The sequence below is a fragment of the Vigna umbellata genome, chromosome 6 (assembly GCF_029865625.1).
Source record: "Vigna umbellata cultivar VRB3 chromosome 6, Vumbellata_1.0, whole genome shotgun sequence".
NCBI classification, from domain to species: domain Eukaryota; kingdom Viridiplantae; phylum Streptophyta; class Magnoliopsida; order Fabales; family Fabaceae; genus Vigna; species Vigna umbellata.
The window spans coordinates 26,671,429-26,732,465 of NC_142170.1; the positions used below are offsets into that span (position 1 = coordinate 26,671,429).

Below are 61,037 nucleotides of genomic sequence, written 5' to 3' on the forward strand. Positions count from 1 at the left end.
AACATCTATATACTAATGAATAATTATCGTAATTACTAGTAATATTACATAGTAAATAAAATATTTTCAAAGGGTAAAGAATTGAATTAGTTAAACATTATTATTTTCATAAAACTTTAGCATAAGATTTCGTAGTAGTATTCAGTTCTAACTGAAGACTAGTGTAGCCTACATTTCAAGTAAAATGAGCAATTTCATATGCAAGCATTGTACACAAATGATTATATTTTTCCTCTAATCTGATTGTGAAAAAAAAAATACCAGTAAATTGCATAACGAAGTTCAAACTTTCACTGACAAATTTATTATAGCTAAATAGAAACTAATCCTGCATGCTCAGCCAAAAAATAATCTAATTATGGAGGTAGAATCATTGTACGAACAAATGCTAATTCTATGTTAACAGCCTCTATATACAATACTCCTTAGTTTGTTACCATTGAATTTTATTTGTAGTTTTTACATTTGTTAATTTTCCTGATCAACTATGTACTTCAATACCTACCAAGTCATCTTTTGACACTAATTGCAGCTTTCATATATTCCTTTTCAACATTCAAGTTGAATGAGACTGCAGACCAGGCTCCTTTCTTTAAGCTGTCAACACATGGTCAAGATCAATCAATAAATAAGTCAGTAAAATATTTTATGTCTAAGTAATAAATAAACACAAGTTTTCTACTTTGCTACAAAATTAACTAAAACACATATCTTCTATGATATGATAGAATCCCAATGAAGTAGAACTTCTTTTTCTTCTTATTTGTTCCATCAAAAAGATAAATTTCATGAAAAAATTAGAAATTTAGTTACCTCAAGAACACATATGTCATGGAACACATCGTTAAATTCTTGTAAGAGCAATTTCTCTTCCGCAACAATTCTTGCTAACTTTGATATCAACTCCGATGTTTTATAAGCCTGATTATGAAGAAATCTCAACTTCAATTTCAATTCTAAGTTTTCACTAGATAATATCAATCGTAGTTTAACGTTACCAAACATACCAAAGGTGAAAAACTAGATAACACTGACACAATGGAATCTGTTAGATCAGATGCATAACGCTGAGCAATGGATGCTAATGGTATATCCACCTGTAAATAAGGATAGAAAAAAAAGTATTGAATAATATGATCTGTATTGATTATGTATGAATTTAAATACAGTGAAGTAAAAGAAAAAATACTATAAATAGTATCATATCTTTTCATAGTAAAAAATAACATTTGAACTTACCTTTGCCCCTTCCAATAGAGGAACTTTGCATACAACATAATGCAAACACTCTCTCATTGTGGTAATTGCAGCTAAATGTTGTCTCTCCATGCATCCCCACGTTTCCAACAACTTCATCTACCAACCCATAACATACAAATGACTAAAAACTTAAACCTCTAAAATAATACTAATATCTCAATTACAATATCTTTTAATCAATTCAATATTCATCTTTGATATAAATCACTACACTCACCTGAGAATGCAATACAAAATTTAGCTTCATCTTGAGTTTTTCTCTCTCAACCTGTATCTTCTTTTGCATCACCGAATGCCGCAAATTGGTCAAACCATCCCAAACGTTTATCAAATTGCTCTAAATGTATGGATAACAATTCACGAAAACATTAACCTCGTTAGATATTCAATATAAAACCATTCCGTAACACACAAAATTTTAAATCATTATCCAAAGAATGATAATTGTTTAAGCTAAATATAGAACAAATAATGTTGTTTAATCAGATATAGCCATATATAGCAAAGTGTAAATTTACATTCATAATAGCTATCTTAAATCAGTTTACATTATTGTAGGGATGATTTTGATTGATCTGTTAAAACTTTTAAAACTCACTGTGACTATGAAACTCCATTTTATTTTTTCGAAAGTTGTTTAATGAAGTGGTAACTATAGTCAGTTTCTCCAAAGTGAACTGAATCAACCATCTCTGACAGATCTATGTTCTATATATGAGTGGCAAACTATACAAAATTGAATAGTGTGAGCAATACCTGAGCCTGAAGAGACATGGAGTGATTGACAGTGTGAGCTCTAGCATTTGCGAACCGCCATTGGATCAACCGGTTATGAAGCAGACGCAACTGATGAACCACCTCAGTCGTAGAAAAAGATTTTTTAGTCCTGAAGAGATCAAAACCCATGCTCAGAATCTTCTCCACTCGCTTGTGTGGAGGCTTCAAGCTCGAAAACGACAATGGCTTATCCTTGCTTTCCAAAGACAAAGCCGGTGATCCTGATCTCCCTGGAGACAATGCCCACTGAGACTTGGAACTCATGTACCCAATAAGCGAATTAGCCTTCTTCACCGCTTTCTGGGTGATATTCTTCTTCATCATCCATGAATCGTCAAAAGACAGAGGGTCTGAATCGGAAGCTTCTCCTCTTCTTCCACACGCTGCCATGTACTTAGAAGAAACCTCCCTACCCAATTTCCTCGAACTCAATGTTCTTTCCAGAGGGACAGAATCCAAACTCGTATTTTCCGATTCCGAATCAATTGAATTCTGAGCACAAAGAAAGCTTCCCTTAAAGGTGTTCTCATCCAGAGAGTGTCTCGCTGGATCAAAATAAGAACTTGGTTTCTTCACCACAGGAGAAGGACAAGGAGACTTTCCGGAGACACCATTCTTCGTGGTCCTACCAACAACTTCTCGATCTTGATTGTTTTCTTCTAAGCAATTGGTGTTGTTTCTGAACTCCCTGCAGCTTCTCTGTTTCGTGAGAGCAGAAAAAACAGAGCCTGTTCTGTTTGTGGGTTTCTTATTCTGATGTTGGTGGTGTTCTTCCCTTTCTTTGAGCCTCTCGTTGCCAATGTGATCGGCGAGAGTGGTGGAGTCTTTCCTCGCCAATCGGTTGAACCGGCCGAGCGGGGAGCCTGAACCAGGTTCAGGCGAAGCGGTCGAGTTTGGAGACATGAACCGAGAACTGACGAGACGGGTTCTGGGTTTGGGAGAATAAGGAGAGACAGAGCCATTGGAATCGCTCTTCATTGAAAGAAGAAAACGAAAGAACAAAAGAAAAATCTGATGAAAAAATGGATTTGAAAACAGAACAGAAAGAAAAAACAGAACAGAAAAAAAAAACAGAACAGATGAAGTTTTAACGTGTGAGTGCAACGTTGGTAACAGTGGGCGCATGAAAATGGCGCGGCAAAATATTAATACAGAGAAAAGCGCCGGCACAAGTGGAAGGGATTCCTCTGTTTTCTCTTCCCGTCAGTTTTAAATTATTCATTTAATCATCATCTCTGTTCTTGACGAAAGAGAGAGAGAAAAAAAATTACATAAGGAAAGTTTATCGTCTTTTATAATATAATTAATTGTTTGCTCCAAGCAATCATTAAGATAAGAGTTCATTTCGAAAATCATAAAACAGGAAAAAAATGTCTCACTTTGATATATATGGTGTTATTTTGGAAATATTGGTAATGGATTCTTTCTAATGTTTGTAATTAGTTTTATGAATAAATTGTAAATAAACTTTTCCAATATAAATTAAAAAATATTTTATTTATATATTTTCTAAGTTGAAATTAATATTAATTAACTTTTATCAATTATGCCTTACTTTTTACTTAATCTTTAACTAGTTAACACTTTTATATTTGTAATGAAGTAAATTTAAAAAAAAATCTCATAAATTTAAGTTATATAAATAAATAAAAAAGTACCCTATAATTTGAGAAATGAAGATAGTAATTATGTTTAAGTGTGAGGTTAGAGTGGCATTGTCCTAATCTTTATACCGAAATGGGATCATAGATAATATCGATGAGCACAGCTGATATTGTAGCATTTATGGGATAATAAAAGAAGATATTTAAAAGGTGTAGTAGTATGTTAGAAAGTGGTGGTTGATTGGAGGCAAAAAGGGGAAAGTGATGTTTTGTTTTGAACAAAGTGGTGAAACTGAAAGCATGGAGCCAAGTATTAGCCAACAAAGAACTTCAAGCTTCTGTGAACTCTGCTCTTCTTTCTAACTTTGGAATTTTAAGAATTTTTTTTCTAATTTTCAATTACCATTTCCCTACTTAAATTATAAGGAAAACAATATATTTTTATATAATGCTTAAAAATTTAATGTATGTAGAGTGGTTGACAATATTATAAACTAAGATAATTAAAAGTCAATAATTATTTTCCATTTTAATATTAATATACATGATTGAAAAACTTAGCAAGTTCACAAAAGGAAGGATGATTAAAAAGGCAATAACAATTTAATCCCAAAGAATCTGAAAAAGTTATGTGAAATCAAAGATGTGAAAGAAAAAATGGATTAAATTAAGCGAAACTGTTAAAAAAAAGAAAAAGTGAAAAATACATGTTAAGATAAAAAGTTGGTGAGATATAGATATGATTTCTTATATGAGGTTTTATATTATTTTAAATTGCTTACAAGATTAAGATTATGGAAAATAATTTTTTTCTAAATGTTTTTTAAATGTGTGACTACAAAAATTTCTATGTGCTGAGAATCATTAATAATGTGTATGATATTATTTTATCTTAATTACCTTATTCTTATATAAAGAGATATTTGGTCTATATGCATATTTCTAAATAAATTTATCTTAATTTGTTTGAAGGAGTGAAAAAATTATTTATATAGGTATATTTTATTAAGAAAAAAGATAAACCTTATACATATTTAGATCTTTATAAAAACTTGACGTGGCTTGAAAGCATTTGGATTCATGGAAGATAATTCTACTTGGCCAAAGGTTGTATAAATTTGTTTTTCTTCTTTAGAAGACATGTAAAGGATTTTGATTGTTAAAACTTGAAATTTATCTCTTCACATTTTTTGTGTTTTTTTTTTAACAAAATAATTTATCTTTAGTTTCATAAAACTCAAAAAAATTCAACGTTGAGTTTGCATTCATGACCTTTCTTTAAAGTATTGGTAGTCAAACGTGATTTACTGTTTAGTCACAGTCAGAGCTTGTGGTAGTTAATCATGATAATTTTTGTATTTTGAATCGATCTTCTCTTATTAAGAATCTAATTAGTGAAGTATAAGTGAAATTTGATTTCTTGGTTGATATGTTTTCTTTAGTGGATGTCACTTCCATTATGAATAGTTTGCAAGGTTTATAACAATTAGATTAACATATAATAACTTAGCAACAATTTATAATCATTTGACATCTAAGAATACTCGTTTTGTAGAGGAATTGAAAATAGCTTATAAATGAACTAATATGCTTGATGAAGGAAAAATTCTAATACTAAGAGGATGATAAATCGATTCAAACTTAAAGGAAATTCGATAGAGATAGGCCAAATAAAATTCATATTAAATCTTCCAAAATAAAAACTTCTAAAAATTAAAGGTCTTTTGTTTAAAATGTGAGATGATTGATTAATGATAATTTTTTTTAATAAGAAGAAGAATTTGTCTATTTTGGTATATGAAATTAAAAATATGAAATAATTTTCATGAAGAAAATTGTGAGTTTTTTTTTTCATAATAGATATTATTTTACTATACATGATATCATCCTTCCATATTTTTCTTTCATTTCTTTTTAATAATTTTTTTATGTAACAGCATATATGATCCTTCATTATTTTTCTTTCATTTTTTTCTTTTTTCTTTTTAATAAAATTTTCAAGTAATAGCATACGCCTAACGTAAGTTGTTTTTGATAAAAATACATGATAAGATTGTTCATAATCAATGCAGAAACAAACCAATTCAAATCAAACTAAAGTGTATTTGTTTTTATAACAAGGAAAGAAATACTACATTTTGTTTTAAACTTTGGATTTGAGGAAGAAGTTAGACTAAAATCTATCCATATTCATCTACAAAAACTCCTAATACTTGATGGGAATGTTTATAATAAATTAAAAATAAAAAGAAAAGGTCGAATCTAACGGAATAACAATTTGTTTTAAACTTTGGATTTGACGACAATTGGACAAAGAAAAATTCAAGCATACATGCAAACACTCCCAATGGTTGAATAAGGGAGAAGTGTAGTTAAACATTACTGATAGAAGAATATTTAAACAATAGAATGTGAGAGTGAAGGGATTGTCCACTCAATAAAAAAAAACAAATTAACAAAAATAGCAAATATTATATAAAGATTTAACTTTTTCTTTTAGTAATGTTATAGTTGGGTGAAATTAGTTCCAATCATAACGTGCATACTAAACTCTTCATCACCATATTAGTATACTAATTTTCATATAACCTAAAAGTAATTATTGAAATAATAGAATCTTATAAAAGTAATTAATCAGAAATAAATATTTTTAATTTTTATTTTAAATATTAAAAGGAATTTTATGTTCTTTATATAACTTTTTTAATTTAAATTTGATTAGAAGTTGTTGATTTGACAAACATTAAGATATTATTTAAGATTAAGATATTGCTGAGATGATAAGAGTTATTTTTTTTTTTATGTTGATAAGATTTATTTTTTATTTAACTTGTTAGGATTATTTGTTGTTCAAAGAAACTATTTCTTTATAAATTAATGTCATTCCATTGACATTTCTCGTAACTATTTTTATTGTTGATGTAATATAATAATTTCTTTTACAATGATATTAATGTTATTATTGTCAATAATATGTTAGAATTATTTTATATTAACATTAACGGAGAAAAAAAATTTAGCAAGTATTAATTAGGATTATTTATGATAAATGTTAATTGAGAAAATTTATCAGCCTACATTGATAAAAAAAAAAGGTTAGAAAAAAATTCAATAATGTAAAGATAACCGTAAAAACTGGAAATAATTTCAACTAATTATAAATAAACTCTGTCCACACCATTTAAAAAATTTTGACTAAAAAGATAATATTAGTCAAGATTAATTAGAAAAAAAAATCATCGATATTAATATTTTTTAATTATTATTTAATATTTAAATATTTTTTTGTGTATTTGGTAATAATTCAAATATTTTTATCCATTAAGAAAATTAAAATTTAATAGATTTGAAACAAATTAAACATTTTTTAATATTTTAGAAATTGTGAAATTTCATATCAAAACAATTGGTTGATTAACCTTGATACCTTTAAAATAGATCATTCAATAACTTTTAAATTCTTGAAATATAAAACATTTTCATATATTTTTATTCTGTTTTTAAAGAACGCTACTCGAAAAATACATGGATGCTTTCGTACATGGAGATTCGAATGACAAATTTTAGGGAGTGAGCAATAAGGATACGAGAGATACCCCTGCCTACCAAAGACTTCGTGGTATCGTTATTTTCTAGCTAAACGATATGGGATTAACGTTGGAGAAAACGAAAGTCTTGTTGAACAGAAGAATTAACTAATCCCGTAACATTAATCCACAAAACCTTAAAATATAAAACTCACCTGGTTTTTTCATGAAAAATGGTTACTCGGGAGACCTTGGCATAAATCTTTAAAACTTTGATGCCATGCTAAGGTGGATGTTCGACCTTTGATTACAGACTCTCAAACTCTTCAAAACTAAAAAGTTGTATCAAGAACGATTGGTTACTTTACTATATATGTGTATAACTATTTTCTACCACCGTCGTCATGATGCAGTGGAAAATCAATGAAAATTACACTGTTGCAATAATGGGTGAGAATAATTGACGTACTTTTCCCACACAGGCTTGTACCTTTCCATCCCAATCTTCAACCACGGTTTGGAGTTTCCATTGAAGTGTATAACAGCCCCTCTTTCTATCAAGTGAGGATCAACATTTGTGTAGCCAAAACCCAGCACATGCCATGATGGATCCAAGGGCTCGGTAAGCCCATAGAAGGTTAACAACCCAGGTGGCAATGTACCAAGTTTCCACAATGTCCTGTCTGCATTCTTTTCTTGCCAATAGTGGTAGATTCCTGTCACGTTCCTTTTCCTCCATTGAACCAAATCAAACACGTTCATCCCAAATGCCCACCCACAAGCATCAGGGTCAAAATGTGTTCTTATTAGAGGGTGTGTGTAGTTCAAGTATTTATGGTATCTATGAAATGTCTCCATGCATGTCTCAACGGCTCCATTGACATTCCCGTTCAAATCAATGGTAAAAAGATCAGAAAGATCCTTCTGAACCACAACATCATCATCCAGGAACACCACTTTCTTCAGCTCGGGAAAAACTTCAGGGATGTAGAACCTCAGGTGGTTAAGCATGGACAGATATTTCGGATTCCTGAACTTGATGGGAGTTTTGTTATCATCATTGTTGCCTTTGAAATAATAGTTCTGTATCTCTGAGTCCTGTAGCTGCTTAAGCACAGGAACGTATGAGGCATTCAACCAGCTGAAGTCTTCAAACCTTTGAACTTCAACTGTCACCCCTCGAAAATCGTTCAAAGAAAACCATGCCTTCATTGCAGCGTAATTTATTTCATCTGTGACAAGGTGAAAAACAATCTTATCTGGGTTTTTGGAATTTATCGAAGTGGAATTGATCACAACCGAGGTAGCAAGAATGTTATCAGAAAAGACACAGAAGTGGTAAAGATCATTATCCTTGAGTTTAATGTCCACTTGTCTTTGGTCCTTTAAACTCTTCTGCAGGCTAAGATTCGTGAACCATTTAGATGTCAACCTGACACCAAGGCAAAATAGGCTCTTTGGGACTTCTTCAGCAGCTATTTGTCCATATTTTGAACTCTTCTCACTTGCAGAACTCATCTGTTCTTCAAGAGCTTGAATTTTTCCTTTCAGTCTCATGATCATGCTTGCACTGTCATAATGGAGCTGCTGGGCCTGAAACAGTAATAAGGCCATATCACGAATTGCATATTGTGATTCCTTGATTGTTAATGGAGTACGTCTCGTGGCAGCATTCGAGAGAAAAATCTGTGAAATGCGGATCTGAGATGTTAACTCCCAAGCAAATTGGTGGTTGTTACTTTCTTTTGCAATTACAACAAAAGCTTTTGCTAGTGAGATTTGATCATTAATTTGTCTGGTCACAGACTCATGGCTTAACATTGCATCCGTAACATTGAAGCCTTCAATAACCCTGTCACGCCTGAAAGTTCTCTACACAACATCATACAATAACTTATCAGTAAACAAATGACGGATTACCTTCCCCCCTCCACCAAGAACTAAAATCAACCATGACATGGAAACTGAATCGTTATCATTAAGTTCACCATAGCAATGCAATATTAGAAACTAAAACCTTTATAATCTTTTTATGCAATCACAGTTGGAAACAACATTTTTCTTGTTATTGAATGGAAAGGTTTTCCAATAAGTTTGGTAGGAACTGGGAACTAAGAACACACACCCCTAATAGTTAATATCTTTTAATGTATTTGATTTAATCCACCCCTTAATCCTTCCGCCTCCCAAGCAATACATGCAATAAACACATAAAAAACAATGAACAAAAATAGTCTGGCATGGTTTAAACTAGTCATTTACTGCACAGTGCACACAGATACATGCAGATGAATCCAAGAAAACCAAGATGACCCTGATGATAATACGCATTTAGAAAGATGAGATAGATACAGAAACAAACAAAACAATTATTCGTAACTGGCCATTATCGTTATTCCTAAGTCACTAAAACTAAATTGATTACTATTTTACACTTGAAGACCTCAAAAGTCTGAAAGTGAATCAATTTGCATGTTTTTCTCCACAACAAGACTAGAAATCTATAAACTGACAGAAGAAGAAAAAAAACAGAAACAATTCAAGAATAAGAAAATATGGTGATTGAATAATTTATACCCTTGAGAATTGGTAAGTGGAGTCAATTTTGGTGGAGCCTTTGGCGAGAATATAAATAAAGAAAAGAAGCAAAACAGTACACGATGTCAACCACACTACATCCTGCAGCCTCCTCCTCCCTGGCCTTCGAAAATCTGCGCTCCTTCGCCTCATAATTGGAGCTGAAGAGAGAGATCTGCTGCTGGGCTTGGATCTTCCGGGAATAAAGAACGAAACTTTGAAGAAATCTTTGAGTTTTAGTTTACCCCAAAGGCTTCTTGATCAGTGAGTGAGCACAGCGAAGAAGAGAAAGAGCCAGAAAATGAAACCGTTGGGTTGGGAATGGGAGAGAAGTGGGTTTCTGTGATTCTGTTCGTTACAAACTGCTCTTCCTACTTACAAAAATGGTATATGCCACATGCACATTCTTTATGGCTGTTAATATCATACCATTTTAGATTTTTGGTAATCCTTTTTCTAAGAAAAATAATAAACAGTAAAAAACAATAATTCATGTGATCAATATGATTTTATGATAGTAAACTTTATACCAAAAATTAAAATGTTTATTGATTTATTATATATCATTTGAAAAAAATAAATATTTTTAAATACAATTGATGTAACGCAGTACCACTGTACTTACATTATAGATATCAGGTTACATATATTCATATTCTTTTGCTGTAAACATTAGGTTACATATTCCTATTAAAAAGTGACATGCATGCAATAAAAATCTGACATTTCTCCAATACAATGACTTGAAAAAAAAATATTACCAACCATACAATTTTGATTTATATATTACCTTAATTGAAATTTAAGTTTTTGCATCACATAATATCACAATATTTTTATTTTTCAAAAAAACAATAAGAAAGATTAATTGAATGTTATTATTTATCATTCAATTAATATATAATTCTATAATTCACATTATTTTTCTTGCAAAATATTAACTTTTTAACATTTTTTAAAGTTGTTTCTCATTGGTAAATGTTTCACATTGCAAAATATATTTTCCGGAAGTCAATTTTAAGAAAGAATGTTACACCAATTGGCTTTAAGAAGATAACATTTACACATTTTAGAATAATTTAAGGTCAATTTCACAAATAATAACTTTAACACTTGGTTGCACTTCTCACCTTCATAAACATTTGAATTCTAAGCTAGAAAATAAAGAATGATTTTGTAGATTATTTCACTTGAATAAATTGTAATTTTTTATTTTTATTTTTTTTGTGAATACATAGGTTTTAGAAAAGGAAGAATTTTCAAAATTTAGAGAAATATTTGATAACAAGTTAAAAAACAATCATGTGGATTGCACATAGAAATAATAAAAAATGATAATGACACTTTTCTTCATTTTTTATATATCCAAAACTCTCTCTTAATAAATGGAAATGAATTAAAAATTACTGATAAATAAATTTCAATGATTAGCATTCTTAATGCATAATCACGCTCACAGTTTTAATATATTCCTTTTAAGGGAGATTTAATATATTCTTAACATTTTATAAATTTCATTCTTAAAAAACATTTTATAAATTTCATGCCAACATATTTTTAGATATTTTTTTAGTTTTAACTTGTAAATAAGTCGTGGATCAGCATGAATACCTTCATCAGTTATACATATTTATTAAAGTATATTAACACTGATTAAATGTTAGTATTAAAAATTAAATTGGCGTACCTTAAGTCTTTCACGTTAAATTTTTTATTATCATCAACGCCTTCTTTTTGTAATTTTACATAAAACATTGCTGACATTTGTATAAATATAAACATTAGGTGACATGAAATAAAACAAAATTTGTTTACAAATTGAATGTTAAAATTTTATTTATTAGCATGTTACGTGAGAAATTTTTATTAATCATTTCATTAAAACCCTTAAACACACGGGATGAATATCTCGAAGACTTTTTTTAAGAGTCTTCTCACCTATAATTTTGTTTACAAACTTTATATTATCTCTTTTTTTACATTACCTTAAAATTTTATACGTGCTATTCTTTTTCCAACTTGTTTTTATCATGTAGCAAATTCCTTTTTTTTTACTTATGATGCATGAATATTTTCTTCCTAGTTAATAATAAAGCAATATAATAATTTTGGAAGTTAATAATCAATAATATTATATATAGTATGTATGTATGTGTGTAATTTACTAATTTGAAGAGAAAAATATGGTAGTCGATACTCATACATTAGAAGGATAAATTTAAGTAAAACCATAAGTGCTTGGGGTGTTCATTAATTAAAGTTGGAGTTTAATTGTAATAATTAATGCATTAGAGGTTGGGGAGTGGTAGGAACTTGATTTTTGATTAAACATAATGTTCCCATGTGGAGCACCTAACCTAAGTTTCTGTTTAAAGAAGATTAAGGTTGTCCCATCCATTATTTATGCCATTTCAACATCTTCCCTGGTCACTTGCAAAACCAAATTGTTTCCAACATGTGCATATGTTGGCTCCAACTCCTTCAAACTTTCATTCATTGGTTGTGCAGTACTATGTGCTTTTGCTAATTTCAATTTTTGTACTTAATACAAGTATTATATATTTTATTTAAGCATATAAGAATAATTGAACAGTTAACTTCAAAATCATCAGCCTATAAGTTAACTGATATTTTCTTATGGCCATGGGACCAAAGGCTAATTAATATATGTAGTAGTGGTGCTTGTTCATAGTCATTTTAGCATTCTTTAATTTAGTATTTATGGCATAATGCTTTACAAGTTTAACATACAACTAATTGAATTGAAGTTTTGACATTGTTTTGTTAACTCAAGTGTAAACATTAACTTAATTTGGTTAGAATTTGTACACACTCTACACAATAACAATCTTTCATTTATATTTAGATTTTAGGTTTAATATCAATTTTAATTTCAATATTTGTTAAAATTATTCAATATCTTTTTTCAACTTTTTAATGTAATCTTTATATTTATTAAAAAGAGTTAATTGTGATTCTTTTTATTAAATTAGTGCTAATATTAAGGGTGACAATCTTACGTTATAAATTATACAATAGAGTGGATGATTGATGTCATATTGGACAATCTAACTCGTATGACAATGACATATGTATCATTTAAATTTACGTTATTATCTTATTACCATTTAAATGACATGACAATATAAATGACGTGACCATGAAAGGTTGGTGTCACATTATATATATTAGTCATATTGATAATATTATATATTTTTTACACTATCACGTTGTCATTCTTTAAGGATGTGTTTACTTTAGAATAATGATTTGGGAGAGAGTAATTTGAGGGTGAATTAATTGTTGTTTATTTTAATGAATTTGGAAGTGAATGAGAGTTGATTTGAAAGTAAAATATGTGAGAATTAGTGTAGGATTTGACCGATATGACAAATAAAAAAAATTATTTAATTGATAGAAATTAAAGATTACCAAAATATCCTAGTTATTAAAGTAATATAAAATGATAATTGTTAATGCTATATTTAATTGTAAAAAAAATTATAAAGAGAAAATCAAAATTAATTGTTAAAACTAATTTTAAAAATGTAAAAAATTATAGATTACCAAAATATTCTTAGTTATAAAAGTAATATAAAATTATGATTGTTTATTTATATATAATTGTAAAAATATTTATAAGGAGAAAAAATAAAAATTAATTTTTTAAATGTAAAAAAAAATATATCTAAGTAAAGTTAAATAAGTAATTTTAAAATATAATATTTTATGAATACATAATTTACTACTAAATGGTATGACTTTTTTGTTATTAAAGTGAAATTGAATATTGATGATGAACCAAATAATTAACCTAAATTACAATATTAATGATATAATTATCATCGTTCAAACTAATGGTGTTTATTATTCAATTATTACGTTTCAGCCATAAAGTTAATTACGTTTACAACAAGTGGAAATAGATGGTTAATAATATAAATGATAGATAAACATATACCTAATTCCCAAAGCTAACAAATCATATTGCAACCTATTCGTTTATCTCAAATCAATATATGCCATCAATAATACATGTTCGAACAATATGAGAATCGTTATTAAAAACATAAGATTTGTAAAACTCAGGCTTAGACTGTTAGAACACAAGATACAAATTAAAGCAGAAAAAGTCTGTAGTGATCAAAGGCATGTTAAAAGTTATGCACTACAAAAATGAACATTGAAGATTAACTTCTCTAGATTTTACTCAATTTACTGAACTTCATCCAACACAACCGCTAAATGATAATTACTTGGCACATGGTTTGTATTTTTCAGGATAAATAGTAGGTCTCAAGGCTTTCAACCCCTTTTTGCAAATGTGTAGACTAAAACTTGAGTCATATAGACGGTATTAGCTTAGTACTTTTGACACCACACTTGCACTAACTGTTTTGTCGCCTTCTCTCAAGGCAAATATTTGTCTTGTAAAATCAATTAATTGCAAGCAGTAAAGCAAAGTTTCCAGTTTCCACCAACTAACTTGACCACGTTGAATATCTTCACGCTTCATACCACGGAGAAAAAGACCAACATTTTCACCGGCCTAATGATACATACACCATCCATTTTAGTTTAACATATGCTTTACGTAAATAGCTATATATGGAAACAAATAAGTAATGCATGTGGGAACTGAATACCAGATTGGGGAACCGAGTATGGAGACTGTAATCGAATACAATCTTTGGTGGAATCAAATAAAGGTAACATAACCGAATATAGTTATAAGTAGAATTGAATCCGGTATCTGCGAATTCATTTGACACTCATTTGAATATAGCTTTAAGTGTCAGTATTCGGTAACATAATCGAATATAGTTCTTTTGAGAAATCTAAATATTTTACGTTCATTTGACATTTCTCTTACTCACCTTTTATTCTTTTCTTTTTTTGAAATAATACAAAAGTTTACAATTTTTTTGACAATTTTATCCTTGTAACATGTGTTGAATGTAAAAGTGTGTCATGATATCATTACTCATGTTATTTTTTTGTTATTAGGCTAAATTCTCTTTTAGCATCCACACCTACTATTTTATTTTTACACCACATTAGTATATTGGGCTACAACCTAATTCATTTTTAATTCTCACGTCTTCCAAATTTTCAAATTTTACCCTTTTCACCTTTTTTTAGTAGCCCAACACGTTTCTTATTATTCACATCACCACTTTTCGGATATTACTTCCTTCATCTTATCAATTTCTTCTTGTATCACATCAAAAGTTTTCCGAAAAAAATTCTGAATAGAAGTGAGTAAGTGTCTTCCAGAAAAGTGAGTGAGTGACTTTTGGAAAAATAAGTCCGAAATTGATTTAATACATTCCTGAAAATAAAATAAAATTTGAAATGATAGGGTGCAGAAATAAACTTGATTGAGTGAGGAAGTAACAGTCCATTTCATTTTACACTCTTTTGGATTAAGCCCGATTCATCTTGATTCCCACACCTATAGTTCACACACCCTACCTATAGGCGTCTTCTTCATGCACTCCCAAAATTTTCATAATGGCCAAAATATCATTTTGACTTTGACTAGGTTAAAAACGTTATATGATACATTTTCCATCTCCCTCATCGCACCTCTTTCACTCTTTTCACCTCCTTCACTAATTTCTTCTCCTTCATTGCTTTCTTCCATTGCAAGTCTCACATCCTTGTAGCATAAGACCTTCATTGTGACTTGTATTATTCTAGGTACATCCTTGGTGACCTTCATTGACCTATCCCTCCATTTTCGTTATTCTCCAACGATTCTACATTTTTAGTTCCTCTTAAGGTGAATATTGTGTTTATTTTCAACATTGATGGGTTCATATTTGTTTGTAAAGGTGTTCTTGGCTGTCGGATTGTAAAAGAGGGAGAACATGTTTTTGTTCCTGTTTGATGGGGTATACTAGAGTGGGAAATTTGATTAATGGTATTGGATTTGGTGAGAGACAATCAAATGATATGTTCCAATTAACATGGAAAGACATTGAATTAGAGATTATAGTGTTATTTAGCCAGATTGTGTGCTTCAGGAGTGTTGCTACCAAATTAACAACTTCAAGTTGATGTTATCGGACTAAGGAATTCAGTTTGGTGGTATTAGATATAGTGATAGGAACTTGATTGTCTGTTCTGGTGAAATTTTGTGTTCATGTACCAAAATTTTTAATTTTTAAACATTTAAGTTCATTCAAAATTACAAATGTGCTTCGCTACAATACATATGATCTAAAACATATTTTTCAAGACAAAGAAGTTCATTAACTATTCAATGAGCCTTGATTTTTCCTATGTAATCTTGTTCATGGGATTCTCAAAACAACACTTTTAAAATGTTTCCTAGGTTCAACTTTTAAACGCGTGTACAAGTTAGATTTTTGTTTGTCCATGTCTTCGTCAATTAAAACATCACCGACTCTTTCATCATAACTTTTACCAACATCATCACTTGCTATGTTATAGTCTAACTTCTTTGAATTTGACTTTTGAAAATGAGTATACATACCCTCAACCTTTTGTTGCCTCTTATGAGGAAGAAACGTTTCTAACTTCTCTACCACTTTCTCAAGCTTCGCAATGGAATCATCTTGCTCAACAATGATATCAACCAAAGTCATTAAAATATTCTAAAATATAAATTAATCTCTAAATATTTTAACTTACTAAAATCTCATTTTGATCTTGTTTTATAAGTAGTTAAATATTGGTTATTTTTGTCTAATTATACAGCTAATCCTAATTATTTTTTAAAAATTGAACGAGAAGCACTTAGTCTAAAACATAAAGATTGAGGTAAAAAAATGTATATAAAATGTCAATATTGAAAATCCAATAAGATTATCCACACTAAACATTACATGAATCGTACCTAACACCATTAATGTTAAGTGAAAAATTGACATTGAAACTAGACGCTAGTGACGATTTAGACACAAATGAAAGAGGATTATGACAATGACAAAGATAGTAAAACTTTGGTTTAATACCTCTTTTGGTCCCTCGAAAGGGGGCCAATGTTCAAATTGGTCCTACCTTTTTTTAGAAGTTCAATGTGGTCCCAACTTTTGTAAAAAGTGTGCAATCAAGTCCTTTTTGGAAACGGCGTTGAGTTTTTAACGGAGCAGCTGACAGGGTGGACTGAAGTTAGCTACGTGGCTGTGTGTGGGTAATACGTGGCTGTGAGAGGGTGATACGTGGCTGTGAGAGGGTAAATGTGATAATATTACTAAGGTTAAGAAATCAGAAGTTAGGGTTTGAGGAGTTGCAGAGAAATTGGTGTTTGAGATACGAATGACTTCTTCTGAAGGGTGTTCGTCGTGTTCGAGAAGTTGGGGCAAAGGATCTTCTCGATGGTCTCATGGTTGTGGTGTGAGAGGAGGTGGGATAATCCCTACTTGTTACTGTGGTGAGGTGTTTGCAGCATCTAATAATTCATCTTCTACCTTGTCTTGTTCAACTTCGAAAGTCAATGGTTATGCATCGAGCTTCTTGAACAAAACGCCAGCGAATAATACACAGACGAAAAGTCTGGTGTTTCTACCCCCAAAAGTGCATCTGCGTCTGCATCTGCATCTCCGGCTGATAATAGCGACACCACCAATTAAATAATTGGTGATTTTTCTATGACCAACTACTGTATTTTATTCTTGGATTATTGATGTAATTAATTAAGATATGCTAAGTAAAATTCAGCACAAAACACGTAAATAAATTATGAACATATTTACTCCTTTTTTGTTTTATATTTTTTGGATGAAATATACTTTATGAAACTGAACCAGAAGCTACTGCATTTGATATTGACTTGTATGAATAAGTCAGTAACTGTGGGTTCCCGATTGGATGCATGCTTTTGCTTTTCAATTGGGGAAAATTAACGTTCTATTTGGAATTTATTATTTAAGTTGTTTTGATTCATGTTTTGATGGGGATGCATAAGTTTAGAAGTTATTGTAGTGTAACTTCTTTATCAAACATAAACCCTAACCTGATTTGTTGTTTCCAATTTCAGTTTCAGATTTGCAGTATCCAATTCGCGCTTCAGATTTCAACACACTTCCTCCACAATGATAAATTCCAAATTACCAATTTCTCTATAACTCCTCAAACCCTAACTTCTGATTTCTTAACCTCAGTAATATTATCACATTTACCCTCTCACAGCCACGTATCACCCTCTCATAGCCACGTATTACCCACACACAGCCACGTAGCTAATTTCAGTCCACCCTGTCAGCTGCTCCGTTAAAAACTCAACGCCGTTTCCAAAAAGGACTTGATTGCACACTTTTTACAAAAGTTGGGACCACATTAAACTTCTAAAAAAGGGTAGGACCGATTTGAACATTGACCCCCTTTCGAGGAACCAAAAGAGGTATTAAACCTAAAACTTTTGATGAAGTTGTGTCATCAAAGTTGAAAATATTCTAGGGAAAAAAAAGTGTGTTTGGATTGATATTCAGTAACATTCCAGTATTGTGAACATCAATTTCATTACCTAAATCAATCACATTGAATCATTTTAAATAAAGTGGAGACTTAATTAAAAAATATTAAGAAATCAAATTTGAATAAAACCTATAAATACTATATCAAAATATATTAAAATGAAAATGAAAATGAAAATACACATGGTACGAAGAAAACATGTTATATATATATATATATATATATATATATATATATATATATATATATAGAATTCTATTCTTATTTTAAACCGGTAATTTTGTAATAAAATTAACATACTTTCTCAATTTAGAAATACAATTTGAACAGCTAAATTAATCGATAGTATACTTTTGTGCTAGGAAAAGGCAAATAGGGCAGGGGCAGGAGGAGGGGAGTGAGCGAGGTTTATCTTCCACTGCAGGATATCGAAATTTTCGTTCCCCTTTGATTCCAACACAATGCTTTACCCTCAATAGTCTCTAATCGAACACGAAGGAACCCAACAGCCATGTCCACAACAATCCCAACCCTCTTATCTCCCACTCTCTCTTTCAAACCCGCATTCCCTTCTACCCAATTCCAACCCTTCAGGACCCAAGTCAGACGAAAACTCATCGGCTTTTCCGTCAAATCCCCCACCTTCCCTCTGGGGAGGATTTCGGCGCTAAACGAGAAGGGCAGTAACGGCGACGTTTTGACTGGGTTGGATGAAGCAGAGAAAGAGGCGCGAGGGAATAGCACCATGCCCGAACGCTTTAGGTACCTCACCAAAGAAGTTCCAAGTCCTCCTGTTCGGTGGCCATGGCTTGTGGGTCAGTTTCATTTCCCCCCTCTCTCTCGTACAGGACACACACGAGAAATTATATAAATTTAACTTTTTTGTTTTCAGCTGAATAATTGTGTTAATGTTTTCTTTTATTGGAATTATAAAGAATGATGTTTGGGTTTTTGTGAAGGCTTTGTTTGGTTGAAGGATTGATGGGCTAGTAAGAATTGGGGAAATTTAATGTTTTTATGAATCTTATTAAAGTTCTTGAGTTTCATGTCATGGTGAAACGTTTGGTCATGCACAATTATTCAGGGATGAGACTTTGTTTGACATACAAGCTGAGGTTCCGCTCCAAATTTAGAATTTTTTTTAGTGATGTTGTAATTCTATACGTTTTGTTGGAGTAATTAGTGATTATATAAATCAGTATGAAGAGATTATCACTTGTCATGGCACTATGTGGGTGATGTGTGTGTGTATATAGGGTTTTCCTTTGCTATGAGGTGTTTAAAACTGAACTTAACTGAATCACCTAATCTATCCCAAAAAATCTTAAATCTGATGAAACTAGAAAAAACTTTTTTTTTTATTGCGGTTAAGTTTTGTTTTCGGCTTCTTTTCGGAATCATGCTGAATCTCATCTTTAATGCAGCTGTATTGATTTGTAACATTGTGTAGTAACATTTTGAATTTTTGATAATGGTACGGTGTGATTCCATGTGTTGTGTATTTTTGATACGTTGAACTGTGAGTTTATGACATTAACAATACATGACTAAAAATTTAACTTGAATGGTCTGTAGTGCATTCTTTTACCAAAGGTTTTTATCGCGTGTAGCATTTGTTTTATTGCTCATGGTGTATGAATTCATTTTGAAGACTTGATCATAACTTACCTGGTCATTAGATTTTATTTTATTTTGGTTATTGTCAAATTTAAAACCATTTTGAAAGTCATAAAATTTGAGGAAAACTCTCAAACTAAACTGGAGAAGATCGGTTTAGTTGATTCATATTTAATATCACATTTCAACTAAAACCAAATCATTATTTTTTTTCACTGTACTGTATGTCTAAAATGTAAAAACGGGAACCAAAGCAAACGGTGAATATGCCCATACTCTACATTTTTGTTGTTTCAGACATGAAACTAACCTTACATGTGTAAGTTAAAATTTGTATGCCCTTAGTGTCTCAATTTCCATTTAGAACATTTTTTTCCAACTGCTTTGTTCTCTTAAAAACTTGTTTTCTTTTTTATGTGATAATGTAACCATTTGATTCCCTATTATGTACAGTGGTGGCTTTTCTTATCTATGCTTGGAGAGCTGTTCTATTTGAATTGTCAAACTGGAAGAATGCTGCATTGGCAATTGCTCGTTTTATAGGATATCTCTTCAAATACGCATTTGCTATAGTCTACCATTTCATAGGAAGTCCAATCACGTTTTCAATTAGATGCATGGAGGATTTATTTTACACAGTTCGGGCTTGTTACTCTTGGATAATTGGCAATGCCCCTGTACCAGACCTGACCCTCATCATTGTGCTAGCATCAACTGTTTTAGCCATTGGTGAAGCTACTGTACCAAACTGCATCAACAACCAACCTTATGTTTTGACTGTATCTGGTCTTATTGGCTATGCTGCTGTTAGAGGATATATATCTGAACCTTTGTTCTGGACCCTTTTGCTTGGGGTGTATGCCTTTTCAAAATTTCTCAAGAAGAGAGATGATGTTTCAGCTGCAATGCCAGTGGCAGCCGTGCTTGCTGGTGTTGGGGAGCCTTGGGTTAGAGTTTTGGTGATTATTTCATACACGGCCTTAGCCATATATCAGTATTCCAAAATGCCTTCAGAAGGGAAAGAAGCTGGAGAAGATGAAACAAGTGAGATGAGGCTTCCAATTCCACTTCTTCTTGCAGCTTTCGCTATTGGTTTGCGAGTTGCTGCTAAGTGGGCTGGGTACAGGCACTTGACATGGATGATTGTATGATTACTGGTCACTAGCAGTGTATCTTGTCCAAAGAAGAATGAATTTTGGTGATCTATAAAGTTAGGTAGGGTATGATATAGATGGACAGAGGGTGTTATTCTGTTCTACATGATGCAGTTATTGTAGTGTTCTTTGCATGCTTTAAAATGAGCAGTGAATCCCTAGGTTGTGCCTGTGCATATAAGCTTCTTGTCAGATTTCAGAAAATGTACTATGCAATTTTGATTTGCGGCCAGTGCAGCCTAAATCTTGATCTTTAAGTTTGACTATTTTTAAGGAATTAATGGAATGAAATGCAAGAAAAAAAGGAATGGATTAGGAAAGGATTTTGGATTATTGGCAAGGCATTTATAATATTCGGTCAAGTACAGTTATTTCTTTATAACTTTTTTTTATTCAATGATACTTTAATATGCATGATTTAAGAAACTCATATGCTTTATGCATGATATATACACACACGTATATAAGAAAATTAAAAGAAAGAAGTGATAGAAAAGGAAGAAAATGAAAGATAGTTATGATTCTTAAGTTATGTAGTAAGAAATAAGCTTTAAATATATTTTTGTAATTAGACGTGAAATTGGAATTTGTATGTTGTCAAACTTTGATATATTTGTTGAGAGGGGAAGCTCTCTCAAGATTGGTAAAAGTATTTTTGATCATGAATTATATAAAGTGTTCTTTCTTTGAGTACTAAAATTGTTAGAATAGACTTAAAATTAGGTTTAATGTCTCAATACGTCCCTATTTTCATCCAGAATTTGAAATAGGTCCCTTTCTTTTTCGGCATCTCAATTGAGTCCTTATTTTTGTAAAATTGAATCAAATAGGACCTTTCCGTCAAATTGAAATGACGCCGTCATTATTTTCACCCAGAAATAAAGCATATTCTTCTTAACGGCGTCATTTCAATTTGACGGAAAGGTTCTATTTGTTTCAATTTTACAAAAATAAGGACTCAATTGAGATGTCGAAAAAGAAAGGGACCTATTTCAAATTCTGGGTGAAAATAGGGATCTATTGAGACATTAAACCCTTAAAATTATATAGGAAAGAGACTTAGATGTTCAATTCATGTCTGAAAGAGTCTTAGTTGTATATAATATCAAATTTGCATAAATATGTTTATATTAATTGATTAAGAAGTGTTTGTAATCTGTTAACCCATATCAAAAGCATAACATGGTTGTACTATCTGTTCTAATCGTATAAGATAATAATATAATTGATTAAAACAAAAGGTTGGGTTATATATATATATATATATATATATATATATATATATGTGTGTGTGTGTGTGTGTGTATGATCTAACTTGTTTCTAGTATGATTTACTTTGCATCCTTTTTGACAAAACGTAAAAGAAGAACATAATAACACATCAAGAAGTTGTGTAAAACACATTCTTGGATAAATCCACCAACCACTTTGAAGAATCTCAAAATTTTTTATTGTGGATTAACAAAAAAATTTAAAGCCTTTTTATTGAGCTTCAAAGGTCTTATTGCATTTGTTTCTCATTTTTTTGTTAAAGTTGTGGATTCTTGGACAATTTTATACCATATGTGGAATATTCTCAAAAGGGTTGAGATTATTAAGGATGACAACAAGTCAGACAAAAATAGTGTTTACCCACTAACCGATTCATAATAGCGAGTCGAACACATATAGTATCTCTCGATATCTGATTCATAATAGAAAATTGAACTTGTTACCTCTCTTGTTACTTGTCAATACCCATTTAATAAATACTCAGATTTTGAAAACCTGCAGAAATTTATGGATACATGTGGATATTTTAAAAAATTATAATTTTTTAAAATAAAATTATAAAAATATTAAATATAATGTAAATTTAACTTAATAAAATATAAGTTTGATTTTAATTTTAATTAAATTTAATAAATATTAAATTTTAATTTTAATTTTTAATGGATAATAAAAATCTACATGTAAATATAATATATAATATTTACACCCGACTTAAAGTTAATAGTAAATTAGATAAATTATGTGTTACCTCTTATCCATATATATCAAATTGAAGTATTTATTTATTATTCATAACAAATTTTATCCATATATACCACTTATATTTATATTCCGATGATGTTTTCAAAATTGAGATACTTTCTACTCTTTTTTTAGGTATCATTCGGTTAAGTTAAATTATTAAACATAACTATTTAGAGATTGATATGAAAATTTTAAAATTGAGAAACTAATGATACTGTTTAAGAAATAATTTATTTAAAAAAATCTGCAAGCAATTATTATTAAAGTATTATATATTTTTTGAAATAATATTACTTTAAAAAAATAAGATATATTTAAAAAAAATGACTGAAAAATCAATATTCAAAACATTTATCATCAAAATAAAAATGATAATAAAATAAATTTTCCAACTCTTCTTTTCTTATATTATAATAGATTATATTATTTTTTTAAATATAAGAAATGAAAAATATAGTTTTTTTATTGAGTATTTCTCTAAGACAGAATTACTACATGACATTTGTTATTATTAATAAATATATATTATTTTTTAAATAATGTTATTTTAAGAAATAAAAGTAAATTTTAATATAAGATGATAAATATAATTTTTTAGTGACAATTTATTTTAAAAAAATATTATATGACGATTTTTTTTATATAACAGGTTAAAAATTTGTATTATTAATAAATATATAATATATTTTAAATAATGTTATTTTAAGAAATAAATGTAAAAAATATTTTTTTAAATTTAGTTGTATTAAATGAACGTTTAGAAAGTATAAAATGATAAAATTAAAAAAAAATATTAAAAACATAAATATTTTAATAAGTTATTAGGACACGTTAAAAGAAATAATTATTTATTTATTTTAAAAACCAATAAACTTTTAAAATATTATTTAAAAATACATTTAATGAATTAAATTAATTAACAAAATAGTTCTAACTTTAAATATCATTGATGTTTTAAAGATTGACGTGAAAATTTTAAATTTAAAAAACTAATAATACTATTTCAAAACTAAAATAATAATTTATAAGTTATTAAATGATAAAATTAAAATATATTTTCATTTTATAATAAATCAATTTAAAAATAAAATAAATAGATAAAAAAATATATAACTTTTAAGAGACCTATGATAACAAAATAAATGAGTATAAAAGTAAATTAAGTTGAATTAATAAAAAAGTAAATTAAATTGAAATTTATTTCTATTTTTATGTCAACTAATTTTAAAAATGAAATAAATGAATAAAAAAATAAAAAAATAAAAATAATTTCTATAAATTTCTGACAGGAAAATAAATAGAAATAAAAAATAAATTAACAAATGATGAAAAAAAACTTTTAAAATATTTATCAATAAAATAAATATAGAAAATAAAATATTTTATTTTCTTATAGATAATAAATATCATAGTTTTGAAATTATAAGATTGTAACGTACTAAACCAAGCCCAAACCTTACCCAAATATTTTTAATCAGATCGGGTCGGGTAAGTCTCACTCACAGAAATAGTACCGTTAGGCGAGAGAGAAATTTTAGGGTTTTGGTGCGCCTATATAACCCTCGCAGCGAACAGGGCATTGCAGCACCGATTCAGAAATCTTCACCGCTATAGGGAAAATAGTTTCCAGCATTTAGATTTCTTCATTTTTCGTGAAGTATTACGTTTGCACGGTGCCTCCCGGGCATCTCTGAATCCACATGACGTGAACGCCCCGATGCACGTGCGAAATCGTCGCCGTTCGTGTTGCAGTTCATCCCCAATTTTCCACGGTTGATCTGTGTCAAAGTAACGGCGAAATTTCTCTTATGAATTCTCTCTCTTTTTTACGATTGTTGTGTTGAATGTTCCATTTGCCTTGCTATACCTTCAGCTTCTTTTCGAACACGTGTTCTCTGAATTCGAAGCTAGTCCTAAAGGCGCAAATCGAAACGCGGTTGTTTTTACTTGGTGCGAGGGTTTTTCCTTTGTTCCTTCGGAAATGATCGTTAAATAGCCATTTCGGTGGTGTAGTTTTATTTGCTTATATATTTTTATTTCTCGGCCATGATTATATATTATCCGCGCTTCTGAGTTTTCTCGATGAAGTCAATTTGGTTAAATATGGTTGAATTTCTTTATATGAGCCATGTTTTTTTATATATGAAAATTATATATTGATTTTATTTTAACAGTTTTAGTATCTAGCATATTCAATTTATGATTCTTTTTTCAATAAATGGCTATGAGGATATCTATTCAGCTTTATGCCAGTTCTGCTTCTGAAAATTTGTGATTGATAGAGCTGTTGTATATCTCTGAGCCTCCAGCAATTATCTTTGTTTTTTATTTTGTTTATTTATTGTTTTTTGTTTTCAACTACTGGGTATCTTTTATTGACATTGCTGATGATGATTTAATCCAACTTTATGAGATGCTGTGGAGCCAAGACCCTGTTTTCAGGGAGAACCTACTTGGTGAAGCTTCGTTCATATGATATCTTCGGATTTTACTGAGGCATTTTAATGAGAATTGAATGAACTTTATATTTTCCTTTGTTTCCTATAATTTATTGTTAAATTTGACTACAGCAACCAATGATTTTCCAATCCAACTTGTTAGAGGTTGTAGTTGATCCAAGACCCTGCTTCAGGGAGAACCTACTTGGTGTTACTATATTTCCTATGACAGCAACTATTTATCTGAGGTTGCTAATGTAGTTCATTTTTTAATTGTTTTTTTCTAGTTGTGTACATTGAGTTTCACTATACCCTCTTCTTATTTAATTAGTTCTGGGTCTGAAAAACTCATAGATTGAGTGTTGTCATCAGCTTCATCTCTGGTAACTCACGAGATAGGAGTTAAATAACAGCACTACATTTTTTTATTGTGATGACTTCACAATAAAAAACATTATTATTATCTTTTTATTGGCGAGGTCATGGCCTTCCACAGAAGTGTCTTAACATCAAGAAGTAAGTTCACATTTAAAAGGTTTATATGAATAAGGTCATGGCCTTCCAGTTAAGTGTCCTATTTATTGATGAAGTTCATCGTACATTGTAGAACTGGATATAAACCTTTTAAATGAATATATTTATTAATGAATATAGTATAACACAATTTGACATTAGACCAAAAATGTTGACTAACTCTGTGACACTGGACAACATAATGTCTGTCCGAACTTTTCAAATTTTGAACCTTGGTTTTCAATGAAATTAAAACAATGTAGGTTGAGGTGTAAAATTATATACCACTCAACACAAGTCAAGAAAATGATCAGGAAATTTTCAAGCTGGCTACTACTAATATAAGATATCAATGAAGGTCCTATATATTAAAAAATTCTTGCTCACTTTGTACAGATTGCGAGGTTGGAAGAGGAGTTCCATGGTGGATTCAAACAAGGAGTCATCAAGGATTAATATTTTATAAGTGTTTTCAAACTCTATATTATTATGCTATGCGAAAGGGTATCAATCACCTGGATTAATAATCGATCCATCAATATTGTTAAAGTGTTTTCAAACTCGATATATTATTATGTGACATTGTAATTAATTTTCAATTTTGTGTTACTATAATTGATAAACAACTTGAAATAATTGATTAATTGCGTCTATAGCAATTTTGAATTAACATTTATATATGGAGGTTTTGACTCCTTAAATTGAAAATAGGTTATGATGTGTTAAATTCTTGTGTTATGTTTTGTTTGGATTCTCGATAAATTCTTCATATTTTGTGTTTGGTAGTGTTTCTAATGTCGTACTTGTTAATCTAGTGGAGTGTTTTATAGTTTTTCTAGTGGTTATTTGTTGTGTGTTGGCAACAAGAGTTGATAACAATATATTTTTGGGTGATTAAAATGTGGAAAAGGCTAAAATTGCTTTATTTTCTTTTTCTTTATAACTATTAATTTCATATTAGTTTTCAAATTGAAAATGCCTTTAAAAGGCTATTGAAGTGGTTTAGGAGTAGTTATGGTAATCTTTATTATCCATTGCCGATGAGATTGATATCTTCCTGTGATATCTTTTTGAGTGTTCAAAACTAGATAAAGATTAATGGTGATATGAATCAGTATAAAATCTTTATGTTTTTCCTACTCTCGTCTGTATAACCATCCTCATTTTTTACACGAAACATGGTAAACATTTTATTCTAGTTAGCTTTCCTAAAACAAGATGCCCCTAGCCCATTTATGAATCTACTCAAGTTCATTGGAGAGAGAATTCACACCTATGACTATATTAATCTACTAACCATGTTTGTTATCGGTACAACATATTAAACATTAATAGTTTAATACATTCTCTTAGAAGTATTAACCTAATATGGTAATAAAGTTTGAAAATGGCCTCATTCAAGGGTTGAAGTACTAGTGACTCAATCCAAACAAAAACTTTTGACCTCTTAAATCACTTTTTGGGAGGAAAATTGGTCTAACAATTAATGCAAGTACATAAAACCAAGTTTGACAAAAGAAGAGGTATACCATGATACTAAAGTTACTTTACCTTGGATGAACCCGTGACAAACTCCAACTAGGTCGACAATCTACTTAGTGCACTAGAGTAAGATGAGTACAAAACATACTCCCCAACAACATATCAAAGAAGTACTAACTCATAACTCTAATTTTTTTGCTTGAAGTCCAATAGATATGTTAGATATTCATGTGCCATAAACTCACTATTTCTTCCATAAGCAAAACTAATACTTCAAAGGAACAAAACACTCAGTGAAGAATGTTGCTAAACAATTGGCAAGAGGTCAACACAATAGTGAAAGTTGATTTTGTAAGAAATATCAAACTTATTGCATGACCTGCATGGTAATATGATTATGGTCGATAAGCCAATGATAATTGGAAAATATACATTAACTATACGGACATGAACCAAGCAAGTCCAAAAGGAGCACACCCGTAAATTAACTAGCTCATGACCAAATATGATGAGGCTTATTGACTTTATAAATACCTACTCTTAGTACAATCAAATTAAAACGCATCTTTATGATGAGGAAAACACAACCTCCATGATGAAAGGCTTAAAATATTATTATAAGGTAATGCCTTTTGAATTTAAAATTAAAGGTGCAACATACCAACAACTAATGGAAAACATGTTCAAAGAGCTCATTTACAATAAAAATCAAATGAAGGCTGATGACATGGTCATTAAATCGTCAATCACTAAAGATCAGCCGAATAATCTCAAGGTGTTTTTCTAAGGTACACCAATATGACATGCATATAAACTTTTGAAAAATGTAATTTTGGTGTAGGTGACCATAAATTCCTCAAATTCATTATCACACAATGAGGAATATAAGTCAAATCTTGATAAATTTAATGTTATCCTATCTATGAAGGGTTTTAGTAACCTAAAAGAAGTCGAACAAGTTAATGATAACTTGCTTCCCAAAAGGTGGCAGGGAAAGAAAAACCCTCACGTGGAGGAAATATGATAAAAAGCTCATGCCAAAAACTTGAAATACAACCTATTAAAAACATTATTATAGTTAAATTGTTTTTCCTTCATTATGAAATGTTGCACTTCTTTTCCATTGCTATATTTTTTATCATTAATAAGGACTTTTCCTAACAAGCTTTTAACGAGTAACATTCTTAGAGTAATTTTTATTCTTCTAATAAATTTACCAATGATTCATTAAAGTCAACCTTATTTCTTTTATATTCAAAGTTATTAATTTATGGATAAAATTATATGACTAAAATATTTAAAGTTAAAATTATGTTCAAAGTCGTATATAAGATTTTGATTAAATTAATAAAATTGGATAAGATTTTTTCTTCTTTTAATAAATATGTTTATTATATTGTTCAAGTTAAAAAAAATCATTATTCATCAACCAGATGTCTTTGGACAAGTTGAAACATTCAGCATCCACATTAAAAGCAAATAACACAACTTCACACATTGCCTGCTTAAAATCTTCCTTATAACTAATAAAAGACAACTTAGTTATATCAAACTCCAAGTCAATCTTTATCTTGGATTTATCAACTTTCTCTTTTTGCACTCTTTAAGAAACCTCACTCTTTAACTTGTGTTTAACTTTTTCCTTAGTTGTTCAAACTACTTTTCTAGCATTTCCAACATTTCCATCTTGACTAAGACCATTATTCTTTGTTTTCACCTTTTATAATCTTTATTTTCGCCAACGAGGATTATTCTATCAAACACTCATTCTATTTGACTTTGGTCGATACAATAATGTCATGATAAATAACAATATTCTTTAACTCTTTACTTTATTTAATATTTAAACATTTTTGGTAGTTATCCATTTTAAAAAAGTGAGTGATCGTCAACACCTCATCGACATAACTTTGCAATGATTGAAGCATCTAATAAGGCTCAAAGTTTATAGTAAGCTAGCATAAAAAAGGCAAGAAAAACTAGTTCCACTAGCCTTAACTCAATTGGTTTTCATATTTACATGCTACAAAGAGTTTATGTTGGGTGTAAAAGTAGATACGAGACACACTCAAGAGACCTTCTTTGCTTTAGATAAACGAGCGTGAAGATCTTGGTCGAAATGTGTGGTTAATGGTTCAAGGATGAAACACTTAAGTTATCCACTAGGGAGAACACAATTAACGATCTTTGACATAACCTAGGAAAACTTTGAAGGTACTTCAATTAATGGGTTCAAGGAGGAAGCCTCACACTTATTTTTCTTTGATTGACCTTTTAAAATTGACAAAGGGCATTATTCAAGGTAGGATCCCTTAATCTTGACACATAATTACTTATAATCAAACCCTTTACCCATGACATATGCACAATAAGAAAAAAGATAAGGCATAAGAAATGGTAAAAGGAAAGCTTTTAACATTAAGAAAAATATATTACCTAAAAATTGAGTTATAAGATCTCGACATAAGACACTAAGAAAACCTTTGTTACTTATTATCTCAATCCTCTCCTCAATATTGAGTAATTGAGCCTAAATTTGAAATTATTTTGTCTCTCTTAGTGGAAGAAAAACTAAAAGTGTGGCTATGATAAATATAAAATAAAATTTGTATATCCTTGGAAGAACATTTGAATATAAAAGATTTGTGTTTAAAGTTCTTTAAGGATAAGGTATAAATGGTGAAAAATGAACCATATTTATACTTAACCAACTTTAAAGTCATGTTTTAGTTTTAAGAAAAACATTAATTTATTTATAGTTAGGATATGTAAAGATATTGCCAACGAATTTGGAATGTTTTTAGAAAAGTCAAACTATTTGAGTGAAATCGACTATAATGGTCATATATATGGCGGTCAACATCCAACACTTAAACTTGGAAATAGAAAAAATGATGTATAGTTTTTTAAATAGGTACTCGTACACAGAAGTGAAGTCAAACTTATAAAAGACAACCTTCTCAAGTACTTATGAGAGCTCAAAATCATAATAGGGTGAAACTTGTCTTTTCACCTACCCTAGACAATGTTTGACCTTCCTGTTACATTAATCTTTTGGGTAAGAGTTTTTTTGCTTTTACTTTTGATTGGGGTTTATGTTGACACTCTCCACCATGACTCTTTGATTAATATGAATCTCAAAGTAAATATGATTTTTATAGGGAATGATTATTTGATTATGATTCTTTTTTGGTCCATAAATTACATATGTCTCTCCATGAGAAAGAGTCCTTATGACTCTAAGGCCCTGTTCTTTTGAGTGGATTTGAGAGGATGGATTTGAGGGGATTTGAGAGGATTTGAAGATAATTTTTTTGTCGTTTATTTGAGTGAATTTGAAGGTAAATGAGAGTGAATTTGGAAATATTTTTTTTTAATTTGTCATGTCAATACAATTCTATACTAATTCTCACAAAATTTATTTTCAAATTCACTATCATTTACCTCCAAATTAACTCAAATAAACGATAAAAAAAATTATCTTCAAATCCTCTTAAATCCCCTCAAATCCATCCTCTCAAATCCACTCAAAAGAACAGGGCCTAAAAGAATAATTTTTTTAATGTTGACATTCTCCCTACTAGCAAGGCATTACCACCATGAGAAGAATTGGAAAATGAAAAAGAAATAAAAAAACATGATTAGAAAGAAAGCCAAACTTAACAATGGAAAAGGTAAAAAAAATATATAGAGAAAGAAAAACTTGCGTATTTGACATACATAAAAATCCAACAATGCTTGAGTGAAATAAAAAAAAAGCATAAGAAAAAAAATTGGACAAAAACTCTTTAAATAAGAAATATTTAATATGCTTTATGCAAACTAATGTTTTTGAAAATGTCACTTTCAAATTTCAAGTATTTTGTTAGGGAAGAAAAAAGTGTTAACTAACCAAATGTTGTAATGTTTGGAAATCATCAAAACAATCATTAATAAACATAAAAAAAACATACATAACTACTACTAAATATGAACATTAAATACATAAATTTCAATAATTACCTATAAATATACAACCTTATAAAGAGGAGTATTAAAATACTCATAAAAGTCTATCCTTATTAAAACGTCACAAAAGTTTAATCTTTATTAAAATACTCATAATAAATCATCATCATTAAATTTATTTATCTTCTAAACAATAATTAACTATCAAATAATGTAATGACTAAAATATCCGTTATGTACCTCTTCTAATATAGTTAAATTTATAGCTAATTCCTATAGTATAAATATTAAGAATAAATACAATTCTTCGTCATTAGTACAAAAACAACGTATAATGTCATGCGTTCAACGTCCAACAATTGAATAACCAACCTTAAAAATAAGCGGTGATATTTTTGTAAATAAATGCAATTATTAAACGTCGTTTAGAATTGTAATTCGACGTAAAAGGATATAAAACGTTGAATGAATTTTAAATTCGACGTCAAAATGTTAGTGAATTAAATAGAAATTTGAGCAGGAGATTGAAAATTCATTAACTTTATCTTAGCGCGCGATACCCTCTTCTCTTCTCAAACTTTTCTCGAACGAAGTTTGACGAGCATCGCATGTAATCTTTCTTTCGTTTGATACAAATGCATGTTAATTAATTACTTTATGTATGATTTTTGTTTGTTTTAACCGATTATTTTCGTGCTATTGTCCTTCATAGGCGCATTTTGCTTTCTCTCTCACTGTGACGAAACTTTATTCTGACGAACACACCTTTTGAAGGTTAGTTTTCATTTTCGTTTTCGTTTTGAAGAACTTATTTGTTGAACTTGTTTGTTTTTTTTGTTGAACTTATTTGTTATTGTTGTTGAGTTGAACTTGTTTGTTGTTGTTGTTTGATTGAACTTGTTTGTTGTTGGTTATTATTATTATTGTTTGCTATTGATACTACACTACATGTTCATAGTTCATGCTTTATAAAATACCAAACACTAAAATTTTTTTGTTTTTTTGCTTTCAAGTCTCGTAGAGTTGTAAAAAAGGATCAAATTTAATTAAAAAATTAAAAAAATTGATTAACGTCAAATATTGACAAAATTCGACGTTAAGATAACGTCGTATATTAACAAAATTCGACGTAAATTTAACGTCTCTTGATATGACGTCGTTCGCGAATTCGTCGTTAAAAGCCCAATATATTCGACGTTGTACGCAATTTTTGTACTAGTATTCACTAATAATTCAACCGTTGAATTAAGGACTAAAGATCAATATTATATTATTTTATTATTAAATATAGGTTTAAACCCTCAGTTAGTTCTCATTTTTGTATGGTAATCTCAGTTGGGTCCTCATTTTTGCAACTATCTCAATTGAGTCATATTTTTTGTAAAAATGAACCAATTTTACCCTAACCGTTAAGTGCTTTCAGACGGTGTTAAATATAGTTGACGTGTTGCACAGAGAATGTGCTGATGTGTTTTATTTGATTATGTGGATTCTTTTACAAATTTCAATTCCACCTAACATTTAAAGAGGTGTGAGAAATTTCTAACCGGAACCATAGTTTCTTCTATCTCCCCCTTTGCGTCCTCCTTCCTCTGTCCCTGCTCCACCGGCGCCATCACCAACAACCACCACCGTTCAACGAAATACCAAATATTCAAAACTTTTCCCTTCTTGTCGGCAACGTCAACTTCATGTGGCCCCATGGTTCTCCAAACCCCATCGTTCAGTACAAGCGACACTGTTTCAATGGTGGTTGCAGAATTCGAAGCCGACTTGGACCTTGCTTTGGACAACGCACCTAAAGACGCATCAAAGTCACGTTGTTTGGTGCCCACCTTGGAATCCTTGGATTCTCATGCATCAGAGTTTTTATCTTGAGATAACAGTGGCGTGGTTGATCGGGGGAATTTTCGCAATCCAGTTTTGTATCTTGTGCCCAACCATTTCCCTCTTTGCTACTGCAATCATTATCTGTAATTTTCCCTAAAAGCATTTTCCCCTCTTCAAACGCTCCTCTGCAATTTCCTCTAGAAGAAATGAAATTTCAGAGAATAAGAAATCTGTTAGTGGCGTAAGCTTAATATTGAAGGTTTTAAGTTAATTACATCTCAGACTACCATTATTGCTTTGAGATCGTTATTGGTGAAAATCAAGCACTGTAATTAAATTTGACCAGTTGAAGTACTCCTTTACATTGAAAATGAAGCACTGTAATCAAATTCCCAAACGCCAAATCACACTCACACTTACTACACCCCTCTCTTTGCAAGTCCACTAGAATTTCAATCACTCCCTCTTTCACCATCGCTTCCACCACTACCCTTCTCCTTATATATTCCAATTCCAAAACGCACTCCAATGTTGCAACGCGAAGCCCTAATTCTCTCAAACGCAGAAACCCTATGATTTTAGGGATCTTACCTCTGCACAAAATCTCATCAACCAGGGGGCTTCAAATGAAATTAATCAGCGAACGACGGCTCATGCAACACGTCGACGAGATCGCGAACGGCGACGCGGTCAATATACTTTTGGATTTCGGATTGGATGGCACTAGCGAGGTAGGATATCTTGCATTTGGTAAGTGTTGGAGGAGGGATCGTGGGAAGTAGCCGCGATGTTTGTGGAGTTTATCGATTAGGGATGAGAGGGAGGAGAGGATGCGAGAGAGGTTGCGGAGGTTAGGGTCGAAGGAGAAGACGACATGGGACTTGGCTTCGAGGTCGAGGAGCGTGTCAATGGCAGTGCTGGAATCTGTTGGGAAGAGGAAGGTGAAAGGATTGATGTTCGTGTGAAGGGATTTGGAAGCTTCTTTGACAACTTTAATTTCGCCATATCATAATTCTTTAATTTAAATAAAATTTCTACATAATCAAACAATACATGTTAGCATAAACACGTTAGCTATATTTCACGCCGTTTGAAAGCACTTAACGGTTATGGTAAAATTGGTTCACTTTTACAAAAAATATGACCCAATTGAGACAGTTGTAAAAATGAGGATCCAATTGAGATTACCATACAAAAATGAGGACCAACTGAGGATTCAAACCTTATATATATATATATATATATATATATATATATATATATTTATATAAATGACATTCAACTTTATGGTTTATTCATCAAACAAGGTTAATTTAATTTTGGATTTGTCTAAAGGATGGAACTTTTAAAATTTTATATCAAAATAAGATGAAATCAGATGATGATTAACGACTTAAAAAGGTAAAGTCATCATAACTAGCACAACTTCAACTAAGTTAGAATTAAGTTGTAGAGTGCTTCTCCCTACACCTCATTAAGTTCAGCTTGTCCCTTCATTTTTTTTATATTTCCAACTGTATCCCTGTCAGAGAATCTTTTGCTTTTAAAAAAAAGCTGACCCATTCAATAATAAAAATCAAACACCAACCCTTCCTCCTCTGTCGGATTTCATATTTACAAATCCTACACCCCTTTCTCTTCCATTCCTCCTCTTTGCTGCATTTCATATGTCAAACCCTACAACCCCTTTCTTTCTCCTCTCTTTTGGCGCTCCTACCCTCCTCTCCTCCTCCCACATTTTTTACCATTTTTTTAAGGTATTCTCGTAGAGTGCTCTTCCCCTCCTCACCATCACCGCCTCCATCAATTCACACTGCCGCATCACCCACAACTCTCGCCAGGTCCGCATTCGTTTTCAATTTTCATTTCCTGTTAACTTGTTCTAGTGTTTTTTCTTTGAAACATTTTGAAGGCAATTAGAATGTTCTTTTGTTAAAGGTGGAAATTTTTTGGAACAGGTTATGAGGGCAATATCAGGTTGTCGGAGAGAGGCGGTGGGGTTGGAGGAGGAGAATAGGGCGTTGATGGAGACGCAGATTCAGCCCCTGTCGTTGAGGTTCGAGAAGAGGGTGTCGATCGAGTCGAAGCTGAACGAGTTCAACGGGTACAGAAGGGTGTTGTAGGGGCTGGTTTACTGTTGAGGGAGTCCTCGAATTTTGTGCTTGGCGGTTATGAGGGGTGTTTGTTTATGGGATCGACGTTCATGATGTCGAGGCGAGGTTGCAGCAGTGGGTGGCGGCAGAGATCGGGCACATGGGTGGCGCATCGGAAGTGCGGTTGAGAGGGCTGCCACAATTAGAGATGCGGTTAATGGGAGCTGCACTTGGAGTTATGATTGGTCTTCGCCCCACTTGGAGCTACGGTTGGTCTTTGCCGCACTTGGAGCTGCGATTGGTCTTCGCCCTAGTTGGAATTGGGGTTTAGTGTTCTTTTTATTGTTTTTCTTTCTTTTTCTTTGTTATATTTAATTAAATGTTTATTTGATTTGTTTTAAATTTAGAATTTGTATTTATATATATTATTTAGTATTTTTAATATTAAATTTGTTTAAAAAATATATGTATGAAATATTATGTTAGTATATTAAATTTAAGGTTTAATACATTATTTGGTCCCTAATTTGGGGCGTTGTGCTTAAAGTCGTCTTATCTTTTAAAAAAGTTCACTATTGTCCCATATTTCGTTAAAAACGGTTCAAGTTGGTATTTTTGGCTTACGGCGTTAAAAACATAACGATGCAATGATGTGACAATTGTGACCTGTCCAATTTTTTATTACATGGCAATTGTGACCTGTGCAATGTTTATGCGAGAGAGCCTTCATGATTCTGCACCCTGACTCGCGACGGTCCACGGTGGCGCAATGCATTTGATCAGCAATGAACGAAGAAGAAGCTCTCGTTCTGGGCTTTTGCTCTTTGTAAAGAAGACGAAGATGGAGGACGCATGAAGAGGCTTCTTGCACAATGCATGTAGGCAGATTGTTTCTGCGTTTCTGGCTTGTGCAATTTGCATGTTGGTGCCCATGGATGCTGCTTGCGAACTAGGAATTCTGCAATTTGGGTAACGATTATGTATGTTTATGGTTTGCTGCATGTGTGAATTGAGTTTCTAGGTGTCGCAATTGCGATTTTCTTGTTCATGTTTTTGGGTTGGAATTTCTAGTTTGCAGGTTAGGGATTTCGATTCGGTTCTTGCTTGATGGTGGTGAGATGCGACACATGGTGGAGATTTTACTTTGATTATGACGCGATTTAGGGTTTCATGGTGGCTAGGGTTTGGTTGGAATTAGGCGATTTGAGTTTGATTTCTGGGTTTTTTTGTTGCTTTTCTCCGCTTCGAATTGTAGGTTTGTGTTGATGGTGGTGACAACGACATGGTGGCCTAAGGGTTTGGTGGTGGCGAGTTTCGTTCTGCGATAGCAGCGGCAACTAGGGTTTCACGGTGGTGGCAAAAGGGTTTTTGGCCATAGGGAAATTAGGGTTTCATGGTGTCCTCTTGTCCTTTTACATTAACATTGCCACATCAATTGGGTCACAGTTTTCGCGTCATAAAAAAATGGACAGGTCACAATTGCCACATCATTGCACCGTTATGTTTTTAACGCCATAAGCGAAAAGGACCAACTTGAATCGATTTTAACGAAATATGGGATAATAGTGAATTTTTTTACAAGGTAGGACGACTTTGAATACAACACTAAAAACGAGGGACCAAATAATGTATTAAACCTAAATTTAATTTTGTTAATGAGATGAGGTACATGGAGGGGGTTATAGTACAAAGTTAAGAGTTGTTGATGGTTGAAAAATCATTAAACCATTATTACACTTTTTCAGATTTTATTAAATGAAGGAAAAAACTGTCAATTGGAAGGTGCAAGATGAGAAAGAGGAGGTGCAGGTGTCGAAGTTGTATGGTGTATAATGACTTTTGCTTTTTTTGTAAATTGAAGTCGTTATAACTACTAAGACTCATGTTAAAAATAATTTATTTATGCCAAATGATTTTTAATTTTATTTATAGTAAAATATTTTTTAATTTTTATTTTATTATATTCAATGAGTTTTATTTATTTTTTATTTAATTAATATAATATTTAATATTTATTTAATTAATGAATACATAATAAAAATTACTGTAATAAAATTAATATTATTTTATTATAAAAGAATTATTAGAGAGGAAAAATAAATAATAAAAAATAAAAATAGATAATTTTTTCATTATAACCGTTGTTGTGAAAGTAAGAATACATTTTTATTTACTTTAGGTTTAAACCCTCGGATCATTCTTATATTTGTTGGGGAATCTCAAACGAATCCTCGTGTTTTCAACTGTCTCAATTGAGTCTATATATTTGCAAAATGTCGCAATTGGATCTAAATATTTGAAAAATTAAGTCAATTAAGTCCTGTTCGTTAAGTTTTCATAGACAATGTTAAAATGTGTTGACAGTGAATATGCTGAGGTGGATATTTTATTATGTGGAAATAGTTAAATTATGACATGGAATTTAGTACATTAAAAACAATAGAAAGATTATGGAAACAACATTCATAAAAACCCTAAAAGCTTCATTCTTCCTTACCCACAAAGCATCTCATCCTCCATTAACCTAATCAGCCATGATCAATTGCGAACTAGCCCCTTCAAAACCCCAAAATGGCGAACCCTGAATCGTTCCTGTTCAGTTCACCACCGCTCCTCTCTTTATCACTGTTTTCGCTCGGTTCGATCACCACCGTGTCGCTTCACTCCACCACCACACTTGTTTTATTCGGTAGGAGGCCACTATCACTATTACTCTTCAATCCAGCGAGCTATTGTAACCCTATTGTTACTCTTATTTGATTTCACTTGGTGGAGGGCTCGACAACGATTTGCAGGTGAAAAGAAAATTAGAGGACTAGGGAAATGGTTGGTTGATGAAACTGACGAAGATAGTCTCCCTTTGAAACTAACTGTGGAGAAAAAATCGGTGTACCAGAACCTAGCGAAGGTGTACCACCCTGATTATGCGCTCCGACGATCGGAATCGGACGTACGGGACTTCATCGAGATCCACAACGCATACTAGATGTTGTCGGATCCGTTGACGAGAGCCGTGTACGATCTGTCGTTGATGGCGGCACGTGGCGGTAATGGCTTTTTCACTTCTTTGGTGGCCCCCGATGGGTCTTCCCGGTTGTATTGCCAAACCCGCAAGTGGGAAACAGATCAGTGCTGGTAGAAATTATTTTTTTAACAAATTTATGGGTTCATCAGAACAAAAGAAAAATGAACAGAAAAAAAATGTTAGAAAGAAAAAAAAAGTATGTAAATTACATTTTAACCAATTTTGTTACTTTTTTTTGGCTTAAATGTTTACTTCGTCCTTATGTTAAGGGGTGAATTTCTGTTAAGGGGTGAATTTCTGTTTAGTACCCGATTTTAAAAATGCTTCTATTTTATCCCAAAGTAGTATAAATTGTATCATTTAGATCCTTTAGTTAAATTCACATAAACGGAATTAACTCCAGTTGACGAATCTGCACTTTTTCTTCTTTCTCTTCTTAATTATATTTTAACCTATTTTTTTACTTTTTTTTTCTTCTGCTTGCCTCAATGTTCAGTGTCATCAGTGTTCTATTATGGATAGGGATCTGATTGGTTGGAGGAATAAATTTTGCCACGTCAAAAACTCTTAATTTAAAAATAATTCCATGTAATAAAACACTTTTACATGAGTGCGCACCATGTCATCACAATTTAACGTCGTTTGTGAAAACTTAACGAACATGGCTTATTTGACTTAATTTTTCAAATATTTGGACCCAATTGAGACATTTTGCAAATATATGGACCTAATTGAGACGATTGAAAAAACAAGGACCCACTTGATATTTTTCAACGGAGAGTTTAAATCTTTATTTTATTGTTAGTCGCTTGATTCATTTCATTAAGAGTTATTTATTATCACTATCTTAACTTTTTATTCACTTTAAGGTAGAAAAAGTTTTTAAAAGTGAAATTGTATTTGGTATTCGACTACCTAACAACAACTTCTATTCTGGCCGCCCTTCAGGTATTTAAAAACTGAATTTTTATTTTTGGACGGCTCGTCCAAATGACATTTTTTGGGTACAACAGTGTTGGCATTATTATTAGTTGCAAAATAAGCATAACATTATTACTTTAATGTAGTATATTTGTGAATTTAAACTGTTGGATACTGGTAATCTACACTTTTAAATTTTCATAATTTTCTTTAATTTAAAAAATAATGTGACAGCCATGTTACTTTTAGCTACGGAAGTGAAAAGTAAAGTAATTTATATTTCTTGCATAAGGGTATGTTCTGATCCTTTTGTGAAAGATTTATCTTTTGAACTACGCTTTCGATGAAGATCGAAAAGTTCCAGCTACGAACTTTGATGGCAGACAATAATATTCTATCCACACGTCAACGCCACGTGTTGAGATCCAAGAGCTTTGTCTGAAGTTCAAATAACAACACTTCAGATTTCAGAGTTCAGAGCTTTGCAGTTGAAGCTCTTAATCCCAATTTTTGCAACCATGACGGTTTCTTCCTTCTTCAACAGGGCCTCCAGGGTTCTAAGCTCCTCCAATTTTCTTTTTCTCTGCACTCTCAGGTGCTTTTATTTATCAATTTTTCGTGTACATTCTTTTAATGTTCTAGGAAGATACGAAGGGTACTTTTAACTGTATTGTCTATTTTAAGATTTCAGTGGTTGTTGTTGGTTGAAGTTCTCACTTACGAGTGTGTGATTTTTTACTTACATTCATATACATGTGCATGAACGAGTAATTTTGGGGTATTGTTATATTATTTCACTTGATCCACTTGCTAGTGTTAATCAAGATCATTCAATGAATGTCCTTCTTGATGTTGGATTAGTGTTGCAAATGGATCCAAGCAATTTTACTTCATTCAATGCATCCCTATACTTTCATTGTTCTTCTTGGGCAATTGAGCTAGTGGCTAAAATAGTGCCTTGCCTCAAAATGTCATCTAGGATACTCACAGACCCAGGGTAAACTTCTTAGAGTTTAGAAAGAGAACTTAAAGATGTAGAAAAAAAATATGTATTTTATGAAACCACAAACAGAGATCATTGGAGAGAATTATCCCTCTATGGGTTCTTCTTCAGCAAAGGGTATCCCTTTTCTTTCATTCCTTAGGTCTCATCAGCTATATAGTTTTTCCTTTATATTTGTGTTCAGCGTTACAGCTTACCTTCTTTCTTCAAATACTCTTGGTTAGAAGCAATCTCTCAGAAGTAGTCAACTGAATCTCACGTATGTGTTTTCTATTTCGCTAAGTTTGCATGCCCTTTGAAATTGCAGTGGTGGTGGTGTGGTTGCGTACTCAGAATCACAAACAGGAGCTGAACGTCCTAGTATTCAAGCTAATGAGCCCTCCAAAAAGAAAGTGGTGGTTCTTGGAACAGGATGGGCTGCTACCAGTTTCCTTAAGGATCTGGATGCATCATTTTATGATGTTCAGGTTGTTTCGCCGCGTAATTACTTTGCATTTACTCCCTTATTACCTAGTGTCACTTGTGGGACAGTTGAAGCACGGAGCATTGTAGAGCCAGTCCGAAACATCATTAAAAAGGTGGAGTCAATTTTAACCGAGCTCTAAGAATAATTGGTGGTTTTTTAGACAGCAATTCACATGAGCATGTAATATAATGATAAATCTAGTGTTCTTTGAGGCTTATCTTATAAAACAAGATTGTTCGATGCTTCACTTTGTTATGTGTATTGTTGATGTCAGTATCACCTTGTGGTCATGTCTGGGAATTTTTCTCCCTTTCATTTCTTGTTCTCAAGGGTATTTTGACTTGATAATTAATAAGAAAGCCCCCCACCCCCATTTTACCATTGCAGAGAAAAGGAGAAATAAACTTCTGGGAAGCAGAATGCATCAAGATTGATTCTTCAAACAAAAAGGTTTTCTGCCGGTCCAATATTGACAACTTGGTGGGAAGTGGCGAATTTTCCTTGGACTATGATTTCTTGGTTGTAGCAGTGGGAGCACAAGTAAATACATTCAACACTCCTGGTGTCAAGGAGAACTGTCATTTTCTGAAGGTATTTTTTTTTTCTTTATCATCATTTATTGGGTCAAATTTTTTTTCTTGTTTATGACTGTTGGTTTATCAGGAGATTCATTGAATCTTTGAACTTCTTGGTGAGGAAAAATCCATAATCAAACACACACTTATTTGTTGATCTGTTTGTAACTAATTCAAAATGCACCCTATGATGACTCACAGGATGTTGAGGATGCTCAGAGGATTAGACTGTCTGTGATTGATTGCTTTGAGAAGTCTGTTCTTCCTAGTATAACTGACCAAGAGCAAAGGTCAATTCTTCATTTTGTTGTAGTGGGAGGAGGTCCAACTGGTGTGGAATTTGCTGCAGAATTGCATGATTATGTCCTAGACGATTTAATCAAATTATATCCAACTGTCAAAGATAAAGTGAAAATAACAGTGATTCAATCAGGAGATCACATCTTGAACATGTAAGAACAGCATTAAGCATCAACTATCTAAAGTACTTTCTAGCTATTTATGAACTTTTTTTACTTTCTACCTCTTTGATACATCACAACTAAAATGCTACCGGTTCTAAATCTAGTGTTCCTTCAACTGTAATAAACTTTCTCTTTACATGTTACTTTATTCATCTGAAATTATCTCTTTATTGGATGAACTGCTGCATTTTGTTTGGTTAATGTTACCGTAAAAGCCAAATTAGATTGCAAACTAAATCCACTCACAAGTTCATTTGCATGCTGCTTTATGTTTTATGATTGGTGTTTAGGATTGGCGTCTTTGTCATTGGTCTGACATCAAATAACAAGATTACCAATCAATTCAATAATACCTTTTAACTTATCTTGGTAATTGATAATTCAATAATGTATACCCTGCGGTTACTACCTCCTGTGTATTTGATCCTATTTAGCTTTGATTGAAGATTATAAGGTATTTGGTTGAGACTTACAACTACAGATCACTGCACCACCTCCTCGCCCCAACAGTTCAATCCTTCCACTGTTTAGCATTCCAACACCTTTTACTTTTTGTATTGAATTTCTGGTATTGCTAATCTTCCTTCGTCAAGGAAGTATGATTTCAAATCTTTCACATTCTTAACTCATCTTATATAAGAAAGCACACCTAGGATAAATGTCATCTTCAATCTTGTAGGTTTGATGAAAGAATAAGTTCATTTGCTGAGCAAAAATTTACAAGAGATGGGATAGAAGTTCAAACAGGATGCCGGGTCATCGGTGTTGATGACAAGGTTATTACAATGAAGGAAAAATCAACTGGAGAGGTTTGCTCAGTGCCCCATGGATTGGTTGTCTGGTCAACTGGCATTTCAACCCTTCCAGTTATAAGGGACTTTATGAAAGAAATTGGTCAGGTGCTCATTCATTCCATGCATTTCTTCTGAATGCTATTTGCCTCACTCTTTCTTCTTCTCACTTCTTGTGTATGTGCTTGTGCACATAGTGAGGAAGCTGCTCCAGCTTTTTTAGTATGTTACCTCAGATCCATCATATATAATGCCTTTCTGGCTTAAAATCACAATTTACTATTGTATGGATAATCATATCTGCATAAGCGAGAATTTCACCATGTGCAGGCTGAAAGGCATGTACTAGCAACAAATGAATGGTTGCGTGTGAAGGGATGTGAAGAGGTGTATGCCCTTGGTGATTGTTCTAGCATAACTCAACGTAAAATCATGGTATCTCTTTAGACTTTAAGAGGCCTTTTCTAAACTTCTAAGCTTATTTTAATACAGCAATGTGCTGTATCCTCTCTGAATGAATAAAGATGTGAACAACTTGATTGAGTTTTGATGATGAAATTAAACTCATTGTCCCTTTCATTTGATTATTTCTGATAAATTGAACAAACTTGTTACATGTACTTGTATTCAGGAACGAAATGCATGTTATGTAAATCACAATTGAATTGATCTGTGATAATTAACTTGTTACCTTGGTTTCTAGGATGATATCACAGCCATATTTGAGGCTGCAGACAAAAATAAGTCAGGCACCTTAACTATTGAAGAATTCCAGGAGGTGGTGGATGACATTGTCTTAAGATATCCGCAAGTTGAGCACTATCTAAAGCAAAAACATCTGCGTGATTTTAGCACACTATGGAAAGATTTGCAAGGGAATGAAAGCAAGGAAATAGGCATAGAAGCATTTAAGCTGGCCCTTTGTCATGCAGATTCACAGGTGAAGAGTCTGCCAGCAACTGCACAGGTATATATTTCACCAGTAATTCTTACTTATGCTGATACCTTTTGCTTCCAGATATCTTGTACATTTTTTAAGGTGTTGCTATATCCAGGTTGCTGCCCAACAGGGTGCATATCTAGCTAGATGCTTCAACCACATGGATCATGCTGAAGAGAATCCTGAAGGTCCTCGACGTTTTAGTGGATCTGGACGCCATAAGTTTCTGCCCTTTCGGTAAACTGTGTACATCATGTTCTTATTGTGTTTCCTGTATTTCTTGTCTGTGGAGGGGAAATTTCAAAGTTGTCCACTGAATGATAAAAGGCCAGGGAAATCTAGTATGGCTGTTAAGTTAGTTCTCATCCGTTATGTAATGATTGCTTCAAATTTGAAAGCAGTTGATAAGAAACAATGCAGTGGCACACACGGAAGTGAGGGGATTAGATGTCGAATTAGGCAGAGTGTTCTCTATGGTCTACTCCACGTCATTATGTAATTTCTTTGGTTGATTTTTTATGCCTGATAATCACTATAGATTGCCTTCTTCCACTTTTTTAGATGAAGCATTTTGTTTCTATTTGAAACCATGCTCTAAGCCCTTCTATGTGGGACGTTAAGGTCCAATATACTACTCTACTTGTCAGGAAAAATGTTTTAATGCCTTTGTTACTGAAAACACTTCAAATTTAGATCCAAGAAAATATATCTAAGTAAAACAGCTATAATCATTGATAAACGTAACAAAATATTTATAGTGAGCATGAAAAGTCACAAGAGACATGCCCCAAACATCACTATGAATCATTTCAAAACAATAGGTATCACGATGCTATGGAAAATAAAGTAGTTTACTTTTAGCCAATTTGCAAGCAGAACAAGACAAATGCACCAATACCAATAACTATATCCCAACAAACTAAATTTAAATGAGTGAGATAAAATATAGAGCTAGGATGACCCAATTTTCTACGTCAATCCTCATCGCGATTGAAAACATTATTATAAGCAGAAGAGAAGTGATGGAAAATAAACTGGAGAGGAAACAATCTTCCCACTTTAGGCCCCCTTCATGACCATTTCCCTCAATACCTACTCCACACAAGATAGCTTGAGAAAAGTTGACATTACATTTGTTGTCTACTAATTGACCAACAATCAATAAGTTGGAAGCAATAGTGCAGGAAAAGATAGAGATATGAGCATCTTTTTCTTCCCATGCATCTAAGGCTATTTTTTAGTCTGTGCCTTAGAGGGCCATCTAGGTGACCCCACAGTCCTTTCCCTTTGACATACATCTTGAATTGATATTTCCGAGTTGAATAACTCTTGCCGTCAGTTGCATACAAAAATTGTCTTTGTTTGAAGTTGTCATGATGGTCGAGTAGCACTATCCCAATGAAACAGAACCATGAAAATGCAATGCAAAAATGAAGCAAACAAGGTTGAAGAACCATGAGCGAGAACAAAAATTATGGGCACAAAAAAAACTGCCACAGCGAACAAGTGTAGTGAATGTAAGTGTGAACAAAAATCACAAGCATGAATGGGGACTGCAAACAAGAATAGAAATCGAAAGCATGAACATGAACACAAGCAAGAACAATAATCACAAGCACAAACAAATATCGTAAAGTGAATAGAAACCAGAAAACATGAACAAGGGAGGCATGGGTGGATAATAGGTTGCAAGTGCACGAATCAAGAACAGGTCACCTCTAGAAACCATGTGCTAGACCATGAAAATGTGGAAGGGAGAATGAACGAACCAAAAGAACAAGAACACAAATCGAGAACAGGTCATGACTAGAAATCATGAGCTTGACCATGAAAACGTGGAAGTAAGAAAGAACAAACCAGAAGAACAATACTGGATTGGAATTCGTCTGCTACCATGCTAGGCAAAAGTGGTTTGATGTCTTTGTTCGTTGTTATTATTTTAGGATATTATATTAGATTGAAAAGAACAGATCAGTTCAGATTTACCTGGCTTATTTCTAGGAGAACAAATTAATATAATTACATAGATAAAATAATTCTTGATTCTTACAACTATTCAAGCAAATTTCTTATGAAGTGAATTTTAAGTTTAACTTAATCTTACAAAATCTGTTTATAGAAGTTTGCACTCACTTATATATACTATAATTTGATCATATTTTTAACTTGCCTTTACAAAATCAGATTGTATGATGAGCTTTGTAACTATTTTTATATTAAAATTTGATTATACCTTTAGTCAATGTTATAATGATAACATATTTCTTTTTTGGTGAACCCAGATATTTTCTGGTTGATAATTGAAATGCATTTGAGTGAGTGAATTATCTCAGTGCTAGAGATATTGAGATCCTTTGAAGATAATGAGTTTTCCAGATCCACGTTCTTCCATACATGTAGACTTGCATAATGATGTGTTTAGAAGGCATGGTTATCTGCCTCCGATATACCACATTATGTTTTCAAAATAGTTGGCCACTAATTGGGTAAAAAAGATGTTTTGATAACTATTTTAGGTTAGTTTTTTTTTCTAATCAAAGATATAATATAAACAGGTAATTGTGTTTATGCTTCATCAGTGACTAATTAGTGAGAGACTGTTTGTATGTTAACAAAAGGTATAGGCATCTGGGTCAATTTGCTCCACTGGGTGGGGAGCAGACAGCTGCAGAACTTCCTGGAGACTGGGTTTCCATGGGTCACAGCACTCAATGGCTTTGGTATTCTGTATATGCAAGGTGAGTGATTATCTATTATGTAAAGCACACTTGTTTGATGTATTTGCATAACTAGTTTTATCTAATAACTTTGTGTTCAACATTCAGCAAGCAAGTGAGCTGGCGAACAAGGGTCTTGGTCGTGTCTGATTGGACAAGAAGATTCATATTTGGCAGGGATTCAAGTCGAGTTTAATTTCACATCTTGGTTAGCTCTGTTGATTCTTGTATCTAATGTATAGTGATATCAATGTTGATGGAACAACATCCCCATTGGAAACAATTTTATGATCAACTGTTATTGCATTTTCGTTGAATGTTTTTGTTTACTGCTTCCATTTTACATAAGCATGCATGTATGTGGATTTGGATTTGGATTGGATCCTTTTCAAGCCTTTTATTCGTACATAATGAGAAGGAAACAGATCTAAGGGAAAGTGTACAATTTCCTTTGTTTTAACTAATTAACATAAGAAAATGAATTTTCATGCAGTAATAACTTTGACTTTTGGCCAGTGTTCAAGATGAATAATAAAATAAATAAAAAATCTATTATCTTATATTTCAAGTTAGGAGTAATATTTTAATTTTTTATATAAATGTATTTATTTCTAAAAAATTTATAAGTGTTATAAAAAATGATGACTCATCTTGATAATATAATCATTTAAGTGTGTACTGTCATCGGGAACCACGCAAGCTTTGAAGAAAAAAATGACAAGTATACAAATTTAGAATGTCATGATAACATTTACCCGCTTCATATCATCTTCACAAGAAAAAGTCAAATAGTTTTTAATTTATAACTTTAAAATAAATGATTTCATTTCAAAATTAAATCAATCACTTGTACTCGTTGAAAAATGTATGGAAAAAAACAGAAGGATGATGTGTAAAATCGAGTGAACAAGAACGATGAGATTAAGAGAGCTTTGAGCAAAGATGCGGTTTGACTGCATAATTCTCGGATCATTTTGTAATTCAACTATAATGATTGACCATGCTTTTTTTCAAGGAGATCTGTTCCTCGAACAACATGGCAGGTGTATTATTTCCCTTGGTTTAACCAGTCAACATAAAGAAAATGCATTTTTATGCAGTAACAAATTTGCCCTTGGGCTACTGTTCAAAACAGTACCTGAAAAATCTGTCACTCCCGTTTTTCTAGCCCGTGTTTTTCTCATTTTTCTTACAAACATAGCATGCCGAAGGAACCAAAAAGAAAACAAAATTGACATAGAAACAAGCACTTAAGAAGACAAATTAGCTCTCTAGCTAGGAGTTTCACAATGCGTTGGTCTTCCAGATTCTTTCACACAGCCTCGAGGGCTTTCAATGAGTATCCATCATGGTCCAAGTCTATTCTTGTTTGCACTGTCATCAGGTTTAACTTATAAAATCTCATACTTTACGTTCTTGCCATTTTTTTTATATGTTCTGTAACAGTCCAGCTGCTAAAGCAACTTCTTCATTAGACTTAATATAGTTAAATTCATGCATGGTATCTATCTATATATATACAGATCTATTCTTCATATTCTAAACAAGAAAAATGTAAGAGTTGTATTGTATCAGTATAATCACTTAATTTTATTTTTGTTGGTATGCATCATTTTATAGGGAGTGATGATCTTCTTATACGTGTTTGTGTTTGATTTATTAATTTTTATGTTAATCGCTTTCTGCATTGGGTTGCAGTGGAGGAGGAGCAGTGGCATTTTGTGATGCCAAACCAGAACATAGCAATGAACCTCCAAAGAAGAAGGTGGTGGTGCTTGGAACTGGTTGGGCTGGAACCAGTTTTCTGAAAAATATGAAAAGCAACTCCTATGATATTCATGTGGTTTCACCACGTAACTATTTTGCATTCACTCCATTGCTACCAAGTGTAACATGTGGCTCAGTGGAAGCAAGGAGCGTCGTTGAACCCATTCGCAGTATCACCCGCAGGGTACCTTTTCCATCAATCATCTTCTCTCTTGTTTAAACAAGAACAAAATTAACATGTTATTATAACCATCCATGCTGCTATGTACAGTGTATCATGTGTGTAATGGTTATTAATTAACTGCCACATTTACTAGTAGTGCGTAATGTTTCAGCTTTTGAATTATATTTGTATATACACTTACAAGGAAAACACTGTTCAACAGAGCGGTGTAAATATTAGTTTTAGTGAAGCTGAATGCTACAAGATCGATCAAAAGAATAACAAAGTTTTTTGTCGTGCTGTGAAAGACAAAAAGTCTGGTGAACGAGAAGAATTTTCCATTGATTATGATTACCTGGTAATAGCTATGGGAGGTCGTTCTAATACCTTCAACACACCTGGTGTTGAGGAACACGCCCATTTCCTGAAGGTATATATATCTTTTAAACATCCAATTTCTGTCATAATTATATTATTAAGTAGAAGTTTCACCGAGGTTGTTAATGTTGTACTTAAACCAGTCACAAAAGTATATGAGAATTGTATATAAATTTCTTTCTTATGAGAAATATTGCATGTGTACATGGTCCCTATCAATCTTACGCTCATATAATTGAGATTTTTTATTACATGAGAGTTTATAACATTCAAGCATGTGTACCTTAAAGATTGATCAGGATCATAGTAATCCTGAATTATGTATAATTTTTTTATTCTTTTGGAATGGTGCATGTGTGTATTCGTATGAAAAGAAAGGTCCTTTTAATTAGATGTGCAAACTGAACGACTCCTGATTCTCTATGAAGGAAGTGGATGAAGCTTTAAAAATCCGTCGGAAAGTGGTTGAACTTTTTGAAAGAGCTAGCCTCCCTACTTTACCAGAGGAAGAGAAGAAAAAGCTTCTGAGTTTTGTAGTCGTTGGTGGTGGTCCAACTGGGGTAGAATTTTCTGCTGAACTTCATGACTTTGTACATGAGGATCTGGCTTATTTATATCCTGAACTTGAAAAGTATGTGAAGATTATTCTCTTGGAGGCAGGCGATCATATCTTAAACATGTAATGTATTTTTTCTTATTATCATATCAAGTCTATGTTAAAACCTATATTCAATTTTCAAAGTGCTTCTTTGCTTCTATCAGAATCAGAATTTTTCCTTAGTATGTTGAACTTTAATGTAAACATTCGTCAGGCAAATGATCGAAGTGAAAATTCAATTCCACCTTTAAGAATAACACTAAAATCACTTTTAAGACCATCCCCTTTTGTTTTTGAATGTGAAACTGTTATATAATTTCTTGGTTCATTGCAGGTTTGACAAGAGAATTACTGAATTTGCTGAACAAAAGTTTGCCAGAGATGGCATTAATGTGAAGTTGGGATCTATGGTTGTGAAAGTTAGTGAAAAGGAAATCACTTCCAAAGAAAGGTCAACTGGTGAAATTGTTACCATACCTCACGGAATGGTAGTTTGGTCAACTGGTATCGGTGCTCGCCCTGAAATAGTTGAATTTATGAAACAGCTTGGCCAGGTTTGTTTCTTTGTTTCTCACAATCCAGGGGAAAAATTTGCTACTGTTCAATTTTTGCTAGCTTTGAATTATTTCTGTGACAGATTAACAGACGTGCATTGGTCACTGATGAATGGCTGAGGGTGGAAGGATCTGACAACATCTATGCTCTTGGTGATTGTGCCACTATAAATCAACGTAGAGTTATGGTAGGTGTAATCTATGAATTGTTCATTCTACAAGCCCTTATTGTTTTTAGTCTGTGCTCTTTCATTGCTATAATATGATGTGATTATAGTAGCTACCACATTTTGTTTCTTGTGTGTAAGTGCTAGTAAAAATGTTTCATATCAGATAGAGATCAAAATGTTGAATGACATGAGTAAATAGAACTTACATGCCTAAAAAGCTTAAGGTTTTGCAATAGACCTGATATTAACCATTGCATACTATTTCTGCTAAAAATCATTGACATTTTAACAACAGATTATGGTGCTGCAGTGGTCTGTTAGTTCTTTAAGTTCTAACATAACAGTTTTGTGTGCCACGGCTTTACCAGGAAGATATAGCCGTGATATTTAGCAAGGCTGACCAGAACAATTCCGGAAAATTAGATCTTAAAGCATTTAAAGACGTTGTTGATGACATTATTGAAAGGTACCCTCAAGTGGAAATTTATTTAAAGAAGAACCAAATGAAAGACATGGCCAGCTTGCTAAAGAAATCCCAAGAAAGCGGCATTTCTGTGGACATTGAATACTTCAAAGAAGCCCTTTCCAAAGTAGACTCTCAGATGAAAAATCTTCCTGCCACAGCTCAGGTACAAGTGCATACACCAAACACTATTTCTCAATAGTGCTTGATGAGTTGAAACTTTTCCTTTTCAAAAGGGTTATCTTACTTGTGCCTTGTGATGCCTTCCAATTTTGAATCACTATAGGTAGCTGCACAGCAAGGAGTGTATCTTGCAGACTGTTTCAACCGCATGGAGTTGTGTGAGAGGTATCCTGAAGGCCCTCTCAGGTTCAGAGGAGTTGGTCGCCATCGATTCCGTCCCTTCAGGTATGGAAGAAATTATTATATGGTTTAAGATCATTATGGCTTTTATGTGAATAATTTAAGAGTGAATCTAAGTTCTACATGTTTGAAAGTTTTAGATTGAAAGTGATGTTAATCCTGCATGTGGATTGGACTCAAGTTACATGTAAATAATCTCTTCCTAGTGATCTCCTTAAGAAAAAAACAAAAAAACATCACTACCAATATCTAAATGCCATGTAACTGACTTTCATGTGTTCTTTCTGGTAATTTTAAAATATCTGATTACCAATCACAGAAACATTAACAGAGATGTTAAGTAATAGAGGATTCTGAAATCAAATATGCTTATTCATGTGACATAGAGTAAGGTTAATAAATACTATATGGATGATGTACCTGTAATTCTACCACAAAATAAACAAAATGGTTAATCAGTTACGTGTTTGGTTAATTTTTCCTGGTGTAGACAAAATGGTGCATGTGTAACCGAAAACTTCAGGCCTAATTCTTCATTTCCCATAATTTATTTATTGAAAGGTACAAGCATTTAGGACAATTTGCTCCACTAGGAGGAGAGCAAACTGCAGCTCAGCTTCCAGGAGATTGGATTTCAATTGGTCAGAGCACCCAGTGGCTCTGGTATTCTGTGTATACAAGGTAATTTATTCAAGGTTTAAACTAAAAGAAACTATAATTGAGTTTTGGTGTTGTAAAGTTTCTACAATTAAGTATCCACACTTAGTTTATAATAGCTTGAAACCACCAACACATTCATGGACTTGATTAAAAAAGATTACAGAAAATCAAAGACTCAGTTACACTTTTCTTTACTTTTTTAGAAGCTTAATTAAAATTTTCAAAACAAGTTAAGGAAACATTGTAATTTATTAACCATTATTGGACACAAGTTTATCACATTGTGTTAGTAAAGTATGCTTTCATCTTCTAACTATTCCCAAAACATGCAGCAAACAAGTGAGCTGGAGAACAAGGTTTTTGGTGGTTGGTGACTGGGGAAGACGATTCTTGTTTGGTAGGGATTCAAGTCAAATCTAAGATCTCATTCAAAGCTCAGACATACTTCATATTCATTTCTTGGCACAGCAGAGCAAATGATCCCAACCTTACCACACAAAATATAGGAAAAAAAAGGATTTTAATTTCATGAAATTACTTTTCCCTGTCCTTATCTTACGGTATGTTAATTGTATTGATAAACAACCTTATTTTTTAAATACCACATTGACTTCAATAAATCAATTTGGACTTCTAAAAACCTTATTTGCTGCTAGTTTGCCAGACATTCATACTGAAACTCTATGCACAGAAATAAAATAAGGAATCTCTCGTTACAACTAAACCAGTTGTATGCATGATTGAATAATCACATGAAATGCAATACAAATTCCTAGGTTGCTGTTCATAATAAGAATCAAATGTACATTTTATCAAGATATGTCAAAGCAGAGTGCATCCAAAAGTTGAAGTGTGATTCTAATTTATATGAGAATTTTAGTTTAATTTATCTTATTTTCTTCTCCTAAGAATTGTATTTGATTACCTAATTTTTCGTTTGAGTGCAAATTACAGTGCATCCAAATTGAGAGGACTTACACAAAACGCTTGAAAACACATCAAACGTATGTAACTATGACTATGAGGAATGATGTTTTATCAACCCATACGTATTGATTCTCATTAAAAGAAAAAAAAGGACAAATTTCAATGTAAATCACTTTATTTCAAAATCATAGTTAATTTAATTTAGACCTATATTTGAATTTAGGTTCAACAACACCTTGAAACGTTCAATACTCAACTTATAATAGTGAAATTTAAATTTCTCTTTCTCACTGTCAAGAAATGCCCTTTATTTACTTAGCAAAGTTAGCTTTGAATTGGAATAGAAGACAGTTACACTCAAACGTTATCCTTTCAAAAAGAAAAAATTTAAAATCACATCTGTCTATACAACAAAACTGCAAAATCGTGAGTGAAGGAAAAAAAGAGTTAAACCAAACACTTGAATATCCTGTTTTAATATTTGAAAATAATGCATTTATAATTTTTAGTATTATTTACATTTTATATAAAATATCTAGTAGTTTTTTTATTTATTTTTTCTTTATTTGCAGTGCATCCAACGTAGATTTCTTTAATGTATGAATTAAAAATAAACCAAATTTTATAAAAAAGTAAAATAAAATATCCTGATACTTTTCAACAATATAAAGTTATATATAAAATAACAATATAACTAGGAAAGAAATAAAATAAACAAACAAGTACTATTAAAGCTATTCTTACCTGTGCCAGTAATAAATACTCTGATCCCAAAATGTTGACAGTAATATCAAATCTCAGATGTCATGTTTTCAATATAACAAATCTCTTATCCTAATTAATAAGAATATATAGATGTTATTTGTAATTATTTTGAATTTTAATTCTGTAACTTTTCACATGGTATAACTGGAGAGTTGAATTTCATTAAATTGCTGCACAACTTACAATTTACAAGAGGAAAAAGTAGAAAGAGATGCAAATACATTTGGTGAGACGCCAAACAGAGGATGCTATCCCTGACCCCAGCAACTGAAATACATAACTATTCTGAGAGACTCATCTGGTTGAACTCGTCGGAGAGACTCATCTGGTTGAACTCGTCGACCGGTCACGTCACTCAACCTGGTAGCTCTGGTCTCCGAACAGTCTCTGCCGGAGAATAACCTTCTGCAACTCTTGGTGGTGGGTTCTTCCATTGCCGTGGCCACAGTGTTGGACATCCAGATGCGTAAGAAGTAACTCATGTCTTAAGTTGTTGGGACTGGGACTAGGAAACTACTAATCTGTGTGTCTTTATAGAGGAAACAGGGGGCAGAGGGGTAAAACTTGTGAGTAAGGTGGTTTTGGGTGATGGAATACTGTACAGCTAAACCTATGAGTGGTTTTGCTTCTGGTGGGACCCTGTCTTTAATGGATATTGGATAAACACAGATAGGATTATCATCTTCTCTTTCCTCTAACAAAAATTCTATTTAACTAATCTTAACCTTTTTTTTTTATATTTATTTATTGTTTAGTATTTTCTTACATGTATGAATGAAGCATTAACAAAGCAGTGAATAAAATACTTTAATACTCTTTTGTAATTATTGCATATTCATAAATATACTTGATGTTAAAGAGTGTTTCCATGTTTACAGTTTTAATTGAATGATTGAGTTATCTTTTCTCTTAGGTTTAATACCTCTTTTGGTCCCTAGAAAGGGGGCCAAAGTTCAATGTGGTCTCACCTTTTTTTAGAAGTTCAATGTGATCCCACCTTTTGTAAAAAGTGTGCAATCAAGTCCTTTTTGCAAACGGCGTGAAGTTTTTAACGGAGCAGCTGACAGGGTGGACTGAGTATCATTACGTGGCTTTGTGTGGGTAAGACGTGGCAAAGAGAGGGTGATACGTGGCTGTGAGAGGGTCAATTTGGTAATATTAGTGAGGTTAGGAAATCAGAAATTAGGGTTCAGGAGTTTTAGAGAAATTGCTAATTTGGGATTGATCATCGTGGACGAAGTGCACATTCAGGATCTCAAGCGCGAATTGGAGACCACAAATCTGAAGCTCAAATTGGAAACCGCAAATCAGGTTAGGGTTTATGATATGTATTTGTTGTATATGTTATCACTGTTGTCGCTTTATAGGGGGATTAAGTAGGGGTGAAAAGTTGTCTTGTTTTGATGGTTCATAGTGGTCCCATAGATATTAGTTTAACTTAAATTAGTGGTCCCCGTTTGCATTTGCAGGGTTGGGGTAGGGATGGGTGATGACATGTTTCAGGTTGTGGTCCATCACGGTGGGACCTTGATCAAAGAAGTCCCCTTTAAGTATATGGGTGGGGAGATAGTTTATTGGGACGTAGATCCCGATAAATGGTGTTATTTTGGAGTATTAGGTTCACTTAAAGATCTGGGTTACATGGAAGTAAAAGAATTATATTACAATATCCAACATGTTTTACATAAGCTTGATGATGATAAAGGAGCCATGAACATGATGAAGGTGGCTAATTATTTGGGGAAAGTGAACCTGTATGTTGTGCATGGGGTGGACGAACCAGCTATTGTAGAAAATGATGACAATGAGATTTTGTACGTATGTGAAGGTCCAGCAGACAGTGGTGAGGGTAGTGACGTTGGAGGAGAAGCACATGTTGAGGGTGACAATGAGGATGGTGAGAATGAAAATGTCTGGGAGGAAGACAAGGAGGATGCAGAAGATGTTGAGGTTGAGAATGAGGGATTAGTGGAAGTGCACATTGAGGATGGAAGGGAGGATGGAAGGGAGGTTGAAAGTGAAGAAGAATTGGAAGTGGACATTGAGGAGGGAGGGGAGGTTCGTACTGAACAAGAGGTGGAAGTTGACATTGAGGATGGAGGGGAGGTTCCTACTGAACAAGAAGTGGAAGTTGATGAAGAGGATGGAGGGGAGGTTCATACTGCACAAGAATTGGAAGCAGACATTGAGGATGGAGGGGAGGTTCATACTGCACAAGAATTGGAAGCAGACATTGAGGATGGAGGGGAGGTTCATAGTGAACAAGAATTGGAAGAAAACATTGAGGATGGAGGGGACAGTGATGATGAACCTGGAATGGATGATCTCAGTGGTGATGAGTATGTGGATGCAGACAATGATGAAGAAACCCAACAACAATGCAGGGGTTTGTCAGATGATGATTGGGAGTCTGATATGCTTGTAACTCCTGAAAACAGTTCAAGTGAGGAGGATTACAACGAGGATAGATTATGTATGGGTGGTTTCTCAAAATATACAAAACAGAAGTCCATGGCAGATTACAAGTGGGAAGTGGGCACCATTTTCAGTGGGAAGGAAGAGTTTAAGGATGCTATTAGAAGGTATGCTGTTCATGCTGGGAGGGATCTAAAATTTGTGAAGAATGATAAGCGTAGGGTGAGGGTGCGCTGCATGGGTGGCCAAGGGAAGTGCCCATGGGTAGCTTACTGTGGGTACTTGCCATCACGCAAAATTTGGCAATTAAGGAAGATAATTGATACTCACGGTTGTAGTAGGCAACTTAACATCAAACTAATGAATGCTCAGTGGTTGAGTGAAGAAATAGATAGGTCTTTAGTTGACAATCCTAACTTAAAGGTGAATGATATTCGTACTAAAGCATTAAGAAAATGGAATACAAATGTGTCAATATCCAAGGCACGAAGGGCAAAGTTAATTGCCACAAGACAGCTTGAAGGAGATTTCAAAGAACAGTATAAAAGGATATACGACTATGGACATGAGTTGTTGAGGTGTAACCCAGGTTCAACAGTGCAGATTAAAGTTGACTCGCATAATGGTGATACAATCTTCCAAAGAATGTATGTTTGTCTGAAAGCTTGTAAAGACAGCTTCAAAAGTTGTAGGCCCATAATATGTTTAGACGGATGTTTTTTGAAAGGTTATTACAAGGGAGAGCTTCTCACTGCTGTTGGTAGGGACCCAAACGATCAAATGCTACCACTTGCCTATGCAGTAGTAGAAGTGGAGAACAAAGACAGCTGGACATGGTTCTTGCAATTATTAATTGAAGACCTCGGTGGTAGTGAAGTATGTGGGGGGTGCACGTGGATGTCAGACCAGCAGAAGGTAAATATACACCTTATATTCAATTTTAGTTAATGCTTTGTTAAAGGATCTTGTTTTATGACTAAAATTATTTGTGCAGGGGTTGGTCCCAGCTATCCAAGAGCTTCTTCCTGGGGCAGAACAAAGATTCTGTATGAGGCACCTGTATGCAAACTTTAGAAAAAGGTTTGGTGGTCAAATTTTAAAAAACCTGATGTGGACAGCTGCCACAAGCACATATCCACAGGCTTGGGAGAGAGAGATGCTGAAAATTAAAGAAGTCAATATTGAAGCATATAAATACCTCATAGCCATTCCCCCGAGGTAACCCATTAGCCATTACATACAATTTACTGTCCCTGATGCATTGTAACCCATTTGAGTGTGCAACAGGTTTTGGTCAAGATCTCGCTTCACAGGTCAAGCAATGACTGATACACTAGATAACAACATCAGTGAAGCTTTCAACAGTGTTCTTATTCATTCAAGAGGAAAACCTATTATAACCATGATGGAGGATATCAGAGTTTATCTCATGAAAAGGTGGGCCACCAATAGAACCAAGGTGGCATCTATGGAGTTCACAATATGCCCAAAGATAAAGAAGAGACTTGAGAAGGAATGTAATCTGTCAAGATATTGGGTGCCAAGGTAATATAACTCCATTTATTTTATATACAAGTTATTTATCTACATTGTTGATGTGCTTCATTTGTTTCAGCTGGTCTGCACGAAAGATTTTTGAGGTTAGGCATACTTCTTCAGTTGGGAACAAGTTCACACTGGACCTGGACACAAAGGAGTGTAGCTGCAGAAAGTGGATGATTAGTGCCATTCCATGCTGTCATGCAATTGCAGCAATGAACTTCTCCAACGTTGATCCACAGACTTTTGTCCCCAATGTGTTCACAAGATCCACCTATGAAGAGGTCTATGCGTCCATCATTTTTCCACTCAATGGCCACCTACTATGGGAAAAGACAAATTTCAATGATGTACTACCACCACTGATCAGGAAGATGCCTGGGAGGCCAAAGAAAAAAAGGAGGTTGGAAGCATGGGAGCTAACTAAAGATCAGACTCAAATGCGTGTTGGTGGCCATAAGAAAAAATGTAGTCTTTGTCGTAACATGGGGCACAACAAGAGTAACTGCCCTTTAAAGCCCCAGCCAGTAGAAACAACACAACCATCACAGCCACCTCCAAGTTCACCAACCCCTGAACCATCACAGCCACCTCCAAGTCCCCAATCACCCCGGCCAACAAAATGCAAAGTCAGAAGAAAACGTACTTAGATGCAAAGTCAGAAGAATTGTTATTAGATATTTAAATTTTGTGGTGCTGTAATATGTACTATTTCTTACATGGTGGTGTAATACATACTTAACGTACTTACTGAACTGATTTTCTGTATTTCTTTTATGTGTCGTAATGAATGAAACTGCTTTTATGTATTTGTTTTATGTACTTGTTTTATGTATTTGTTTTATGTATTTGTTTTATGTGCCAATATTCAGCATCATATGCATTATTTGGTGACCTTGGTGAACAGTTTTAAAGCAAATGGGGGACTCATTTCAACATTTTTAAAACATCAGGGGACTGATTTCAACATTGTTAAAACATCAGGGGGACTGATTTCAACATTGTTAAAACATCAGGGGGACTGATTTCAACATTAATCACTAAAATTTACTCATTAAAATAGTCAATACGTAATACATTGAATTGCATAATTCATCTTACACCTTACAATCTAACTAAATGAACCTAGACAGAACCTGAACAAGGCACACCACAATACACACACACAAAGCTACAACTAAGATCTTCATCATTTTCTGCAAGTCCTGCACTGATTTTTCCAGCCGACTTATCCTTCTCACCATTGTGCAATCTTTTTCATCAACTTTCTCTTCAACACACCACTTGAAAAAGTTACACGAGCTGCCAATTGCAGATCCACCCTGTTATTCACCAAGTTATGGATTCTATCAACAAATGCATCATCAATTCAAAAAAACTTTAACTCAAACGGGTATAATTCAAACCTTGTAACGTGGACAACCCCAGAAATTTCTCCCAGCATTCTTCGTAGTTCTCGCCACTTTGGTTACAGCAACATCACCACAGTAACAAGTAGGGATTATCCCACCTCCTCTCACACCACAACCATGGGACCACCCAGAAGATCCTTTGCCCCAACTTCTCGAACACGATGAACACCCTTCAGAAGAAGCCATTCGTATCCCAAATTAGCAATTTCTCTAAAACTCCTGAAACCCTAACTTTTGATTTCCTAACCTCACTAATATTACCAAATTGACCCTCTCACAGCCACGTATCACCCTCTCTTTGCCACGTCTTACCCACACAAAGCCACGTAATGATACTCAGTCCACCCTGTCAGCTGCTCCGTTAAAAACTTCACGCCGTTTGCAAAAAGGACTTGATTGCACACTTTTTACAAAAGGTGGGATCACATTGAACTTCTAAAAAAAGGTGGGACCACATTGAACTTTGGCCCCCTTTCTAGGGACCAAAAGAGGTATTAAACCTTTCTCTTACTACAAATAAATGATAATTAATTTAAAAAATTATAAAAAATTAAACAATGAGTGAAATGAAAGAAGCTTTAAATATAACTATTGAAATAAATAAACAATTAGAACTATACAAGGTAATGAGAAACATGAGTCTGTTTTAACAAAATAATAGATTGATTACTGTTTTAGATTATATATATATCACTAACATTTTTTAAAAGATTTTTAATCATTAAAAATCATAAATAGATAATATTTAAATGAAAAATTAACACTAAAATTAATCTAAATAAACCATTTTTGAAAAAAATATTACAAAGAGTCACGTGTAATATAGACAATCTTAACACGAGAATTATTTTTATAGAAAATTTGATATATTTTATAGTAAAATATGTTATTTAATAAAACAATTTTAATAAAAATTAAAATTTTATAAAAGAAATTAGATTATTTAATTCGTGATTTAAAATTCACTTTAAAAATAAATAAAAACTTAAATTTTTTATATTTTAATTTCTTTTTCTTCATATTCTCTTAACAATTTAATTTTAGTAAAAAAACAATTTGAAGACCAGAATATTATAAATTTGATTGAGATGTCATATTCTTAACACTTTGTTTTCTTTCATAAATCTTAATTAAAATTTGTTTTCCCATATTTAACGGTTTAATATAATAGAGAAAATCTACTTAGTAGATTATCTAGATTATCACAATTTAATATTTAACTACATATAAGAAGTTTCAGACATAATAAAATGATAATTTGAATAGCCCTCTATACTAGTTCGGAATATAATTTCATTCTACAAGATACAAAATATAAAATACTTTTATATAATTAAACTTGCAACGAAATAAACTTCTACCCCCTCATAATTGCTCATCTTCTAAACCTGCATAATTATTTACTAACATGAAAGTATATGATCATCTAGATAACAATATTTGAAAAAACAAATACAGGATAAGCTAGAATAATATGGTTAAATATATTTTTAATTTTTATATTTATATGTAAAATTAAAATTCATTTCTTTTTTAATTTTGGTTTTTAAATATTAAAAGTGGATGAATATAATCTTCTATATTTAACTATATTAAATTTTTTGACGTGTAAAACACAATGTTTGAGTTATTTGTACTATTTTAATACAATTTAATTCAAATTTTAACATAAAAGCACAGTTAAAAAATTAATATTATTAGATTAAAATGATGATATCCACTTATTTTTAAAGTTTGAAACCAAGGACAAATTCTAATTTTGCATAAAAGTTCAAAAACTAAAAACTTAGTCCTTAATAATATCACCATACTCTTAGAATATCCTTCACATAGTTCTTATGACTTATGTAACAATAACCAATAAAAAAATATAATACTTAAGTTCTAGAGTATAAATGTATTGAATAGACTAAGGAACCATGTACTTGTCATCATTTGACCCTGTCACTTAGAGGCTCTAACTATACTTCAAAGAAGGTTGATCTGAATGCCTCATTATGCAAATATGACAAGGTAAATCTATAAAGTGATTTGTCCTCTTCCATATCTAATTGTAAAGACCTCCTTCAACTCTCACAAGTAAGTATTTCCATCTATGTAAACCAAATACTAGTAGAATTAGGATCGGTTCCCTTATAGAATTACAATTTAATACACTTAATGACCTCACTATACACTAGAATCCATTCATCATGAGTATATATATATATATATATATATATATATATATATATATATATATATATATATATATACACTAGTTAACATAAACTTATTCAATGTCAAACAATTAAATAATTAAAGACTGCAAATTTTTTCCAACTACCCTTTACTTCCATCAACACAACTCAAATAGGGTTCCAGCAGAGTCAAGTCCAACGCAAGTGAAGTGATGTTTAACGCTCTTTTCATACACCTAGTGAGCCAAGTGATCGCCCAATGCAAGTACCCTTGGAGCTCCTAGGATTTTATCCAAGGAGTTGGGTTTGATAGTCCTTTGTTGTCGCCCAATGCTAATAAGTTAGTGAACTCAATGACTTTGTTGCGTCCACCGGTACTGATATTTTGTCCAACGTAAGAAAAACAGTGGTCACTACCCGATTAAGCTTAGTGACACTATAGTGGCACTCAATTCTACACCAAAAAATTTAGATTTATCAATGAGATTTAATTGATCAAT

The 61,037-nt window shown here is 32.4% G+C and overlaps 6 protein-coding genes, 1 long non-coding RNA gene and 6 other non-coding genes across 14 annotated transcripts; 11 read left to right on the top strand and 2 right to left on the bottom strand.

The window, feature by feature from the left end:
- Positions 1-333: 333 nt before the first annotated feature.
- LOC124835249 (QWRF motif-containing protein 3-like) lies at positions 334-3,320 on the bottom strand. Its single transcript, XM_047310150.2, has 6 exons — positions 2,017-3,320; positions 1,478-1,597; positions 1,240-1,356; positions 1,008-1,097; positions 814-921; positions 334-597 (listed from the first exon to the last, which is right to left on the bottom strand). The coding sequence occupies exons 1-6, from the start codon at positions 3,160-3,162 to the stop codon at positions 550-552; spliced, it is 1,629 nt and encodes a 542-aa protein (XP_047166106.2). The 5' UTR covers positions 3,163-3,320; the 3' UTR covers positions 334-549.
- A 4,012-nt stretch (positions 3,321-7,332) lies between these two features.
- Positions 7,333-10,105, bottom strand: LOC124835246 (putative galacturonosyltransferase 10). Its single transcript, XM_088093128.1, has 2 exons — positions 9,746-10,105; positions 7,333-9,040 (listed from the first exon to the last, which is right to left on the bottom strand). The coding sequence occupies exons 1-2, from the start codon at positions 9,896-9,898 to the stop codon at positions 7,589-7,591; spliced, it is 1,605 nt and encodes a 534-aa protein (XP_087949254.1). The 5' UTR covers positions 9,899-10,105; the 3' UTR covers positions 7,333-7,588.
- Positions 10,106-18,535: 8,430 nt separating this feature from the next.
- Positions 18,536-21,227, top strand: EMB1923 (embryo defective 1923). The gene is made up of 2 exons (XM_047310148.2): positions 18,536-19,005; positions 20,261-21,227. The coding sequence occupies exons 1-2, from the start codon at positions 18,702-18,704 to the stop codon at positions 20,956-20,958; spliced, it is 1,002 nt and encodes a 333-aa protein (XP_047166104.1). The 5' UTR covers positions 18,536-18,701; the 3' UTR covers positions 20,959-21,227.
- Positions 21,228-24,449: 3,222 nt separating this feature from the next.
- On the top strand, positions 24,450-26,527 carry LOC148197082 (uncharacterized). Its single transcript, XR_015780048.1, has 2 exons — positions 24,450-25,931; positions 26,325-26,527. It is a non-coding gene; the product is annotated as an uncharacterized LOC148197082 (long non-coding RNA).
- LOC124835251 (small nucleolar RNA snoR134) lies at positions 24,644-24,780 on the top strand. The gene has a single exon (XR_007028543.1). It is a non-coding gene; the product is annotated as a small nucleolar RNA snoR134 (small nucleolar RNA).
- LOC124835255 (small nucleolar RNA U36a) lies at positions 25,019-25,106 on the top strand. The gene has a single exon (XR_007028547.1). It is a non-coding gene; the product is annotated as a small nucleolar RNA U36a (small nucleolar RNA).
- Positions 25,194-25,285, top strand: LOC124835250 (small nucleolar RNA Z223). Its single transcript, XR_007028542.1, has one exon. It is a non-coding gene; the product is annotated as a small nucleolar RNA Z223 (small nucleolar RNA).
- On the top strand, positions 25,361-25,475 carry LOC124835253 (small nucleolar RNA Z278). The gene has a single exon (XR_007028545.1). It is a non-coding gene; the product is annotated as a small nucleolar RNA Z278 (small nucleolar RNA).
- Positions 25,550-25,665, top strand: LOC124835252 (small nucleolar RNA Z278). The gene has a single exon (XR_007028544.1). It is a non-coding gene; the product is annotated as a small nucleolar RNA Z278 (small nucleolar RNA).
- LOC124835254 (small nucleolar RNA snoR97) lies at positions 25,734-25,838 on the top strand. The gene has a single exon (XR_007028546.1). It is a non-coding gene; the product is annotated as a small nucleolar RNA snoR97 (small nucleolar RNA).
- A 13,012-nt stretch (positions 26,528-39,539) lies between the features above and the next one.
- LOC124835244 (external alternative NAD(P)H-ubiquinone oxidoreductase B1, mitochondrial-like) lies at positions 39,540-46,512 on the top strand. Of its 2 annotated transcripts, none has more exons than XR_015780227.1 (10): positions 39,540-39,822; positions 40,538-40,808; positions 41,084-41,287; positions 41,473-41,723; positions 42,415-42,634; positions 42,857-42,961; positions 43,230-43,493; positions 43,582-43,703; positions 45,749-45,982; positions 46,085-46,204. XR_015780227.1 is itself a non-coding variant. In XM_047310147.2 (10 exons), the coding sequence occupies exons 1-10, from the start codon at positions 39,746-39,748 to the stop codon at positions 46,377-46,379; spliced, it is 1,722 nt and encodes a 573-aa protein (XP_047166103.1). In that variant the 5' UTR covers positions 39,543-39,745; the 3' UTR covers positions 46,380-46,512. The 2 variants fall into 2 exon arrangements, 1 of the variants encoding a protein (XP_047166103.1); XM_047310147.2 differs by lacking the exon at positions 45,749-45,982 and adding an exon at positions 46,292-46,512 and having other exon boundaries at positions 39,543-39,822.
- Positions 46,513-47,337: 825 nt separating this feature from the next.
- LOC124822730 (external alternative NAD(P)H-ubiquinone oxidoreductase B3, mitochondrial-like) lies at positions 47,338-51,939 on the top strand. The gene is made up of 10 exons (XM_088093151.1): positions 47,338-47,567; positions 47,882-48,134; positions 48,337-48,543; positions 48,920-49,170; positions 49,424-49,643; positions 49,727-49,831; positions 50,182-50,442; positions 50,563-50,684; positions 51,201-51,320; positions 51,632-51,939. Exons 1-10 carry the CDS (start codon positions 47,473-47,475, stop codon positions 51,717-51,719), a joined length of 1,722 nt encoding a protein of 573 aa, XP_087949277.1. The 5' UTR covers positions 47,338-47,472; the 3' UTR covers positions 51,720-51,939.
- A 1,980-nt stretch (positions 51,940-53,919) lies between these two features.
- LOC148197083 (uncharacterized) lies at positions 53,920-57,664 on the top strand. Its single transcript, XM_088093296.1, has 4 exons — positions 53,920-56,321; positions 56,401-56,624; positions 56,694-56,951; positions 57,022-57,664. Exons 1-4 carry the CDS (start codon positions 54,474-54,476, stop codon positions 57,593-57,595), a joined length of 2,904 nt encoding a protein of 967 aa, XP_087949422.1. The 5' UTR covers positions 53,920-54,473; the 3' UTR covers positions 57,596-57,664.
- The last annotated feature ends 3,373 nt before the right edge of the window (positions 57,665-61,037 follow it).

What these genes read in the sequence shown, in the direction of transcription:
- LOC124835249 (XM_047310150.2), bottom strand. Translation starts at nt 3,162, where the DNA reads ATGCGCCCACTGTTACCAACGTTGCACTCACACGTTAAAACTTCATCT. An exon ending in ATTTTGTATTGCATTCTCAG is followed by an intron (nt 1,357 to 1,477) that starts GTGAGTGTAGTG and finishes ATGGGTTGGTAG; the next exon opens with ATGAAGTTGTTGGAAACGTG. An exon ending in CTCTATTGGAAGGGGCAAAG is followed by an intron (nt 1,098 to 1,239) that starts GTAAGTTCAAAT and finishes CCTTATTTACAG; the next exon opens with GTGGATATACCATTAGCATC.
- LOC124835246 (XM_088093128.1), bottom strand. Translation starts at nt 9,898, where the DNA reads ATGAGGCGAAGGAGCGCAGATTTTCGAAGGCCAGGGAGGAGGAGGCTG. An exon ending in CCACTTACCAATTCTCAAGG is followed by an intron (nt 9,041 to 9,745) that starts GTATAAATTATT and finishes GATGTTGTGTAG; the next exon opens with AGAACTTTCAGGCGTGACAG.
- EMB1923 (XM_047310148.2), top strand. Translation starts at nt 18,702, where the DNA reads ATGTCCACAACAATCCCAACCCTCTTATCTCCCACTCTCTCTTTCAAA. An exon ending in TCGGTGGCCATGGCTTGTGG is followed by an intron (nt 19,006 to 20,260) that starts GTCAGTTTCATT and finishes TATTATGTACAG; the next exon opens with TGGTGGCTTTTCTTATCTAT.
- LOC124835244 (XM_047310147.2), top strand. Translation starts at nt 39,746, where the DNA reads ATGACGGTTTCTTCCTTCTTCAACAGGGCCTCCAGGGTTCTAAGCTCC. An exon ending in TCCGAAACATCATTAAAAAG is followed by an intron (nt 40,809 to 41,083) that starts GTGGAGTCAATT and finishes TTACCATTGCAG; the next exon opens with AGAAAAGGAGAAATAAACTT. An exon ending in AGAACTGTCATTTTCTGAAG is followed by an intron (nt 41,288 to 41,472) that starts GTATTTTTTTTT and finishes GATGACTCACAG; the next exon opens with GATGTTGAGGATGCTCAGAG.
- LOC124822730 (XM_088093151.1), top strand. Translation starts at nt 47,473, where the DNA reads ATGCGTTGGTCTTCCAGATTCTTTCACACAGCCTCGAGGGCTTTCAAT. An exon ending in CTTGTTTGCACTGTCATCAG is followed by an intron (nt 47,568 to 47,881) that starts GTTTAACTTATA and finishes ATTGGGTTGCAG; the next exon opens with TGGAGGAGGAGCAGTGGCAT. An exon ending in CATCGATTCCGTCCCTTCAG is followed by an intron (nt 50,685 to 51,200) that starts GTATGGAAGAAA and finishes ATTTATTGAAAG; the next exon opens with GTACAAGCATTTAGGACAAT.
- LOC148197083 (XM_088093296.1), top strand. Translation starts at nt 54,474, where the DNA reads ATGGGTGATGACATGTTTCAGGTTGTGGTCCATCACGGTGGGACCTTG. An exon ending in GGATGTCAGACCAGCAGAAG is followed by an intron (nt 56,322 to 56,400) that starts GTAAATATACAC and finishes TTATTTGTGCAG; the next exon opens with GGGTTGGTCCCAGCTATCCA. An exon ending in CTCATAGCCATTCCCCCGAG is followed by an intron (nt 56,625 to 56,693) that starts GTAACCCATTAG and finishes AGTGTGCAACAG; the next exon opens with GTTTTGGTCAAGATCTCGCT.